This window comes from Mercenaria mercenaria, chromosome 13 (assembly GCF_021730395.1).
Source record: "Mercenaria mercenaria strain notata chromosome 13, MADL_Memer_1, whole genome shotgun sequence".
In the NCBI taxonomy this organism is placed as follows: Eukaryota; Metazoa; Mollusca; class Bivalvia; order Venerida; family Veneridae; genus Mercenaria; species Mercenaria mercenaria.
The window spans coordinates 46,247,205-46,314,146 of record NC_069373.1 but is presented as its reverse complement, the minus strand read 5'-3'; the positions used below and the strand labels follow the sequence as shown (position 1 = coordinate 46,314,146).

General features: G+C 35.7%; 4 protein-coding genes and 1 non-coding gene across 5 annotated transcripts; 4 read left to right on the top strand and 1 right to left on the bottom strand.

Annotated features, from left to right (window-relative positions):
- Positions 1 to 13,114: 13,114 nt before the first annotated feature.
- Positions 13,115 to 17,562, top strand: LOC128547737 (macrophage mannose receptor 1-like). Its single transcript, XM_053520867.1, has 4 exons — positions 13,115 to 13,159; positions 14,717 to 14,816; positions 15,712 to 15,852; positions 17,504 to 17,562. The coding sequence occupies exons 1-4, from the start codon at positions 13,115 to 13,117 to the stop codon at positions 17,560 to 17,562; spliced, it is 345 nt and encodes a 114-aa protein (XP_053376842.1).
- A 10,115-nt stretch (positions 17,563 to 27,677) lies between these two features.
- LOC123529815 (uncharacterized) lies at positions 27,678 to 32,765 on the top strand. Its single transcript, XM_045310344.2, has 3 exons — positions 27,678 to 28,454; positions 28,807 to 28,950; positions 29,809 to 32,765. Exons 1-3 carry the CDS (start codon positions 28,070 to 28,072, stop codon positions 30,042 to 30,044), a joined length of 765 nt encoding a protein of 254 aa, XP_045166279.2. The 5' UTR covers positions 27,678 to 28,069; the 3' UTR covers positions 30,045 to 32,765.
- Positions 32,766 to 37,720: 4,955 nt separating this feature from the next.
- Positions 37,721 to 40,301, top strand: LOC123529504 (uncharacterized). Its single transcript, XM_053520714.1, has 2 exons — positions 37,721 to 37,877; positions 39,003 to 40,301. Exons 1-2 carry the CDS (start codon positions 37,790 to 37,792, stop codon positions 39,791 to 39,793), a joined length of 879 nt encoding a protein of 292 aa, XP_053376689.1. The 5' UTR covers positions 37,721 to 37,789; the 3' UTR covers positions 39,794 to 40,301.
- Positions 40,302 to 43,906: 3,605 nt separating this feature from the next.
- LOC123529094 (sushi, von Willebrand factor type A, EGF and pentraxin domain-containing protein 1-like) lies at positions 43,907 to 64,971 on the bottom strand. Its single transcript, XM_053520866.1, has 16 exons — positions 64,845 to 64,971; positions 64,682 to 64,810; positions 59,273 to 59,521; positions 57,566 to 57,666; positions 56,391 to 56,486; positions 55,281 to 55,388; positions 54,666 to 54,770; positions 53,714 to 53,931; positions 53,244 to 53,334; positions 52,679 to 52,714; positions 50,177 to 50,295; positions 48,868 to 49,000; positions 48,296 to 48,538; positions 46,754 to 46,987; positions 45,294 to 45,359; positions 43,907 to 44,841 (listed from the first exon to the last, which is right to left on the bottom strand). Exons 2-16 carry the CDS (start codon positions 64,771 to 64,773, stop codon positions 44,504 to 44,506), a joined length of 2,229 nt encoding a protein of 742 aa, XP_053376841.1. The 5' UTR covers positions 64,774 to 64,810; positions 64,845 to 64,971; the 3' UTR covers positions 43,907 to 44,503.
- Trnaa-ggc (transfer RNA alanine (anticodon GGC)) lies at positions 47,902 to 47,974 on the top strand. The gene has a single exon. It is a non-coding gene; the product is annotated as a tRNA-Ala (tRNA).
- Positions 64,972 to 66,942: the final 1,971 nt, after the last annotated feature.

Sequence of the window (66,942 nt, the reverse complement as noted above, 5' to 3'; positions counted from 1 at the left end):
ATCATATTTCTTAAATATATATGTCAGATTTTATTTTTCAACGACAATATATTATATATACGGGAGACGCCGTAAAAATATCAATGCTAGTGCTATATAAATATAAAAGGATGTGTCTATGGGTACGAACCTCCTTTTTTTCTAGAGATTAAGGGTCATTTACATTTCAGATTTGGTTGAAAATGAAAAAAATAAATAAATAAAAGACTTCATCGATATTTGCCTTTAACTTGAATCTAAATGGTTTACAGATAGCAATGTTCAGCCGATTTGTTACATTGTTTTTCGAAAACATGTTAAAATATACATTCTTCTTATATAAGAATATGTATGAAAATAATTTTATATGAAAATATGGTTTTTATTGCTGATAGATATGGTCTATTGATATAAAAATAAATTTAATTATTATAAAATAACATGTTAAAAATGCTATGGTTCAGAAAATTACATATTAAACATTCATTTGATAAAAATGACTTCTTTTATTTCTAATGAAAAATCCCTTTTCCATAATTTGTAACTCCAGTGATAATTGAAGCTTGTTTAATTATCTTATGAAAAACCTTCCCTTTTATTACACTTGATATTGAAATAAACATCCAGGTGACAATACCCGGAGGCAGTAGATGTCGACATCGCAATACCGGTCACCTGTTACCAATATATGTTACCAATACCAAATAGCTGTTGTCTCCCCTGATATCGATTTTCTGCAATATCGGTCATGAGGTCAATTCTTCCTCATGATTAACAGTCGTAATTCATCTGACAATAATGTAAGTTAATTGTAAGGTAAAATAACTTATTCATTGCTTTAACACGTTTTGTTCGGTAGAGTCAGTGGTCTAGAGGTAACGCGCCCGACTCGCAACGTAGAGGTCTTAAGATCGAATCTACGTCTGTCCGCCAAATTCCTTTATTTAATTTTTTGTTGTTGTTGTTTACTTATATATTTTTAGACTAAAGTTATTTTTAAGAACTATAGATTTTAGATTTATGTAAAACTATTGATTCTTATTTTTTTTTTATCTATTTGTTCAAAGTCATGTTATTATGATGTTATAACAACCTTTTATATTTGAAAAAAGCCCATTTGTGTAGTTGTATACTGTACGTGAGCTGTTTATAGGGAATAATATGAAATACGAGAATCAAGGTAATTTGCATATGGTAATATTGCATTTTCACAAATATTACATACTTATAAAATGATTACGATAAATTGTCTTTTTACAAAGTAAAAAACAATCTAAATGTAAATTAAGACATTTTGTCATCGTTTTATACATTTTGATGTATTTTATGATATTTGTTTTTAAGCTTTATCAATTTTCTTTAATTAAACAAAAACAAACTTATTAAGTTTGAACTTTTAAAAGTGTTTCTAATTTTACTTATTTTAGTAATGTTCATTAATATTCATATCAAAATAGTTCTATTAGTCTTTTCGAAGTTTTCGGAAGACTACAGGAAGACCTACCATGGCGGGACAACAAGGAAGGTTTATCCAAAGAGAAGTCGTCTGCTTCTTATGTGGGAACTCCGGTCATTTCGCTTCCGGTTGCGCAGCAAGGTTACAGCCATCACTTGCGCAGAGCGCAACCTTTACAGGACCCATGGGAAGTAACTTCTCGCGACTGCCGTCAGGTCTAGTCACCTCATCAGAGACCACAACGAACAAGCCCCAATCAGCAGATAATCAATGCCAGTGATTTTCAATGTGAGGACGATAAGTACTTGCTTTTGTCAGATAATTTATCAGACGATAATATAGATTTTCACACACTCTTCTGTAAATCAATTGAAAGTTCGCTTACCGTATCAGATGCCTCGGTAAAGGGCCGATTAAAAGACTGTTTTTCATTTTGGAAAGATACTATTAAGGCGGATACTGACATTTTATCTGTTATAAAAGACGGCTATGTTATACCTTTTACTACTAAACCTCCTCCTTTCGTTATGAAAAATAACGCTTCTGCTTTAAAAATTCAAGACTTTGTAGAGAATACAAATGACCAACTAATAAAAAAGAAATGTGTGTACGAAGTCCCGTTTGTGCCGCAAAATGTAAATCCTCTTTCAGTAGCTTCAAATAATACTTCGGGAAAAAAGCGCTTGATTTTAGACCTAAGTGTTTTGAATTCGTATGTTAAAAAGCAAAAGGTTAAATTTGAAGATTTTAAGGTTGCAAAAGCTTGAATATTTAATGTCTGGTGGCTTTATGTATAAATTTGACTTGACTTCTGGTTACCATCATTTCTCTGTTAAGCCCATACACCATACACACTTGGGGTTTTCTTGGCCTTTCAACGGAAAAAAAACAAATATTTTGTCTTTTCTGTACTCCCATTTGGATTATCGTCAGCGCCTTATATCTTTACTAAAGGTCTACGCCCTCTTGTAAAATGTTGGCGGTCGAGTGGTCTAAGAATTGTTATTTTCTTAGATGATGGTTGGGGAATAAACGCAACTTTTGATTTAGCGCAGGCTGATGCGAATTTTGTATTTAGCACTTTAAAGCAAGCGGGGTTTTTAGTTAATCTGGAGAAGTCTATTTTTCTTCCAGTTGAGTGCTTAGAATGGCTTGGCTTAGTCTTAGATCTTAAGTCAGCACGTTTACGTATTCCTCTTAGGCGGATTGAAAATACTGTAGACTGTCTCACTAAACTATTACAAGCTTTTCCGTATTCGTCCGCAAGAAAGTTGGCGCAGCTGTCCGGAAAAATCATCTCTATGGCACCAGTCCTTGGTAATGTGTGCTTGTTACAAACTAAAATTCTTTTTAGTAAAATTGAATCAAGGGTCACGTGGGATCGAACCTTAGATATATCAGACTGTTTTACTTGCCTAAAATTTTGGAAAAATGTTTTTTCCTCCAGTTTTAGTAAAAAGCCTTTCCAAGAATATTTACCATCTCGCATTGTGTATTCAGATGCCTCAGCAACTGGCGGTGCGGCTTACATAGAATGCGATAATGCCATAGCTCATAAAGTTTGGTCTGAATCTGAGAAATCTCGCAGTTCTACATTCAGAGAATTGTTAGCTATTAACTTCTCACTATGTTCATTCAAAGATCAGCTGGCAGGCAAGCATGTCATATGAAATACAGATAGTAAAAACTGTGTACAAATTATTCAGAAAGGTAGTATGAATGTTGAATTACAGACTTTGGCGTTGGAGATTTTTACAGTGTGTGCTATTAATGGTATTTCCATCGAACCAAAATGGATCAGTAGGTCTAGTAATACGCGTGCAGATGAATTAAGTAGATTCATAGATTATGATGACTATGGAGTAACTCCTGAATTTTTTGAATTCATTGATAGTATATTCGGTCCGCATGATGTTGATCGTTTTGCTAATGATTATAATTTCAAAGTTACCCCGCTACAATTCTTTGTTTTGGTCCCCAAATACAGAGGCCGTAGACGCATTTTCAGTATCATGGAAAGAGGATAATAACTGGTTGGTTCCACCAGTTTATTTGATTCCAAAAACCCTGAATTTTTTGTTACACTGTAAGGCAAAAGGAACTATAGTAGCTCCTTACTGGCCTTCAAGTCCATTTTTTCCTCTTGTATTTTCAGAGAGAAGTTTATTCAAGGACTACATTTCTGATATTTCCAGAGGGTATTTATATGTAAGGTCGTAACAAAGAATCGATTTTTGGTTCGCCTAGCTCCACCAATTAAGTACTTGTAATAAGAATGGAATGTGTTTAAATGAAAGTTTAGCAGCTTTTAACACGATTGCTTTAGAATATTTCACGAGACATTTGTGCCAGTATATTTATACTTATTTATGTAATTAGTCATGTTTTTCAAAATCTTCAATGATTGAATATGTCCTTTCGTGTAATTGTTTCATATATCACAAAACATTTAAATGCAATATTACAGGTTTGTTTAATACTGAGAGGTTGAATGATGTTAGAAGACATTCGAAATTCGTTCAACCAGACCTGTTCTCAGCAGTTAAAGAAGCATGTATACGTGGGAAGGAACCATCCACAACACGGAATTATTCTCTCACCTTCAAGAATTTTAGTAAGTGGTGCGAAAAAATGAAACTTTCAAATTTACCCGCTTCTCCTACAACCGTAGCGCTTTATTTAAGTGTCTACTATTCAAGGCGAACATTTGTGTAGTAAATCTAAACTAAATTCTATTTTTTATGCTATTAATTGGGCGCATAATTTGTCGTTTTCATTAAATCCTTGTACCGATGAGTGGCTAAAATTATGTTTAAACGGTTGCATAAGAATTGCTTCAAAGCCTATTTAGTACATGAGCCATAGGGTTGATTGGTACCATCTCGGGGGATTAATTCTCATAGAGATTTTTGGAAAGGTATACAACCCTGGAGTAAGATAATATATGATAGCAATGTATCGACGGTAGCTTTTGGTGTGATATCATCCTGTTATATGCCTACACTTAGATACAAGGTAAGGTGAGCTAAAATATATCCAATGTAGACATACGAATTATGGAACATATGCTATCCAGTTTAAATAATTGATGTATTTGTAACAAGTATTTAAGAACAAATAAATAAAATATTTCCTTAATTTTCGACATTTTTAGCTCGACTATACGAAGTATAAGGAGAGCTATCCTACTCGACCCGGCGTCGGCTTCGGCGTCTTTCCGCGTCCCCACCTTGGTTAAAGTTTTTTTCACACTTTCGCTTTTTTCAATTTATCTCTGTAATTACTTTATGGATTTGATTCAAACTTGAAATAGTTATTCCTCATTATCACCCACATCATCTGGCATAAGGGCCATAACTCTGGCACCAATATTTCATGATTTATCTCACCTTTCCACTTAGTTTTTAAGGTTAAAGTTTTGATGCACTTTCACTCTATCACTGTTATTACTGAATGGATTTGATTCAAACTTAAAATAATTGTTCAACATCATCACCCATATCATATGACACAAGATGCATAACTCTGGCACAAATTTTTCATGAATTATTCCCCCTTTTTACTTAGAATTTCAGGTTAAAGTTTTGATGCACTTTCATTCTATCTCTGTTTTTACTGAATGGATTTGATTCAAACTAAAATAGTTGTTCAGCATCATCACCGATGCCATCTGACACAAGGTGCATAACTCTGGCACCAATTTTTCATGAATTATTCCCCCTTTTTACTTAGAATTTCAGGTTAAAGTTTTGATGCACTTTCGCTCTATCACTGTTATTACTGAATGGATTTGATTCAGACTTAAAATAGTTGTTCAACATCATCACCCACATAATTTGACAGAAGAAGCATAACTTTGGCAAAAAATTTTCATGAATTATTCCCCCTTTTTACTTAGAAGTTCAGGTTAAAGTTTTAATGCATTTTCACTCTATCACTGTTATTACAGAATGGATTTGATTCAAACTTAAAATAGTTGTTCAACATCATCACCCACACCATTTAACACAAGGTGCATAACTCTGGCACCAATATTTCATGAATTATGCCCCATTTTACTTAGAATTAAAGGTTAATTTTGATGCATTTTCACTATCTCTCAGTTATTATGAAATGCATTTGATTCAAACTTGAAGTAGTTGTTCCACATTATCACCCACATCATATGACACAAGATGCATAACTCTTGCACCAATATTTTATTAATTATGCCCCCTTTTTGCTTAGGCTATACTTATATAGTGATTTGATACACTTTATCTGTACCTCTCTTATTACTTAATATTTTTGACACAGACTCAGGCAATTGTGCAATATCTTCAATCACCATTGGAGTTAATAAACACTCCAGTGACAGCTCCAGTTTCCTCAGATGTGCCCGGTTTCACTATTCAGCATGGAAATAGTGGAGCACACTGTCTCCTGTGACAGCTCTTGTTGTGTTTGCTTCTTTGAATAAATGTTAATTAGAATAATGATTATAAAGAACATCTTAACAGCATGGACAACTATTAAGCATAATTACAGTTCATAATTAGATTTTCTTCAGATAGATGTTAGACCTTGAGGTACCATTTCCCTCTGCCTTCCCTAAGGAATTACACATTATGGCTTTCAGAAAGAAAATACTGAATGCTTTTTATTGCTACATAAATGCCGTTTAATTGTTGGGGTTTTTGTAATTTACGGGACATTTAATATGTTTCCTAAAAACATTTAAGACGATGAAATAGTGTTACACAATGATTAATAAAAAGTGCATTCTGTTGTTTATTAACAGTCTTATTTAACCATGAATTGAATGTGCTTTAAAACAAGATTTCTTTCACGCACACGTTAACATCTAAATTAGTGTGATTTACGTAACAGTGATTTTATTACCAACATTATAGATATTTTACTCGTACTTATAACCCAATAAACAGGATGTTATGATTTTTCATACAATTGAAAGTACAGACTGAATAGTGTTTCTAATAACTATTTTTTCTGCGGTTGAAGGAATGTTTTCATGATGTAATCTCCGTATAAGTTTGTATGTTACCAAAATGTTACAAAACTGAAATTTCTAAAGTGAAGAAAATGCGCTACACAGATTGGGAATAAATTATAACATTTTATAATAACTATACATAATTTGTTATGTTGATCTAGATATGTACTAGAATGTAGTGAATTACCATCTCATTGCAATTGTTGTGCGAATTTTACGTTACAATAATATGTGTTACCGAAATCAGTACAAATCAATTATAAATGTTCAAGAACATAAGTTTACACGTATATATTGTAAAACGTTTTAAAATTAGGTTTTAAACAAATAGAAAACATATAGATACTCATTGGAACACCATGGTTTCATAGTGACTAGTTTAAATGTTAGAAATCTTCTGACACTTACTAAATATTAACAGATGACACATATATTCAACCATAATTATTTGACCTTCAACCGATGTTTATGTAAACAAGTAAAGGAACTTGCTGACAATCCAAGCCTTGAAAATCCGTTGCAAGTCAAACAGCGTTCAAAGAGTACTTTCAAAAGTACCAACACTTCAAAAGTGTCAGAGTGAGACATCACGGAAAAGGGCACAATTCTGTATATACTTTATTGATATCATTCATTATGTACTGGCATTAACAGAGGCCACAAATGTCAACGACCTGGATGTGCATATAGCAGTCTGGCACAAGTTGTGCCCACTATCATTTGCGTCCAATCATCGGAACGATGCAATGTATCTACCTGCTTATCCGTTAGTTTATGCTAATTTGTTTTAGCTCGTTTGTAATGAAAGCGTCAAACCTGTTGGTATCACTGTCGAGTCCGCTTCCTGGAAAACCAGTACTAGTGTCAATAGAAAAGTCACCCACGACTCCTGGAGCCGACACCTTATCCACTAGACCACCGCTCCCCTATCTGTTCCTTATGATGAATCTTAAGTAACCCACCCTTGTGCAGAAAAGCTTTGGAGGGGTCGTGGCTTCAGTGTGTCTAGATCAGCCGTACCAGCATCATAGAATGCTGTAAAAATTACTATATAACAGACTATCAACCTTCATGCCAAGAAAAAGAAAAGCATCACAAGTTTCAGCAGAAAATTGTCTTCATTCTACAGGTGTTATTTAACACAGCACATGCGAGGTAAATATGTTGAAGCTACACAACCGAATACAGACATGACTTTAGAAGACAAATCCACACACAAAGAAGTGGAACCTGCTAAAATCAAAGCCGATTATGCGGATATCAAAAAAGCGATGACAGTTGTAGAAAAAATTATGTTTCCATTCAAAGTTGAAAGAAATGTGTCTGGACTATTCGTCATATTAGTTGTTGAACGCGCATGATGTAGACATAGAATTTCCTGTGTCCTTGGCAAAATACGGAAACAAATACAGACAAAGCCAAACTATAATACCACGTTGACGGAAGTATCGAGCTGCAACAATCATACCATTCTATTGAAAATATATCTAGCATCATTGATGGCGATACTTTCACAGTAGATTTCGTTGCAAATACATACTTTTCCAAAACGATCTAGTCAGTCGAAAGAAAACGACGTGGAACTGCACCAACACTTCTGTTTTCTGGTCAAAAATACCGCAGAACATCCGCAGAATTGGAAATATTTTATGAGCAATGATGACAACAAAACTCAATTATGTTCAGACAGCTTAACTGGTGAGACGTCAACATGTGTGCTCCGACGACGTTTTGGAGGACGGAGAGTCATTTGTATTTGCAGTATAATGGTCATCCAAAATAACGGAACATCAACAAGGTTAGGTACGAAATGTTTGTCAAGAAGAATGGCAACCAAGACGGCGTTCCTGATCGTTCCGACGGCATAGACATGACCCTGTTGCCACCATGTCAGACTAGTCAGCTATCAATTACTTATTTATTTACTTATATTATTCTACAAATTTTTTAACATACATATTTGCATAGCTATTGTAAAAAAAAGGAAAACTTATTATAATAGACTCAAATTTGATACAATCCCTGAATGTCTTTCCTACATTCAGTTAATACTTTTGTAGTTTTATTCATATAAAATTAAACGACCTTGATCTTTTCTTTAAGGTGTATATTTGGCTACATGCCCATGAGAATAGCCTTTATCTTATAAGATTCAGACAGTGATAAAGAGTCATAACTAAGAACGTTCTAGTATGTTGGATACATAGAAAATGTGGTTTTAAATTATTGAAAACAAAGAATAACCTTGACATGATATACAATGACTGAAAATAATAACAGCAGCATATTACCGATTACGGTAACATTTTGTAACATAAATTACACTTTTCTATTCAATTAATTTACATGACATTTGATATCTAATTGTAGAATGATTTTATTGATAAGTTAAAATGTTTCTTTTCTAAACATTATACTAAATAATAACCACTTTATCATGTTTATATGAAATACTATGAAAATCTTGATTTTATGGTTACGTATTTTACTGTATAAAGATACCATCTAGTATTATGCAGCATACAAATGTTTACTGTTTAAGCATAAGAACATTGATACAGAAGTAGGCATGAATATGCACCTTTCAGATAGATCAGATAGTAAAACATCATGTTTAAACAACATATTTTGTATTTTGCGTCTACATGTGTATTGTCACGTAAATTACAATAACAACAAGGTGACTTTGATATTAAAAACTAATGGCCTGCGAATAACTGTCTAATTATAGATTTAACATATCAAAACTAGTTCAGAAATTGCTTTGATTTAACGACATTCATACTTTACTGTTCCATATCATTTATAGAAGTATTAATTAATTTCAAACAAGTAGGTAACGCACATTTAATTTAATAGACCGTAAATTACAAGCGCCCCAACAGCCAATGGCAGACAACTTGATTTTGTGATCTGTAGAATTCTACTTCCTTATACTCTATGTATTTTAACATGTCATATTAGTCCAAGAATGGGCAAAATACCTTTCTTACTGCATATTATGAAACAATATTTGTATTCTTTAATTATGTTTAAGCACTGGTCTATGTGTGTCTGTAATTGCAATCACTAAAAGCTAAAGAGGCAATAGTTCAACAACAGTTCTGTAAAATACATAAAATACATAAACTGAGCTGTTTGTCTATCAATTTCGAAGCAAATATAGTCAAAAATTCAGAGAGAACCATTAGTTTGAAATAGAAAGTCTTCTTATGTATAACAGGAGTTTGATGAAAGTCTATTTTGGGATGGGGTTACTGCACGGCTAATAACTCACAAAAAGCTACCATCACTGCAATGCTATCACATAGTTTCTGAATTGTCAGATGCTTACCTATCCAAAAATAGCATTGAGCTTTAATCCCCTCGGATGGTACCGCTGGCCAAAATTACTGGGTCTGGCTCACGGACTAATTAGCAAGAAGGAGCCTATTACCACAGATATTTTAAAACAGTTTATCACGCACTTTGCTGCTGAGAACAGTTCCTTGTTAGACTTGAGATTAACGTGTTTATTTGTTTTGACATTCGCAGGATTTTTTCGTATTAGTGAATCTTTGAATATCAAAAGATCAGACATTCAATTCTTTGACACGCATTGTGAAATCTTCGTAGAAAAATCAAAGACTGATGTTTTAAGGGACGGAAACACTGTTGTTATTGCTCGTACGGGACATTTCTCCTGTCCCGTTTTAATTCTCGAGAGGTACTTGTTGGAAGCTGAAATAAAACCAGAATCAAAAGAATTCATATTTAGACAAGTGCACTTTTGTAAAACTAAACATAAATACATTTTGCGTAAAAAATCTACCAATCCACTTTCTTACTCCTCTGTACGTGACTTGTTTAAAGACAGGATTGCAAAGTTAGGTCTTGATCCTTCTCGGTATAGTTTACATAGCTTTCGTTCTTGTGCTGCTAGTGTTTCAGCTAACAACAATACCTCAGAGAGATTGTGGCAGAGACATGGGAGATGGAAATCTGTTTCAGCTAGGGACGGATATGTAAAAGACACTCTTAAAGACCGTCTCTCAGTCTCTTTGAACTTAGACTTATAAACATGTACTTATCTTGTGTGTGATAAGTGATTGCTATGTAGAATTAACATTGTATTTGTATTAGAGAGAATGTGTTTTGAAAATAGATCAATGATATTTTCAAATAATTAATATTTCCATTATTTCTATTAGAATATAATGAACTAAAAGCTATTTCTTGTTTCATGATTCATTTGATTCGACGTAATAGATTCAGTTTCATAACTTTTTTGTGCGTGTTCGCAAGAAGCAGTTGTTACATGACGACTAAATGTTGTCATTACTTATGCTCTGCAAGTAACGGAGTAACACTTTGTATGTGCTCTGGCGGAATGTCACCTATTTCTTTTTCTTTTTTTTGTGCTGTGCTAGTGGCGGAATGCCACATGGCGGCGGAATGTTACCACTTTGTGTTCTGCATGTGTCTGAATGCTACCTTTCATTTATGTGCTCTGCGAGTGGCGGTATGCCACGTGGTGATTGAATGTCACCATTTTTTGTGCTCTGCAAGTGGCGGAATGCTACTCATTTTTTTTATGTGCTCTGCAAGTGGCGGAATGCCACGTGGAGATGGAATGTCACCAATTTGTGCTCTGCAAGTGGCGGAATGCTACTTATTTTTTATGTGCTCTGCAAGTGACGGAATGCCACGTGGTGACGGAATGTCACCAAATTGTGCTCTGCAAGTGGCGGAATGACACGTGGTGACGGAATGTCATCACTTCTTGTGTGCTCTGCAAGTGGTGGATGGTCACAGCTGCTTTGTGCTCAGCAATTATTGGTATGCTTAAATATTCATTCTTTACTTTTTTCAGTATACATAACAATTTTCATCATATGCATTGAAAAATATTTAACCAACAGTACAATTTAGTGTACAATATTAAAGAGGTGCCTTTTTTAAGTCATGTAATTATGCATATTCTGCAAAGAGAATGATTCTTTATTTGTTATAGATAAAATTAAAAGCATTTAAAATGATTCTTTGATCCAATATCTCGTGTTTTTAATAGTTTCTGATTCAGCCGCTTTTTTATTTTGTAAGTTTTGACAATTGATTTTTTGAACTTGTATACGGCATCATTTCATTGTCAATATATTAAAATGCTTAGTCGGTCATTTTGTTTCAATGGTGTTTCACAGTCTATTTCAGACGAAACTAATTTCATAAACAGTAAAGATACAGCGTTTGTGCTGGAAGTCTTCATTTTCTGTCGATTGAAGTCTATATGGGAACAAAATTATCATCTAGACGAAAGTTGATACTTAAAGGAGACAACATGGAATGGTTATGGTAATTGTATCCGTATAAGTATATTTTAAATAAAAATTTTATTACTCTCTTTGTTTGCTCGATATTTGCTGCCAAATATATACCTTAAACCTATTCATGTTTTGGTTTTATGTTATTAGTTAATTGAGATAAGAGAATAATTAATTTACTCACAGCTTTAACGTGAGTAAATGATTTTTACACACGCCTGCGACGTCGAGAGATGTATAGCCATAGCTCACCGGAGTTACTTCACGGCTAGCTGAATTTCTATTTCAGGCATTTGAAAATTAGATAAACTCCAATACACTGTTTACTCAGTGTGTTACTTTTCGACGCTCCTCTACTTAGTCGTACAATTCTGAATTATATACAATTGACTTACAGATGTATTACATAACACACTCACCTGCAATGAAAGTATCATAGCTATATCTTTCGTAGAAAATGCAAATCCGACTTTTTTTCCAAAACTTCAAAACTTTGGCAATGCAAAACGACCTTGGGCCATAACTGGGAGTCTGACCGGCATTTGCATATATACTCTTGACCGGGTACACCTGTTATAGATAGAATCTAAAGAAACAAAACGATCATTTAGATAATCTGGGGCTAAACCAAACTTACGGATTACCCATTTTAAAACCACATTTATATGCAGTTTATACACATAATTGTGATTTCTATTGAATAAGTAATATCACTTAAAATCCATTTTCCAGCTGATATCGCAAATGCTTACCGCTGCCTTCTTTTTGTTAACCAAGGACTACTTTCTTCATGCGAATTTGGCAGTTCAAATCTAAAGGTTTTCATCGAGTGTCTTCGGATTTAGCCTAACTAAAGCAAGTGTCTCTCACGAGACCCTTGCTATAAAAAAAAAAAACGTAACTGGGCCACAATACGAAAATGGCCCGGCCACTGAGGTAGCCTAAATAAGTGCTCTTAATATTGATTAGTCATGGCTTTAACATCTTTACCCGTCAGGAATAAAATATACGTAGACTAGTTACATTAAAAATTTATGTGTAGGATCATTTCTTGACGATTTGCTAATAGCATTATTATATTCTTTTGAAAAAGAAACGTGAAATATCCGGAAGTAAACCTATTACTTTCTCGCTTGAATTCTTTGAAAGTTAATAAATTAATCATCATGTTTTCCTAATCTATTTTACACCAAAGCAATCTATTTCTAGACGTTGAAATCAGTTACTTGAATAATTTATCTTATGTAGAAAACGCCACCATATTTCAAAAACAAAAGGTTTCAACATCTGTTGAATATTCTAAGATTTGCCACATGAATAAACCGTGTGATGCCTTCTTTTATCATCCGGATTAACTCACTTGTATCGGCTGTGCTGGAATTTGCCATGGCGTGGATGTCCTACACGGCTCGACATACTTTGCACAGGATCGTAAGTTTTAACTCCTTAATAAGATGCGGTCTGCGTGTTTTCCTATTTTTTTCATATTCTGTGTAATCATCTTATTCCGACGGGAAAGGGTTTTGGTTTATGCCAGTACAGACATGTGCTTGTAATTCGTGGATATTAAAAAACAAGTAAATTAAAATTTATTCCGTTCCCTAGATTTTGATTTACCTAGGAAAAGCAATTACTAGGCCCTCAAAAATGAAAATTAGTTTACACTTACGTGTTTCCAGTAACAATCTGGTATCCTTTGATCTACGTCTGTCCAGTTTTAACTTCAAATTAATACCGATACGAAAATTAGGCTTATTTGCGGTACTATAAGCCAAGACGTTTTAGGCAAGTAGTCATTATAACTTTTGTTATTCCCATCCGACCTCCACCCCTTGAACATTTAAACTTATCCTTTGGATATAATGTTATTGCTTTACTTAAGGTCACAATGACCGCCGTGTTGACTCTTTTGGTATTATATATATTTCATTGATTGTTCATTTCACCAGACAAATACTACTCTTGAAACCCAGACACAGAATTTTGAAGTAATTAGGCCAAGTATTATTGGTGTACATTTGACAAGATAAAATAACTACTATAGCTTGAAACTCAGACACAGAATTTTGAAGTAATTAGGCCAAGTATTGGTTGTTCATTTGACAAGATAAAATAACTACTATCGCTTGAAACTCAGACACGGAATTTTGAAGTAATTAGGCCAAGTATTGGTTGTTCATTTGACAAGATAAAATAACTACAATAGTTTAAAACTCAGACACAGAATTTTGAAGTAATAAGGCCAAGTATTATTGGTTGTTCATTCGACCAGTTAAAAAAACTACTATAGCTTGAAACTCAGACACAGAATTTTGAAGTAATTAGGCCAAGTATTGGTTGTTCATTTGACAAGATAAAATAACTACTATAGTTTGAAACTCAGACACAGAATTTTGAAGTAATTAGGCCAAGTATTGGTTGTTCATTTGACCAGATAAAATAACTACTATAGTTTGAAACTCAGACACAGAATTTTGAAGTAATTAGGCCAAGTATTGGTTGTTCATTTGACCAGATAAAATAACTACTATAGTTTGAAACTCAGACACAGAATTTTGAAGTAATAAGGCCAAGTATTGGTTGTTCATTTGACCAGATAAAATAACTACTATAGTTTGAAACTCAGACACGGAATTTTGAAGTAATTAGGCCAAGTATTATTGGTTGTTCATTTGACAAGATACTAACTACTATAGCTTGAAACTCAGACACAGAATTTTGAAGTAATTAGGCCAAGTATTGGTTGTTCATTTGACCAGATACAAACTACTATATAGCTTGAAACTCGGATACAGAATTTTGAAGCGATTGGCCCAAGTATTATATCTGTTATTGAATTCACCAGGTAATATTTACTTGCAGATAATCGAGACTGGATTTTTGATGACAGATACAGCTGTTACTTCTTCAGTTCTACTAAAAAGCCATGGATAAATGCTCTGGTATGTTAAAAATTCAAGAAACAAGACATATCCTATTAATTTACAGGAGGCATGTAGAAAAATGGGCGGAGATCTTGTTGAGGTTAATGACGTCATAGAACATAACTTCTTGATGTCAAAGGCTCCGCCTTTGAATGACAGTCGCGGTAAGTATAAAGGTTTCTGCAGCTAGTAATAACGGTGTTAAAAAATTCGACTCGCACTCGAATATTATATACCTTATCCGACAGTCAAATGCCCGGTATGAATTGACCAATCGCCACCTGTCAATCAAACTTATATACGATTCAATCAGATATCGATTTTTAACGAACATGTATGCACTACTCATCACCGCCATTTTCCTTCGACAAGCTGATTGTAAAGGTAAGCAGATTCACTATTTTCTATGTTTCCCTGTCATTGCTGGGGAAATAACTTTAAACCACGGGGCATTCAGGTAATTCAACCCAAGAGGAGCCCTCAGTTCTCTCAACTTTTCATAATCTGCACCTCCACCTCTTCTTGATGTTGTGTATGGGATTGTAGCCTGATGACTTGAACACCTTTTCTTCTTCTGTTTGTATGGTGCACGCTTTTTCACCTCCAAATTTTTATGGATGCTATGAGCAGATTACTTTGTGTTTATTGATCCGTTAAACGTTCAGCGGTCGTCCAGTGCTAACATTTTTCTAAATCTGCCTTTGGTTTAGGGAACAAACTAAATCTTCCCTCTTACATATTCCACAAGCACACCTCAGCACCATTTCCACAGAAAAAAAAGATGTTTATCAAACTTATAAAGATTAATCAGTGACGGTTTCTAAATGAAAGCTTGTGGGAAGGAATGGCTGGTTAGCAACAAGTGGAGCGCACTGAATAATCATTATCTTATTTGTCAATATAATAGATAACAATTAGTTTGACTGACAGTCCGGAACCATCCATTGTAGAACCAGCCGTCCTGAATTATGTGGATTTGACTCCTACATTCGGTCTTAAAGTCCTTGTTTCATTACTGACAAAACTCAAAAGAAGGTAAACATTTCTTTCTATTTTCAGTCGAAACAGGGTATTGGATCGGCCTGACAGACAAGGATAGAAATAACACATTTGTCTGGATATCATCTGGAGAGGTTCCTACTTTCACCTTGTGGCGTGATGACCAGCCAACCCATGCTTGGGGCATTTATGACGAAGATTGTGCGTATTATTATGGTAGCATATGGAACGATATATAGTGTGAAACTGAACTGCACTATATCTGCGAAGGTACAATTCTATAGGTGTGTTCTAAAAATATGTTTACTTGATATGTAATTGTTTGAGGTTGATGATGTGGATTTTTAATCTAAGCGACCGAACTTGAGCAGTTAGTCACTGATTATCACTCCAGTTTAAAGGAATGCGCCGTATATTCTTTCATAAAACTGCTATTATTATTGTTTCAAGGGGTGTTACAACAGGACAGCAAAGCTGTATTAACAAAGAGAAACCCCTTTCCACAGCGAGATGTGAACGTATTTCAGCCCTGTAACGCGTTGCTAAAACAGTGTTGAAGGAAATGAACGCCTATAGACATAATACTGAGCTTTTTACCCGTTTTATACTAGAATCGGATTAACGCATATTTGTTTCCGGCTAATATATCTGCTGATCCCGATGACTTCTGCAGATGGTATATTACGACATAGATAACTCTTTATAGAGGTAGCAAAATCATGCTTCTGGCTTGGTTTTTAAAGTTAATTTTACTTACAACCAATCCGATGTATTTCATATCCAAATGAAGTTTTTTTCTCTCTTCCTTTTACAATGTTTGCCGAATTAAATTACACGTCAGAAAGCCATTCAACTGGCTATCTAATGTATTGCAGACCCAAATGAAAATTCATATTTTGCAAGCTGTCTTTTACAATAGTGTCGAAGTATTACATGTGAGGAAGTCATTCACCCAACTTTCTGTCTGCATACTTTTATTCGATATCTTGCACTTCCGGTGATATTTCACGAACGACAACTCTGCTCGGAGACTGACTTTTATTAAGGTGTCCCAAGGCAAGGCAAGATGAGGTTTACCTCCAACCTAATAGCTTGACCTCAAATTAATAACAAATCCCGCCAGTCATAAGCAAACACGTATGATCTATAATATGGAATAAAAGAATGAGATGTCGAAAGATATTTGAGCCGCGCCATGAAACATAGTGCGTTTGCGACTAGCATGGATCCAGACCAGCCTGCGCATCCGCGCAGTCTGACCAGGATCCATGCTGTTCGCTTTCAAATCTATTGCAATTGGAGAAACCGTTATCAAACAGCATGGATCCTGACCAGACTGCGCGGATGCGCAGGCTGGTCTGGAATCATGCTGGTCGCAAACGCACTATCTTGGCTTTCTAATGGTGCGACACATTTAGGTTGGCATTTAGAGGTCAGTATAGGTGTAAATTAAAACGAAGACCTTAGAATATTTCATAAAATGCATGTGACGATGTAGGTCAAAGCTTTTTTTGTGTTTATGATTACATATTCTAATAATGAATATTGTTCGATGGATCAGTTTATAGCTCAGTGGGTACAGACTCATAACTACGGATCATGTGGCCATGAGTTCGATCCCCGGGCGAGGGGAATATTCTTCGTAACGATTCGATAGAAAACATTGTGTCGGAAATCATTTATCCTCCACTTCTGTTTCAAGTGGCGAAGTTAGCAGTTACTTATACAGTACAGATTAGTACTAGCACATCCAGGAACACTGGTTGTGTTAACTCGGCCCGCTTTAAAAATGCCACTAAACAAAACAAAACATTAATCTCTTTAAAATTTTCAGTGTATCTTTATTTTTCAGTGACGAGTAATTTTAAGGGAATGGCGGAAGAAGAATCAAGAATTTATCCAAATCAATGAAGTGCTCCTGGACCATTTACCTTCAGTTCTGCTTATTAGTTTATTATATGTAGCTTAAGTTAGATTTTATTATAAATTTTGTTACAAAAAAGAATAAATAATAAAAAAAGAAAAAAGAGAAAAAAAAAACACAGACAAGAGACAGTGTTGTCAAATTTCTTCATCCAATATTTAATTATAACACAATAAATTGTTTCTCACGGAAATGTCGTGCAAAATGTAAAAGGCAAATGATCATTTAAATTCCATAGATGAAATTAACAGTAACTTGCATTTTTGTTCTTGTTAGGAAGGTTAAGATTTCATACCTGTACGGGTATGGGTGTTTGTATGACTTCGCAGCAAACGTAGAACCCGGAACAAATATTCATTTTAGCCAGAACATGCATTTTACGAAGGAGAGCTTCTTGAAGATATGCATATGCAAAATAACTATATTTAGCGCTCTACTTATTACAGATAATATTTGGTCGGAACATAGATACGGAAATTTCGGAAATTTACTCATTAGTTTTTGTCTTAAATTGTTTGAAAATTAATGGTAAAGTTATCATTTTCTCTGCTAAAATATTCTATACACAGACAAAGTCTATTTAGGCAATTTACTTTACTAAAAACTACACTGAAATAGAAACGTACTTGACACATTGTTCTGTTGTGTTTTTTTTATCAAGACATTATAGCATAGTTTATTAGCTCATATATTGCACAGTCTTTTAGCTCATATATAGGAAAGACTGTTAGCTCATATATAGCAAAGTCTGTTAGTTCATATATAGCACAGTCTTTTAGCTCATATATAGCAAAGTCTATTAGCTTATATATAGCACAGTACATTTTTGTATATTAGCGCATGTATAGCACAGTATATAGCGCATATATAACAGTCTATTAGCTCATATATAGCACAGTCTATCAGCTCATATATAACAGTCTATTAGCGCATATATAGCACAGTCTATCAGCTCATATATAACAGTCTATCAGCTCATATATAACAGTCTATTAGCTCATATATAGCACTGTCTATCAGCTCATATATAACAGGCTATTAGCGCATATATAACACAGTCTATCCGCTCATATATAAAACAGTCTATCAGCGCATATATAACAGTCTATTAGCTCATATATATAGCACAGTCTATCAGCTCATATCTAACAGTCTATTAGCGCATATATAGCACAGTCTATCAGCTCATATATAACAGTCTATTAGCGCATATATAGCACAGTCTATCAGCTCATATATAACAGTCTATTAGCGCATATATAACAGTCTATTAGCTCATATATAGCACAGTCTATCAGCTCATATATAACAGTCTATTAGCTCATATATAGCAAAGTCTATTAGCTCATATATAGCAAAGTCTATCAGCTCATATTCAATACAGTCTTTTAGGTCATAAATACAACATATATAGCACAGTCTATCAGCTCTTACATAACTCAGTATATAAAGTCATATATAGCACAGTCTATTCGCTCATATATAGCACAGTCTATTAGCTCATATATAGCACAGTCTATTTGCTTATATGTAGCACAGTTTATTAGTTCATATATAGCACAGTCTATAAGCTCATATAAAGCAAAGTCTTTTAGCTCATATGTAACAGTCTATTAGCTCATATATAGCACAGAAACTCATTTTGCTAATATATAACACAGTCTATTAATTAGCTCATATATAACACAGTCTATTAGCTCATATATACCTTATATATAGATCACGCTATTAGCTCAATAGGCGGTGTACTATGTGTCGCAGATACAATTCTGCAGGTGAGACATTTTTTAGTAGAGACGTATGAAGTCATTCACCCTTGATCGAAGTAGTAGTCTCGGGTGTACGAGCCAAGAGATCAGATGCTATGCAGAAGTAGGCAGACACTAATATTACAGTCTTAAACTCAGCCTTGCTGTGATATTTGCTGCATAGCTCCTTCGAGAGCTAGGCTAGGATCGCAAAACATACAAAAACAATTGTAATCTCTTATCTTCTTATATGTTGTAATAGTTATAAGCACTATTTTTTATATATGTATGGATGGATAGATGGATGCATGTGTTTCTTTGTGCATACATATCAAAAATGTTTTTTACTTCTGATGTGTGTTTTATTACAGATATGATTTTTTTTAAAATGATGAAATGTTTGAAAGATGATGTGTATTAAAATTATTCTATTACGGGAGGAGGAAGGCAATTATTAGAAAATGAAATTGAAGGAAGTGTTTCTATCTCTGCTTATTTAATATTTGATTTACTTTATTAATGACATTAAACCGCACCATGAGAAAACCAACATAGTGCGTTTGCGACCAGCATGGATCGAGATCCATGATGTTCGCTTTCAAAGCCTACTGCAATTAGAGAAATTGTTAGCGAACTGCATGGATCCTGACCAGACTGCGCGGATGCGTAGGCTAGTCTGGATCCATGCTGGTCGCAAATGCACTATGCTGGTTTTCTCATGGTGCGGCTTAATATACAAGATTAAAACAATTTATTTGGAGAACAAAACAAGCAATTAATTTATATTGAGCCTTTAGAAAGATAGTCTATTATTAAAACTGTAACAGATCAAAACCTTTGAAACTTTTAAATAGATTACCAAAAATCCTAAGGTCTAAAATGACAATAGATTGGTTTCAGAAAGTATAGATAGTAGAGCATCCAGTCACATGTACAAAGGATATCTTCATAAATGAGGTTAGAGAAAAGTACGTAGATGTTAGACACGAGAAAAAAAAATTCATTAACAATAAAAGGAATCACTTAACTATACTTGAATGAACGAACACTTCGTATTTGCGAGAGAGTTTTAAGTATTGTTGTGTATGAATATATATATATAGTATGTATGTGCATGTGTGCGTACATGCATGCTTGCAAAGCCTAATCTTTAAATTAAACTTATATGGGGACATGTAATTTCAGAAAAAAATGGGGTAGTGTTACAGAACAAAAATAGTAATGAAAATCGAAATAAACACATTTAGAAAATTTGCAGTTAAGATAGCCTAAATTCAAAAGACAAATAAGGTCACACCAAATTGAAAAGTTGTTCATCGGATTTTTTTTTGTGAAAAAAAATTGAGGCGGCGAGCGAAAAAATAGTTTAAATATTTGTTTTTGTTTTTGAGAAAATCAGGAGCATGCGAAGAGCGAAGAAATATATTTGTCTTGTTATGGCTCTCGGTTTACTAATAAAAACCTTAAAATAGAATGTACAGCCCTTTTACATTAGAAATAATTCACCAGGGATTAAGAAAACATGGGTACATTTTGGTTTGGGTACATTTTGACCTGCAGAAAAACAACAAAGCGAACTCGTGGAAAGTGGTAATAATATTGGAATACAGTATAGTGTAATCAAATAATGTATGCGTTTAAAAATGCTGTTAGAAAATATGTAATATACAACAATGCATAACCTTAAACCATAATCATGAAATAGATAGGCCTATGCGACTTGAATATTTACTGCTACGAAAATGTAGCTTTTTTGCTCTACTTTTCCGAATCCGATTTTTTAAGTTTTTGATAAAGTCAAATATCTCTGTTACAATTAAAGCCTTTGACTTGAAACTTAAACTATTACTTACTATCAAATTCTACACCAGGAGAAACAATCCCCATAACTCTGATTTGAATTTCGTCAGAGAAGATATAGTCCGTTACAGACTTTGAATGCCATAGTCTTGCATATACTGTAAAGCAATATAGGCATAATATAATTATGTGAATTTCGTCTTCCTGACAATTCTATTTGTTCGCCATAATAACAGCTAGTACAATCCCGATATATGTAAATTTTCTGTTCCTTAATTTCGCCATAATAACAGTTAGTAGAATCACGATATGTTTGAATTTCCTGTTCCTGACTTGTCTATCGGTTCGCCATAATAACAGCTAGTAGAATAACGATATGTTTGAATTTCCTCTTCCTGACTTGTCTCTCGGTCCGCCATAATAACAGCTAGTAGAATCATGATATGTGTGAATTTCCTGTTCCTGACTTGTCTCTCGGTTCGCCATAATAACTGCTAGAGAAATCACGATATATTTGAATTTCCTGTCCCTGATTTGTCTCTCGGTTCACCATAATAACAACTGGAGGAATCACGATATGTTTGAATTTCCTGTTCCTGACTTGTCTCTCGGTTCACCATAATGACAGCTGGAGGAATCACGATATGTTTGAATTTTCTGTTCCTGACTTGTCTCTAAGTTCGCCATAAAACAGCTATAGGAATCAAGATATGTTGAATTACCTGTTCCTGACTTGTCTCTCGATTCGCCATAATAAATGCTAGTAGAATCATGATATGTATGAATCTCTTGTTCCTGACCTGTCTCTCGATTCGCCATAATAACAGCTAGTAGAATCATGACTTGTTTTAATTTCCTGTTCCTGATATGTCTCTCGGTTCGCTATTGCAACATCTAGTAGAATCATGCTATGTTTGAATTTCCTGTTCCTGACGATTCACCATAATTACAGCTAGTACGGAATTATGATATGTGTGAATTTCCTGTTTCTGACTTGTCTCTCAGTTCGCCATAATAACAGCTAGTAAAATCATGATACTAGTATGTTTGAATTCCTCTTCCTAACCTGTCTCTCGGATTCCAATAATAACAGCTATTAGAATCATGATATGTTTGAATTTCCTGTTCCTTACTTGTCTTTCAGTTTGCCATAATAACAGCTAGTAGAATGACGATAAGTTTGAATTACATGTTCCTGACTTGTCTCTCGGTCCGCCATAAAAACAACTAGTATGGAATCTTGATATGTGTGAATTTCCTGTTCCTGACTTGTCTCTCGGTTCACCATATTAACAGCTGGAGGAATCACGATATGTTTGATTTTCCTGTTCCTGACTTGTCTCTCGGTTCACCATAATAACAGCTAGAGGAATCACGATATATTTGATTTTCCTGTTCCTGACTTGTCTTTCGGTTCACCATAATAAAAGCTAGAGGAATGACGATATGTTTGAATTATCTGTTCCTGACTTGTCTCTCGATTCGCCATAATAACAGCTAGTAGAATCATGACTTGTTTTAATTTTCTTTTCCTGACCTGTTTCTAGGTTTGCTATAGCAACATCTAGTAGAATCATGATATGTGTGAATTTCCTGTTCCTGAGGTTTTGCCATAATAACTATTAGTACGGAATTATGATATTTGTGAATTTCCTGTTCTTGACTTGTCATTCGGTTCGCCATAATAACAGCTAGTAAAATCACGATATGCTTGAATTTCCTGTTCCTGACCTGTCTCTCGGTTTGCCATAATAACAGCTAGTAGAATCACGATATGTTTGAATTACCTGTTCCTGACTTGTCACTCGGTTCGCCATATTAGACATTTACGGATTAAGTCTACGTGGACTGTGAACACCTAAGACGATCGATTTTTCAAGGGGACCGTCTCAACATGATAATTTTAATTTATGTTTGGTAGGAAAACATTCCTATAATGATGGTAAGGTCTGGCTTAATATGTCACTGCACAGGATAATATTTGGATTTGTCTGTCCGTCCGTCTGTTCGCCAGAGAAATGTTTTGTTATACATATCGCAAAAAGTATTTGATCTAGCGTCATAACACTTTCCTGAAATGTTCTTCAATAATATAATTGCGCATCTGCGACAAAGTTGAAAAGATGAGCTAGTCTGATCGCAATGTATCCGTATTCCATCGTCGTCGTCGTCCAACATGAAAAAAAACTGGGTCAGTTGGGATCTAAAATGTAGGTCAGAAGGTAAAACATTGTGAAAACTGTAGAAAACGTAATATCTTGCGTCTCCATTCCTTTGTTGTTATTATACGCCCGAAGGGACGTATTTTGGGATACACAGGTGTTCATCTGGCTGTCTGTCTGTCTGTTTGTCTGTCTGTCCGTCTGTCCGTTAACAATTTCGTGTCGACTCCGCTCCTTGAAGGATTTTAAACAACTTGAAACAAATGTTATCCACATCAAGAGGACGTGCAGAGTGCCTGTATCGGTGGATTGCTTTAAGGTCAAGGTCACACCTTAGGGGTCAAGTCATATGACTTTGTTTCGTGTCCGCTCTGTAACTCTTGATCTGTATGAGGGATTTTAAAGAAAACATTGCACAAATGTTCCACCACATCGAGTCGACGTGCAGAAACGCATGTTTTGGATGGCTAGATACAAGGTCAATGTACACTAAGGGGTCAAAGGTCATATAACTTTGTTTCGAGTGCGATGTGTAACTGTTGAACTGCTTGAAGGATTTTAAAGAAACTTGGCACAAATGTTCACCACATTGAGACGACGTGCAAGAGCGCATGGCTCGCTTCAAGGTCAAGGTCACACTTAGGGTCAAAGGTCACATGACTTTGTTTTGTGTTTATGTTGCTTTGTATTGCGGTTGCTCTTGGTTTTATTTGGCATATCCATTTTTTGTTCACTTACAATATATTTTTTATTGAATTACTTCCCTTTTATGTTACTATAAATATGTTATTTTGTAACATTTTTATTACTGGCCGTAGGGAAAAAACCGATACCACTTTTCTGTGGTACAACATGGATGGTACCTGCAAAGTTAAGGTGTATTTTGACATATCTGTACCTGGTAATGATTTTAGTGGACTTAGAGTTTTTCGGGGAATTTCTTCCCTTTGTTGTCCTTTTCGTTTGGGCTTCAACAGTAAAGTTCTTTAATTTTTGCTCCTATCCCCTGATATAATCCTTCGAGCGTATATTGCCCTCTTGGCGGAGCACTTGTTATTTCTGTATTAGCCGCGTTAAAGACTTTGTATTCGTATAACTTTATTGTTTTAATTTGTCAGTAGTGGATGGACGAAGAGATGGACAGCTTTTTTACTAGATAAATGATAGTAACAGAGATATTTGCCTTTATCAAAAACTTTAACCAAAAATTCTAAGTTAAAAAGGGAAATAATTCTAACAAAATTCAAATCAGAGTTAGGGGATTGTTTCTACGCAATGTAGACTTAAATAGTAAATTAGTGTTTTAAGATTCAAGTCAATAGCTTGACAGTAACAAAGATATTTGACTTGATCAAAAAAATTAACAGAAAATTCTTAATTAAAAAGGGGCCATAATTCTGTCAAAATCCAATCAGAGTTATGGGGATGTTTTTTTCTTGGTGTAGATTTCGATAGTAAATAACTATTTTAAGTTTCAAGTCAATAGCTTGATAGTAACAGGATATTTGACTTTATCAAAAACTTTAACCAAAAATTCTAAGTTTAAAAAGGGCATAATTCTATCAAAATTCAATCAGAGTTATGCGGATAGTTTCTCCTGGTGAAGCCTTGATGGTAAATAACTTTTTCAAGTTTCAAGTCAATAGCTTCGATAGTAACAGAGATATTTGCCTTTATCAAAAACTTTAACCAAAAATTCTAAGTTAAAAAGGGACATAATTCTAACAAAATTCAAATCAGAGTTATGGGGATTGTTCTACTCGTGTAGACTTAAATAGTAAATTAGTATTTTAAGATTCAAGTCAATAGCTTTGATAGTAACAAAGTATTTGACTTGATCAAAAAATTAACAGAAATTCTTAATTAAAAAGGGGACTATTTCTGTAACAATTCAATCGAGTTATGGGGATTGATTTTCCTTGTGTAGACGTCGATAGTAAATAGTATTTTAGTTTCAAGTCAATAGCTTTGATAGTAACAGAGATATTTGACTTTATCAAAAATTTTAACCAAAATTCTAAGTTAAAAAAAAGGGGCATAATTCTATCAAAATTCAAATCGAGTAACGCAGAATGTTTTTCCTGGTGTAGACTTCGATAGTAAATAATTATTTTAAGTTTCAAGTCAGTTGCTTTGATAGTAACAGAGATATTTGACTTTATAATAAAATTTAACAGAAAATTCTTAATTAAAAAGAGGCATAATTTTGTAAAAATTCAAATCAGAGTTATGGGGATTGTTCTTCCTTGTGTAGACTTCGACAGTAAATAACTATTTTAAGTTTCAAGTCAATAGCTTTGATAGTAACAGAGATATTTGACTTTATCACAAACTTTAACCAAAAATTCTAAGTTAAAAGGGGCATAATTCTATCAAAATTCAATCAGAGTTATGGGGATTATTTCTCCTGGTGTAGACTTCGATAGTAAATAACTATTATAAGTTTCAAGTCAATAGCTTTGATAGTAACAGAGATATTTGACTTTATCAAAAACTGTAACCAAAAATGCTAAATTAAAAAGGGGCATAATTCTGTAAAAATTCAATCAGAGTTATAGGGATTGTTCTTCCTTGTGTAGACTTTGATAGTAAATAATTATTTTAAGTTTCAAGTCAATAGCTTTGACAGTAACAGAGATATTTTACTTTATCAAAATTTTTAACCCAACGGAGACGCCGACGCCGACGCCGACGCCGGAGCGAGTGCAATAGCTCTACTTTTTCTTCGAAAAGTCGAGCTAAAAACAGGCACATCCAAATTTATATCACCTACCGCATAGTGATGATATAATAACTCAAACCCTATTGCCGTTATAAACTCTTTTTCATATCGCGCATAATATAATTAAACTATGTTGAGACGGTCCCCTTGAAAAATCTATCGCCTTAGGTGTCCACAGTCCACGTAGACTTAATCCGTAAATGTCTAATAACAGCTAGTACGATATTATGATATGTGTGAATTTCCTGTTCCTGACTTGTCTCTCGGTTTGCCATAATAACAGCTAGTAGAAACATGATATGTATGAAATTCCTGTTTCTGACTTGTCTCTCGGTTCGCCATAATAGCAGCTTGTGCGGAATCATGATCTGTGAATTTTCTGTTCCAGACCTGTCTCTAGGTTTGTCATAATAACAGCTAGTAGAATCATGAAATTTTTGAATTTCCTGTTCCTGACCTGTCTCTCATTTCGCTATAATGAAAGCAAGTACAGAATCATAATACTTGTGAATTTTCTGTTCATGACTTTTCTCTCAGTTCGCCATAATAACAGCTAGTACGAAATGTACGACCTGTCTCTCGGTTCGCCATAATAACAGCTAATAGAATCATGATATGTTTGACTTTCCTGTTCCTGACCTGTCTCTCGGTTTGCCATAATAACAGCTAGTAGAATTTGATATGTGTGAATTTCCTGTTCCTGACCTGTCTCTCGGTTCACCATAATAACAGCTAGTAGAATTGTGATAAATGTTTGGCTCGCAACGGTGCGTTTGTCATAGAATTTAAATGAAAGACATAAGAGTATGCACCATATTCTATACTACCTTTAATCATTTCCACCTAATACAATTACCTGTCTCAATAGTGAGAGCGCAGATCTACGGATCACGGGGTCGTGAGTTGGAACCCCGGACTGGGCATATGTGCGAATAATCATCCGTGATGTTTTGATTAAAAAGATATTGTGTGCGATATCTTTTTCGGCAGTATTGCATTCTGTACCAGTACAAACCTTTTATCCGTATTAAGTAACTGCACACTTCCCCACATGAGTCAGAAGTGGAGGATGAATGATTACAGACACAGTGTCTTCCATCAAATCGTCACGGCGTACATGTATACATCGAACTCATGGGCCTGCGAACCGCATATCTGCGCTCTCCCTATTGAGCTAAGCGGATGGACTATTTTGGCCATAGGAAAGGGAATTTTTAACTTGGCACTAATTCTAGCATAAAACTGCTGGTCGGGTGTGTTTTAACATGAGAGAAAACGTATGTTAACAGATCTTATGTTTAAAGTTAAAATATTGTCAGACCATTGTACCTTTTAAAGTATGTTTAACAAGATAAGTGACAATTTTAATCTTGATTGAACCATTTGGCACAGTTTGTTTGTTATCAACAATGTAGACACCTTGCAATAACTTTCACCGCGAGCACGCTGAATTACTTTTCTTTAGAAAACCAGCGACATCTACCCTGATATTTCTCATTTGTAAAGATTGTGGATTTGTAAATTATTATCATTTTGAATGCAAATTCTTCCGTTCTTTGTCCCTTCTATTTTTCTTTTCACGTTCAAGGGTATCTAATCTCGTTTTGATAAGCAATGTTTACATGCGACTTGGACAAATAAAGTTAATAAAGGCTCGGTGAAAGAACTGGTGTTCTAAACGTGTGCCGCATTTAACCTCAAAATGATATCAGTATATTAATTAGAGAAGTTATGAAAATGAGCAAAATTGTTTAAAGCTACCAGACATTAAATACTAAAACGTTTATGTATTAGAGATGATGTTATACAAAAATAAATATGTTGGAATTCTTATGAGTCCTGAAATAATTTGCATATCAAAATTGTACAATCATTTTATCAGATTAGGAATGTGATACTAAATATAAACATTACTGTGGAAGAAAGGAAGATAATTTTTTCATAGACGAAAATAATTTCTTATTAAGGAGGACATTTCTTTTCAGCGTCATCAAAGGAATAACCTCTTCTGTGTTTAAATTTCATATTCTTAATATATTTTTATGACAAGTCTAAATCAAAAATGGATTTTCTCGAAGAAAATTCTGAGAACGCGGCAAAGAAGATGACAGACGAGAAAGTAACAGACGAGAAAGTTACAAACGAGAAAGTTACAAACGAAAAAGTAAAAAAGAAAGTTGTTATTGATGATAATGACAAAATTAGAACGATAGAATCACAGAAAAGCAAAGAGAAAGGACAGTTTCGACAAAACTTCGAAGCAACGGAATGGCCATGGCGGCTATCTGTTACATGTTTTCTGATTGGTTTTCTGTTTCAAGTGTTATCTTACGGGACACCTTATTGGTTAGCCGTTGAGGATGGTACTGGAAACGATGTGATGCATATCGGAATTTGGAGTGCCTGTTTTTCTATTTCAAATTGTACTTTTCGTAATGAAACTTCAGGTAATTATGGCGACCAGTTTCAAAACTCCCGACACTGATTTTGTATTCATTAATCACCAAAATTGCCAATGGCTATTTCTTTTCCATTCATGACCATTGATTTTGTTGGGAATACAAATTAAACTTGTATAGCTAAAATGTCAAAATATCTCATCCTTTTCTTATTTACTCAGTGTGATGTCTAGATCTAGAGCTATGTGTAAACGTAAAGTAATTCCTCAATTGTGCTTTCATAAAGTTCTCATACAAAATAATAAAATATTTTTTTACTGATATACAGTAAATGCTAGACAATGATTTTAAAAACAATGCCACATAAGAAATTATACGGTATTGCACATTATTTTCACAGATTGCGTGAATTCTGTTCGAGTATTTGGTGGTTTCGGTGTGGTTTGTGGTCTAGTGGTAACCATTCTACTTGTAATCCATGTTAAACAACCTGACAACAGACGATGTCTGGCTCTTTCATGCGTTACCCTTTGTTTTATTTCAGGTAACAAACTATGATTTTACTGTCATTGCCTTTGTTCATAATATATGTATCTACTATGTATCTTATAGACTTTTTGTAACGAGTATCTTTATTAATAAGACCGTATGCCGATATGATCATACTGGTGCAGTTCCAATATGTTTTCCCACCGTAGATGGAGAAAGATCACTTTTGTTTACCATGACGCAGTATTTCATCCAATATGCCTTTGATATACCGGTATACGTTTGGGTTTATAGTATCCATTATGAACTGGATAGGATTTCATTTCCAATAATATTTGTATCATTTAAAGCCATTTTGGTGTCGTTATGAGCAGTAAAACCAACAAACGCTAAATATTGTTTTAATTGCCACTGAAAATAGAATACGACTGATATGTAACAAGCTTGCATTCGAGTTGTCGGAACTTTAAAATGTAAATCCTTTCAAACCAATGTTAAAAGGATCTTTTTTATATTTCAAATCCTATAAAATGTCCATTGTTGTTATCAGAGGTCAAAGGAAATAAGTTTGTACATGTTTGTATTATGTAAAATTGAATTTGATTGATACAGTTTTGTCATCAAAACCCTTCAATCCTTTCGTAAAACGTGTTTTGCCATTTATTCCAAATGCAGTTTTCACAGATTAGCCATTACTCAAATCAGAACTTTGTCGACGGATTGTTAAAGGCGTACTTTGATCTATGTAGAATCTTAAATATTCTGCCAATCCCATTGCTTTCTAATAAATAGGCACATTCTTAGGTAATGATAATGTGACATTCCAGGTTATTTTATGTCACTCATATGATATTACATGTATTTCAAACCGCGAATTTAGATATTTAATTTAAAAATTAATTTATCATTTCAGCTTTGACTACACAGATGTCAACAGCTATATTTGGCAGAACAGTGGGCTGCTTTTTTGCCGACGATTTAGCGTTAACGTCTGAACCTCGCTGGACCTGGTCGCTGGCGTTAGCCTTCACTTCTATTATCCTTACAGTTGCTTCCGGTTTAGTGTTTCTAATTTTAGAACTACGACACATTTCCCGCCAAAATAAGAGACGCCGTGCTTGGAACCGAAGAGGGATTACCATTACTTAAGCTCATGCTAGATGTAAATATATGACTTGTTCATACTAGTGAATGTCACTGAAATCAGTATGTTTTTAAACAGTGAACATTTTATCCACAGTGAAAAAATACAAGAAATACACCTGAGTAAAGAATCGACCGTGTATCCATGGGATAAGGCCTACATGAAGTATACTAGTACACATACTGAATGGCTTGACGGTCAATATTCAAAACTATTTGCCTGGACTTCGGAATTTTTGGTTAAAGTTTCTGTATATATACTAGTATAAGGCGATATCTTAGTACCATGGGTTGCATATTTGCACATAGTGATACTCTGACATGTATTACACAGGTTCAATAACTAGTTGCTTTTTTTAAACAAAATTGTGTCCCATTTTCGACATTTATTTTCGTTCATATAACTTTCTTTAGTGACAAGGCTGTTGAATAGTCAAGGCTGAATATGTATTGATTGTACATTCAATTTGATTAAAGAAATTTTGAAAAGTATGTTTTCTACGTTTAACTTTTCCTCTTTCATATTCGGTTACCCATGCCTTTTTAATAATACATATAATCCTCAATTTTATCACTATTTTATGCTACATCTTAGCATCACTGTTTGAAATTTTCATTTGATTCAATATAAAGATCACTTCGGAAGTTCATCAGTGCCAAATGTGTGCTATTTATCAATTTTCAGTTTTGACATTAGAAACAAATATAATTATGTGGAATTTTGGCAAATGTAATGCTGATTATTTCTTTAAACCTGACCTCCCGTAAGCCACCAAAGCAAGATTTAACTTCATTTTAAAATTCATTTGAATATGAATCTACATCACTGTAAAAATATATCAATAAAGCGGCTACAATAAAAAACAAACATAGAAAAAACAAAAACAAAAAACATGCAGCGTTTGTTTAATGTTAATTTATTATTCAAAATCAAAACGACATAATTACTATATATAAAATTAATAATATTTTTAAAGATTTATCAAAAAATGCGCCCCATGTATTGCAGCTTTTAACACATTCGCATAGTTTATTTGTAAAGAAATGAACTGTTTACATTAATAAAAATCAAGATCTTGTGGAGTACAATTATTTCTTTTTTACTGTGCTACAAATATGCCCGTTTTTCCCCCCGCCTTTTCCATTGCGTCCGTTCATTTTCCACTGCTGCATGTGCCCGATTTTTTTTTCACTGCTACAAATGTCCCGGGTTTTTCACTGCTACAAATGTTCCTGGGGTTTTCACTGCTTCAAATGTCCCAGGTTTTTCACTGCTACAAATGTTTCCGGGATTTTCACTGCTACAAATGTCCCGGGTTTTTCACTGCTACAAATGTCCAGGGTTTTTTACTGCTACAAATGTCCCGGATTTTTCACTGCTACAAATGTTCCTGGGATTTTCGCTGCTACAAATATCCCAGGATTTTCACTGCTACAAATGTACTGGGATTTTCACTGCTACAAATGTCCACGGTTTTGCCTGCTACAAATATTCCTGGGGTTTTTGCTGCTACAAGTGTTTCTGGGATTTCACTGCTACAAATGTCCCGGTTTTATTTCACTGCTACAAATGTCCCGGGTTTTTCCCTGCTACAAATATTCCTGGGATTTTCACTGCTACTAATGTCCCGTTTTTTTTTCACTGCTACAAATGTCCCGGATTTTTTACTGCTCGTATGTTTCCGGGATTTTCACTGATACAAATGTCCCGTGTTTATATGTTCTAATACTGTTATATATCTTTATGTGTTACCTTCTTTAGATAATGTTATTATTATTATATTATTATTATTATTATTATTATCACTGTTACAAATGTTCCTGGAGTTTTCACTGCCACAAATGTCCCGGTTTTTTCACTGCTACAAATGTTCCTGGGGTTTTCACTGCTATAAATGTTTCCGGGATTTTCACTGCTACAAATGCCTCGGGTTTTTCACTGCTACAAATGTTTCCGGGATTTTCATTGCTACAAATATCCCGGGTTTTTAACTGCTACAAATGTCCCGGGTGTTTTACCGCTACAAATGTCCCAAGTTTTTCTCTGCTATATATGTGTGGGGGTTTTACTGCTACAAATATGTCCATGTTTTTCACTACTACATTTGTGCCCGTTTTTTCACTGCTACCCGTTGTTATTACTGTTGCAGATTAGCCCGGATTTTTTACTGACAAAAAATTGCCCGTTTTTCACTTCCGATATGCTTGTTTTTCTTTACTGCTTTAAATGTCCCTGGTTTTTTCAATGCTACCAATGTTCTCGTTTTTTTATTGATAAAAATGTTCCCGGGTTTTTCACCTCACAAATGTGTGTTGTTTTTTTTCACTGCTACAAATATTTTCGAGATTTTTTTCACTGCTACAAATATTTCCGAGTTTTTTAATACTACAGATGTGCCGGGGTTGCCACAACTACAAATGTACCCGGTTTTTTACTGCCGTAAATGTGCCTACAATTTCAGTGCTACAAATATCCCGTTTTTTTTTTCATTGCTGCAAATTGGCCCGGGTTTTTCACTGCTACAGTTGTGACTTTGTTTTTCTTTGCTACAAATATTTCAGGTTTTTCATTGCTAAGGATGTCCCCGGGCTTTTCGCTGCTACAAATGTCCCCTTTTTCGTTCTTTCACCTTGCAAATGTGCCCGGGGTTTTAGTGCCGAAAATGTGTCTGGGGTTTTTACTGCTATAAATATTTCAGGTTTTATAGTGCTTCAAATGTTTCTGGGGTTTTTACTACACAAAAGTGACCATGTTTTCTCACTTAAGGTGGGTCGATATCTTATTGTCAAATATGGCATTCCCTCCGATTTTGATGAAACTTGGTCCAACTGTAGCACTATGGTTCTAAACTATTTTTCCGTCGTCTTGGCAACAATGCGTTATCAGTGATGACGTCACGAACGTCACAACTAAGGGCGCCAAAATGTCGAAATACTGCCGTTTTGAGTCCTCTAAAATGCCTAATTATGATTTAAAATCAGCGAAACTGTACATTTTGACACTTTATTTCAATTTATATTAGGACTAGCGTGTGAGGAAGTGGTATCACACCATATTGCAACGAACATTTATCATTTGATAAAGAAAACCATGTTCCTTCTGATATAAAATTTTGACAAAAAATCGGCAAATATACGCGAAAATTACATCTTTAAAAATCTACAGGCCCATTAAAAGTCTGAATTTCAGCACAAGTGATCAATTTGCAAATGAAATGTCAAATAAAAAAGGGAACTTTACGTTTTCAGTTTTTCGCAATACTTTGTTGAAGACAAACTGTCCTTCCGATTTTTGAACGTACAACTCAACGTTTTGACGTTAGATGCCATGTACGTAAAGGGCGCCATAGCAATTTGATATCTATATCTCGTACATGTGTTTGTTCTTCGTTCTACGAGGAGATCACATAATAAGCAAATATAACTAAGGGTAAATTAATTGTAAACTTTGATATCATGCGTAGTTGATATAAGTAAGTGAATGTTATAAGGACAGTTCCAGAATTAATTGTATGGGAGGGTCGGAAGGCACTTTTTGAAAAAAAAAAAAAGAAAAAAAAAACACCACCCATACTTTTTTATTATCCTCCAACCCCACTTCCCATGAGTTTTGATTTTCCTCCACCCACACTACCTATAATTATGAATTTTCAACTAACTCCCACCACCTACAATTACTAAATGTACAAAAATTGAAACATGGAGAGAGTCTGTGGAATTTACCGTTTTCCCTTTCAACATCTCAAAAACGTCTAAGACCCACCAAACTGCTTCATTCCGTTTTGAAAATTTGCCGTTAGAATGGAAAAATGTCTAAACCCCACCCATCTGATTTATTATAAGGTCACCCGTAAAACATGTTCGTTTACAGCGTCCAACCCAGCACTTCAAGAAGTGAGTCACCAGAACAAGTGAAACAATTGTCATTACATGCCTGGTTAAACGTTAACATCCTTTCTTATTTTTGAAACCATGAATATAATATAAAATACTCGAATAAAAAAAAATCATAAGAGCCTGTGACGGACGAAAGGACACGATATAAATTCAAGCTTTTAAGCACGCATTTTTATTTGGTTGTAGAGCATTTTGTTAACAATAACATAAAAGCTTCAACACAATGTTGACGCAGAAATATAACACCAAAACGTAATTTTCAATAAGCATTCGGTCATTACCGAAGGAACATCCTGGAAGGCACATGCTGTTTTCCCGCCAAAATACAAAGAAGAAACGTCTGCTTCCCTATCTGTCAAGAAGACCCGATATTTACGCATATTCAAGCCGAATTTCAGTTACGTTTCCAGCTTCACGTTTACATCCTTCGAACAGTGTACGAAAATGTATATAGTGATCTAGCACAGTTTCTACTGAAATATGGTACATGTATCGGAAGAATCATGTTGTGTCATTAAAACATACATGTATCATGCCTTCATGCCCTGACGCCGACAAGACTTGTGATTTATTTAAACAGTCATGATTTATGGAAATTCAGTCATCCGTTTTTCAAATAATAGAATCAGTGGCGCAGTGGTTGGCAGGTTGGACTACAACGCCAGCGGTCCGGGTTACGATGCTGACTTTGTCATTAATACTTCTAACTGCAAAAATGCACTTATTTAAGATAGGTCTTTCTATTATTTACATTAATCTGGGTGGGGGAGGGGTGCAAAATATGACTGGAAACTAACAGAAGATAAGTTCATATTGCAAATCAGATAAGCATGCAGGTATCTTAAAGAAACCGATGTTCGCGATTTTTTACAGTTTAACTTTGCAGTGATGCATAAGCGATTTAACTGAAAAAAATATAGTTCAAATACATGTTAAGCCACGTATTAGAAGAGAAAACATTTGCTTAACTCTGTAGTAAATATAATTGTATGCAACATTAGTGACTTCACATAATTGTAGACGAGAATGACTGCTGGGAATATTATACTGTTGGTTTTCTTAAAGATTTACACATTTTGCTGTGGATGAAAGGTTTCCGAATCGGCTAGTGCTTCACAAATATATCAAAATACCTGAGGCAGATATGTCCTTAATATGGATGATGACGATATAACAATTCCGTCGGCATTGGATAATGAAATCGGTAGCATTGATTTATATGATTTTGTGTGGAATTGCACGATGAATCTGTACGCCTGTTTTAAGTAGTCGTGCAGCATGTAAAAATTCGACTAATATTAGGGAAAAGTGATTTACATGCAAGAAAAAAATACTCAATTCACGCATGTTTTCGTTCCGGCCTGCCTAGATGTCATTTAGCTACATTCCATTTTTTTTCCCCGGTTCAGTTTTTGGTGCGTATGCGAAACAGCCATTACTAAGATACTCATACACGCAACGTGCCAGACAGAATACACGTGCGAATGAAGGGCGGGATTAAGGACGCTGACTGCAAATTCAGCGGGAACGAGACAAAAAACAAAATATTAAATGAACATAAATAAAAGGAAAGATCATATTTCTAAGATCGGTGATGTCAAAATTACGTTCCGTGTATCGCGGTCAGTTAAGTAGCGACTTGTAGTTAAAAAGGAAGGAAAATGTCCTTGTGTGAAACCCAGATAGCTGGTAGTGCGTCAATATTAGAAAAACTAATGCATAATAATTTATCAAAGTTGTTGACTCATGAATACAGTTGAAAATGCGCAACGATGCAAACAATAAGCAACGTCGATAAAACGTTGCGTTTTACGTCCAAAAATCGGAAGGACAGTTTTTCTTCATCACAATATTGTGAAAAACTGAAAAGGTAAAGTTCCCTTTTTTATTTGACATTTCATTTGCAAATTGATCGCTTGTGCTGAAAATCAGACTTTTAATGGGCTTGCAGTTTTTTAAAGATGTCATTTTTGCGTATATTTTAAATATTGATTAGATATTTAAGAAGACCTATTACAGCGGATTTTGGGCATTTTGGCGCCCTACGTTGCGACGTTCGTGACGTCATCACTGATTATTTATTGTTGCCAAGACGACTGAAAAACAAAAAAGGAACCATAGCGCTATAGTTGGCCCAAATTTCATCAAAATCGGAAGGAATGTCATATTTGATGAATAAGGTATCGACTCACCTTAAGGAGGTAGGTTACCTTGGTACAAGGGTAAATTCAAATTAGTTGAACTGCAGCATTTTTTTGTATTTCGTGTAATATGAAGTTTTAACTGCTACAATCTCAATTTCGTTTGTCTCTGTCCCTTCAAGTTCAATTTTTATCCAGGTTAGAAGAACATGACCCTCCAAAAGTATTTCATATTGAAAGAAGAAGGAAAATACGAATATTTAACACTTTTCAGTGTATTTTAGATTCATTGATATCCGTAGAAGTCTGCATAATTGATAATTTTACTGGTATGCACGTTATCTTTCTAATATAAGCTTAAAATGTATATGTCGCGGGGCTCGTGTTTCCATGGTAGCGCATTTTCTCTCATTTTTAAACAACTATGTATAAAAAATAGGGGTTTTCGACGGCTTCAGTGCCATTCTGTTAATGACCAACATGAAATATTTGGGTAATATTATTAGCAAAATACCAAGCACTTTACATGGTACTCTATTTTTCTTAAATTTTAAAGTAACCATGGCAACAGAGATGTTTAAAATAGCTTATATCTTGCTGTTTGTCGTAATTTCTTTAAAAAAATATTGAATAAGATTATCTTTCTAGTTGATGAAGCTTTAAAACATATTATTTCTAACGTAGGTTACATTTTCGTGTTATTTGCATTTATTCAAACAAATTTCACAGCTTAGAATACGTACAGCAGTACCCCTCGTCTGCCATTTTTCATGGAAAAATCGTTCAGCGTGCTGCTATTATTCTCATGGATATTGTTGAAATGAAAATAAAAAGCCGAAGCTGTGTTTCTTAAATAGACCAGTGTCAACGCTTTTGAATTTTACATTTAGATACATAGGTCACGGGCTTCGTTTCCATGGTAACATCAATTCAATTCAAGAAACCACAATTTTCTACTGAAATTTGAACAATTTTAGATCTTAGTTTTAGTATGTAAGTAACAAATTATCAATGGAACCTGAAAAATAGGTATTAAAAATCAAACTGCTAGACTTTGTATTTGAAAATGGCCGTAACAAGTAACCTTTCACCCAACTATATTCCAAATAACATTGGTTGCCATCATCCATTTTCTTACATTCCGCATAACATTTCAATATAACCACATAAAAGAAGCAAAATATTGATTATTATTCAGAGCAAAAGACTCATAAAAAATATTTCAGCAAATAATGGTTATTTGAAAATAGTTAAAATAAAGAAAATGTACAGAATTACGTACTTTCAAGATAAAAGCTATTAATTTTGCGCGGTAACTGACACGTAACGTCATGACGTCAATGACGTCATTTTAAGGCAACATAGTTTTGAAGCGTTTCTGCGGCAATTTATTCATTATTTCTGCATTATTAAACCATAAAGCATCAGATCGAAGACAAGTTCATGATTTGTTTTCAGAAGAATGAATATACCAACACATTTAGTTTGTCGTAAACGTCGTCGTAAATCGTCACGTTAGCTTCCGGTTGGACATGCGCACATACAAATATGAAGGTAACCTACCTCCTTAAGCCTAGATTAAATTTTAGAGGCACATTTTGACGTCGTGACGTCATATTACTTACGTCGACAGTAAAGGAACGTCGTAACTTCGACGTTTAAACAGAACGCTAGCAACGATCTAAACTAGCAGTAAACAAACACGCAGAGAGAATGTTTCGGAATTTTTACGCAGAACAGAAAATGGCAGACCCTAGAGACAGTTGGTATAAACCAAACCTGCTTTACAATATTCATTACAGTGAGTAATTATTTAACTTATTATATAAATCATAGCAAATTGTGTCAAACTGAATGATTATATACAACACTAACGGTTTATGGTATTAGCATTACATGTGAAAACAGTAATAAAGATTTTATTTAACAGGGAAACACACCTTCCATGACACCCACAACAGTAACATGCGTTTGTGCAAAATATATATAAAAATCATAATAATTGATAAAAAAATTAATTTATCTAAAGAGCTGCGAGCTTTTCTTATATATTCCTTGGTTTGGGCATACAAAGTTCAAGATGAAAGGAGGGCCAGATGTAAATCCACACCCACCTCCCCTGTCTGCAAGTCGGATGCTCTCCTTCATATCACTAGGGTCATCATCTGAGTCAGTTTAATTCTGAAGTGGAATCGAGAGCAGGGCATATATTTTCGAGTATAGCCCGGCAAATTCAGCACAAGCTACATACATTTGTAACTGACACTTATTTAAGCATGCAACTTTCCTGTTTCCCTCCCTGCAGTTGCTGCTAGAACTTGAAATGCTCTACAGAATTAAATATTTAACAAGAAGTATTGTAATCAGCGACTGCTCCACTATTTGATTATTTAAGCGAATAAAGAGGCCGCGTTCTTCGAGCGTGACTTTTCCTTTTGGAAACTTTTTTCATCATAACTGTAGGATTGTACATTCTAAATACCACCCTAAACATTTCCGCTTCCCGCCCTTTTTCAGTTTAGTCAGAACCTATCAGAAAAAAAGTAAAATTTAAAGCACATATTTTAGACCCATATGATGTCAAGAACTTGCAAATACTTTTATATCTGAACTCTTCTTCTATGGCCCAATTCTGACTAGACTGGAATGAAAGTTCCTAGGTTTATTTCCCTATTTTACTTCTACAAAACTCTTGTGTACCAAAAGCATGGCATGCACATAGAAGAAGCGTTTTAACTTTAAGCATCTTGCACTAAACTTCTGATCAGTCTTCTGGAGTCGCCCATGTGTTACAGGCGGTTTAAAACATTGTTCTGTTCTTAAATGTAGAACTGAACATAATCTTAAGTTTTAAGTTGTAGACTCTAGCAAATTAGATTTTGATATAACTAGATCTATTATATATTTTATTGACTTTGAATTTCAGGACCACCTAATCCATCAACGCATCCAAAGATGATTGTAGTCACAAAGGAGTTCAACCCTAGTGTATGTACCTGCGGTGAACATGGGTGTGCACCACATTACAGAATGGAGAGGGAAGTTGTTTGGTCAAGTAAGAAGGTTACTAACGAGGCAGATAGGGAGCTAAAGGAAGATGTTCAAGCTGAGAGAAGCGTCGAGGCGAAAAGGGAGCTAAAGGAAGATATTCAAGCTGAGAGAAATGTCAAGGCGAATAGGGAGCTAAAGGAAGATATTCAAGCTGAGAGAAGTGTCAAGGCGATTTGGGAGCTAAAGGAAGATATTCAAGCTGAGAGAATTATGAAGGCGCATAGGAAGCTAAAGGCAGATATTCAAGCTGAGAGAAGTGCCAAGGCGCACTGGGAGCTAAAGGAAGGTATTCAAGCTGAGAAAAGTGCCAAGGCGCACAGGAAGCTAAAGGAAGATATTCTAGCTGAGAGAAGTGCCATATATGATGATAGTAGCGAAGATGATATTGATGACGCAGGTCCTAAAAGCAAAGATGGCGGAGAATGGAAGATGAATACTGATACCAAAAGTGGATGCAGTGACATAGTTGGCGTTTCCAACAGCTTTCCTAGACTGGATGATCTTCCACAGCACGATATACCAGATGCTGACGTATTAGACACAACCGATACTTCTGTTAGACTGAAGGTGGCAGATTTCGAAGACTTTGGTTCAGCTTTTGGCATCATGAGTGTGTACTGTGACAGTGAACTACATACATTAATTAAATCAAATTATTATTTGTAATTACTGAAGGTATACAATCTAAAATAATTTGATAAAATTGTACTCAGCTGGTCTAATTTTTTATTTATTTTATGAATATATGATACATATACTACGTTTTTAAGGTGTCCTGATTAGAATGTAATTTCGAGACAACATCTTTTCGACACATTTAGTTTTATATAAGCTATATACATTATGTAACTTTTCTGTGACGTGAACTTCAGATATACATATAAATTCAATGTCGTGTTTTTTCTTCTTTTCTGTTTCAGGAACTGGAGTGATAAGTTCGCGGAGTGAAGCATTTTGTGAAATATTACAGACGATTATTTATCAAACTATTTTGTTTACCTTTTTTACGTTAAAATAAAAGTTCCTATTTTTAGGCAGTCTATTTTCAGTTGACCCAGTCTGACCATTTTATGTAATCAAGATACTTATCTGGAACGCTCTGGATGTCTTTTCTTAAAAATGATTAATGAAATGTCGGTTTAATAACTACCTTATGGAAGTATATGCATAGGTCCTGGCAGATACCTTGAGGCATGCTACCGTTCGAGACCAACATCTGTTGTTCGTGTGTGCAGACCACCAAAGTACTTTTCTGCGGATCTAGTAACTAACAAAACTTCTTCCCTAGTGGGGCCTCCGCGGCCGAGTGGTTGAGGTCGCTGACTTCAATTCACTTGCCCCCTCATTGATGTGGGTTCGAACCTCACTCATGACGTTTAATTCTTCATGTGAGGAATCCATCCTGCTGGCTTACGGAAGGTCGGTGGTTTTACCCAGGTGCCCACTCGTGATGAAATAATGCACGGAGAGGCATCTGGGGGGTCTCCCACCACCATCAAAGCTGGAAAGTCGCCATATGACCTATAAATGTGGCGATGCAACGTTAAACCCAACAAAATAAATAGATAAATAAATCTTCCCTGGTTTTTTTATGCTTTATAACGAAGAGGATGGTTATCTAGATCTATTATTTTGCAGTGTTTATTCCTTTTCTTTCTTATTGCCTGGCAAATAGGTATAAGTTAAAGACTATGTCGTGACACGGTAAAAACATTTTAAGCTGTAAACAATAATCGATGTAGTACCAATTTCTTTTCCTGTGCATTTCAATTTGATTTTTACCATACATAGTGTAGGATATACCTAGGTGAGGTTTTCTTACGCCACAAAATGGTAGCGATGCATGTTGATAATGACTGTCAAAACTCGGCCGAATATTGGTAACCACAAAATTGCGTTGCAACCAATTTGAGACAAAATTGCGTTGCTACCAATTTGAGGCGTAACGATTTTCTGCGGACGTTTTAAGGTTGGACAGTGGTAGGCCTAAATAAATTTGCTATTAGTTCTCTTTATGAAAAACAATCTTCTGAGAGCTGCCACCCAATTTGTAAATGACGTATAAGCCACAAAAACAGCAATAATGGTAAGGGTCATTAATCTTCAAGAATTATCTTGGGGTGGACTTTTTTTTTACTGACAGGTCTATCTATGGAATATCTTTCCAAACAGACAGCTGAACAATGGGTATGAACACATATGTAATAAGGTTTGTTTACATTTCTATAGATAAACGAAAAACATCCTTGAAAATGGTATAAAATGTCAAGCATATGTCCACAAGAAAGTGGCTTTCATAAAACATAAAATGCCTACGGGCAGAAAATGCGAACTTCTTCCTGTCATTTCCCAAAGCTCATAAGTGATGCTTCGTTACCTATTTAGTGCGTTTATACCTTAAACCTCGAAGAACGAATTGACAGCAGAAAAGGCTTTGCACAGTGATTCAAAGATTAAAAGTTTTTTCAGTCGGCAAGAGCTCACAGATAATAAATATTTTGCATTATTGTATATTAATAAACGAGGTTAATATTTTACTCTGTGCACGTGAACGCGTACTTTATCATATATATACAGGTAGCGTTTACTTAATCGAGCGACTCGCTCCACTGTTATACGCACAATGAGTCGAGTGGTGATTGCAGAGCACAAGAGAGAAGGTAGAGCAAAATACGATGTGCTGATTGGAGAAGGTAGAGCACAAGGCTATGTGCTGATGGGAGAAGGAAGAGCACATGACTATGAGTCGATTGGTGAATGTAGAGCACAAGACTCTGCGTTGAGGAGAAAGGTAGTACACAAAACTATAGGTCGAGGGGAGAAGGGAGAGCACAAGACTATGAGGGTAGAGCACAAGACTATGAGTTGAGGCGTGAATGTAGAGCACAAGACTATGGGTCGAGGGGAGAAGGGAGAGCACAATACTATGAGTCGAGGGGAGAAGGTAGAGCACAAAACTATGAGTCGAGGGGAGAAGGGAGAGCACAAAACTATGAGTCGAGGGGAGAAGGGAGAGCACAAGACTATGAGTCGAGGGGAGAAGGTAGAGCACAAGACTATGAGTTGAGGCGTGAATGTAGACCACAAGACTATGGGTCGAGGGGAGAAGGGAGCACAAGACTATGAGTCGAGGGGAGAAGGTAGAGCACAAGACTATGGGTCGAGGGGAGAAGGTAGAGCACAAGACTATGTGTCGAGGGAAGAAGGTAAATCACATAAAGAGCACAAGACTATGTGTCGAGGGGAGAAGGTAAAGAACATAAAGAACACAAGACTATGTGTTGAGGGGAGAAGGTAGAGCACAAGACTCTTTGTTGAAGGTAGGAGGTAGAACACAAGACTATAGGTCGAGGGGAGAAGGTAGAGCACAAGACTATGGGTCGAGGGGAGAAGGTAGAGCACAAGACTCTTTGTTAAGGGTAGAGGGTAGAGCACAAGACTATAGGTCGAGGGAAGAAGGTAGAACACAAGACTATGAGTCGAGGAGAGAAGGTAAAGCACAAGACTATGGGTCGAGGGGAGAAGGTAGAGCACAAGACTTTGAGTCGAGGCGTGAATGTAGAGCACAAGACTGTGTCAAGGGGAGAAGGGAGAGCACAAGACTTTCTGTTGAGGGGAGAAGGTAAATCACATAAAGAGCACAAGACTAAGTGTTGAGGGGAGAAGGTAGAGCACAAGACTTTTTGTTGAGGGGAGAAGGTAAAGCACATAAAGAGCACAATACTCTGTGTTGAGGGGAAAAGGTAGAGCACAAGACTTTTTGTTGAGGGGAGAAGGTAGAGCACATAAAGAGCACAAGACGCTGTGTTGAGGGGAGAAGGCAGAGCACATAAAGAGCACAAGACTCTGTGTTGAGGGGAGAAGGTAGAGCACATAAAGAGCGTAAGACTCTGTGTTGAGGGGAGAAGGTAGAGCACATAAAGAGCACAAGACTAAGTGTTGAGGACAAAAGGTAGAGTATAAGACTCTGAGTTGAGGAGAAAAGGTAGAGCACAGGACTCTTTTTTGAGGGGAGAAGGTAGAGCACAGGACTATGGGTCGAGGAATGAAGGTAGAGCAATAGAATATTGGTTGAGGGGAGAAGGTAGATCACATGACTCTTTCTTGAGGGGAGAAGGTAGAGCACAAGACTATGGGTCGAGGGGAGAATGTAGAGCGCAGGACTCTTTGTTGATGAGGAGAAGGTAGAGCACAATACTATAGGTCGAGGAATGAAGGTAGAGCACAAGACTATGGGCCGAGGGGAGAAGGCAGAGCACAAGACTATGGGTCGAGGGGAGAAGGCAGAGCACATGACAATTGGTCGAGGGGAGAAAATAGAACACAAGTCTATGAGTCGAGAGGCGAAGGTAGTGCACAAGACTCTGTGTTGATGGGAGAAGGTAGAGCACTAGACCATGGGTCGATGAATGAAGATAGAGCACAAGACTTTGTTTCGAGGGAAGAAGGTAGATCACAAGACTAAGAGTCGAGGGGCAAAGGTAGAACACAGTTGTACGAGTCAATGGGTTGCGAGTTCCATCCCCAGGCGAGGCAAATGTTCTCCCTGGCGATTCGACAGAAGACAGTGTGTCCGTAGATTCGTAGGTTTTCCACGAGGAAGTTGCTTTTTACTTACTGGAAACAAGTTAGGATTCACACAAACGCAAGGAACATAAGTTAGGTTAATCAATTAACTGCCGTTAAAACAAATTCAACAATACAGTTAATAATTAAACTCTGATCCTCACTTGACAGTGTATTTACATACAAACTGATATGAAGTTAAAAAGAAAAAACTTGATTAAAAATGAAACTTTATTAAAATTAAATCTAAAAACAAATTGTACAAAGACAAACAAACACAGTAAACAAAAAGGAACAAAAAGAACTTTACACATCTAATGGAGAAGTCGTATCTGCGAGAATTCAATTCGGTTCAAGTAAAAAAATGCAAAATAAAAATAAAAACAGTAATCGTTTTCCTTCATCTTTTTCTCGTACCTCTTTGAGATTATCAAACGTTCGGTTTGATCACTAGTAAAAGGTACGTTCCAATGACTCTACTTATGTAATAGCTGGAAATTCAAAATATTCATTGTGGGTATAAAATATAAACAATACAATGTGAATCATAAGGAAAAGGTTTTCGGCAATATTAAAGAGCTCATACTGCTTTATAAACATTGCGCTATTTTGTAATGTCATTTGAGAGGAATAACACCCAGTGGGGAGAAATGATGTTTACTGATATTCCGCGAGCTATGGATGTCAACTTCTAATGATGAACTTGGGTTCAATTCAAAGGAACTTCGCACATAGTCAGCTATGAATCAAACATACGCAGGATGGCATATCTCAAATACATTGTATAAAATATATCCGCCTGTGCGTTTCCTATTCCACAGATTCGTATGCAGGTGGTTGGTTACTGAGAGTCTCGTTTCCTGCGTTACTTTGCGGACAAGAATCCATGAACACTTCATCATATGATGGTGGATCAGTCGCTGGACTGTATGGGGGTGGTTTTAATGTTGGTACTATAGCAACGCCTAAACTCTCGTCCCTACTGTTGTACAAAATGTTACTGATGGAAGGTATTGGGGCCTGTGCTCTGTTGTTGCCCGGACGACGGGACCTGGATCTCTGTGCTGGTTTTGCACGGTACCGTCTATATATTATAACAGTCACAATGACTATGACAAGAATAACAATAAGGCTGCTCACAGTGGCAACTGTAAATATCAAACACATACCGTATCAAACATATAAAAAGTACATACCGTATTAAACATTAAAAAAGTACATACCGTTTTACAGTTAAATGTACATACCGTATCCAATAAAGTGACTGGTACGGATGTTTACAACAGAACGAACGTATCAGAAAGGGTTCTTTTAATCGACAACCATTTTTTTTTTCAGTACAAAAGCTTTTTATCTTATTTCATAATTTGAAAAAGAAAAAAAAACTGTTGCAGGCTTTTTGAAAACTTTCTTCTGGTTACAGACAGCGACATTCCCTATTATTAATACAATCGAAAAGGTGACTTATTTTTGAATAATAAAATCTGATTGTTTAAACTCTTTTGATCTTTGGTTTTAAAAAGTTTGAGTTTAGATATAACAATACTTTGTTATAGCTATCGGTATGCAATGTAGTTGTTGCATCAAATGACACACCCACCTATAATCTTGACAGAATCGGTCACGTGAGATTTCGAGGTATCATCATATTCCTGCGTATCCGTGTCTGAAAACATTATTACAGAAATTAAGTGAGATAGCCCTCATCGAAGTACATACAACGGACATCAGTAAATTGTATAGGGGCCTACTATGGAGTGTCAGTAAATTACACATTTTTAAACCTGTAAACAATAAACTACACCGATCACCTGAAAACGAAAACAGATGTACACTAATGAAACAACTTTACAGTGTTTATAAATTACTGAACTTAATTTGTTAAAGGAACAAAAACACTCATCAAAATCACAGAATCAGAAAAGTACAATAAGGATTTGCGAACTTCGTATGCATTTCAGTTAGTATATAACTTAGTATTAACAGTAACAAAAGTTAACAAGACATAATCATATATTAAAATAATAAAATAACTAAAGCTGCTTTTGAGAAAAGCGCATGTCTCCCACAACTGCCTAATAATCTAAAAAACAAGTCAGTCTTTATATACTATTTACTCACTACAAATATACCTTTGACGAGTAAAAAGGCTGATTTTGGGTAATTCAAAGGCCATAATTCTGAAGTGCCTCGGGCGATTTGGCTAGTTAATTAATTTGGCCGAGGAATTATGGTCAAAAACATTTGGTTCAAGTTTGGTGAAGATCGAATGAGAAATGTTCGACTAAGAGCGCGGACATGAGTAAAAAGGCCGATTATGATTATCGGTAATTCAAGGGCCAAAATTCCTAAGTGCCTGGGCCGATTTGGCTAGTTATGGAACTTGGCCGAGGACTTACAATCAAACATTTTGTTCAAGTTTGGTGAAGATCGGATGAGAAATGTTCGACTTGGAGTGCGGACAAGATTTTTGACAGAGAGAGAGAGAGAGAGAGAGAGAGAGAGAGAGGAGTAATATATAAAGAGGGTGATAAGAAAAATGTTCACCGCGAGATATATGAATATTGACCGAGGCGCCAGCCGAGGTCTATATTCATATTTGGAGGGGTGAACATTTTTATACTAGTATCATCCTCTCAGGAATGCAATATTTATTTTATTATACCGAAAGATGATAAGGGTCAAAGGATTTACTGGAAAATCAACATAATAATTGTTTAACATTAAAAAGTAATTACAAACCAAATAATGAAGACAGAATTAAAGACTCTTTACTTGTCAGCACTCATAATTTGTGGCGACTTTGCTGTGTAATAAGACTTTTGTAAGGACTGCCAATAAAAGTTTAACAGTGCCAATAATTACCCAAGGCACGCCTTCGCCGTTTGATAAGTGTACAATATTGCACAGGTAGAACTATTACTATTGAATTACCAAATTGAATTACCAAAAACAATGTAGAGTAGCTTACTATGAGTACAAGTTAACTTCAAAAATATACATTAAATCTAAGAGGAAGTTGCACAATCTGTGGTGCATGTAATGAAAAAATACACCTACATTTTTGAGTAACAAAAATGTTGAAACTGCAGAAAGCTTTGTTGTTGTCGTAGTCGGTTGCTGTATACACGACCATGGTCAAACCCACTGGAAATGTTGTATGCGAGTCATAGTTGCTCTTTAGTGACCGTATAGCGAAATTGTCAACTACTCTGGGCTCTTTCCAAGATACCTCTTCGCCCTCAGCGGCATAGATATCACTCGGGCATGACACAAATACCGGTGGAACTCGATCTAAATAGAATAAAGACACATTCTCAGTGATATGATTTTTCCTTTTTTGTCACCTAAGATAGAAAACTATTAATTATAAACTGTTTATACATGTTTAACATGTATATATGCAGCTGATCCTGGCTTAGCGACCACCTACAACCACCTACCGCAGCTAGCTAACTTCCGAAATGGAGTTTTTGTTTACTTTTAACTTATCGTTAGCAGTCTGTCCTGGGCTGGCTGCTAAATAAAGGTTTGACTGTTTCGCATATAACTGTTATCACTGTAAATAACATGACTGACAAGAAGACACCTCTCTACAAAAGGCAGACATTTTCTTTCTGTTGTACAAGTCATGCCCGCTTACCGTTGAAGATGAAACATTCGTAATTGTAAAACACTAAGATGCAGATAAGGTCATTCAACAATTCATTGCATGATTACAATAAATAGGCTCCGTTATTGACCTTATTACATTAGCACGCATGTTATTCAACGGGCAATACGGAATTTTACTCGTATTGTCTGGTCTAAGAGAGTTTTCTCAGGGCGCGCAATTTCTACCGGGCGCTGCCATAAAGTCAGAAAGGCTGCAAACCGTTTAGTACATGCTTTCGAGCAAGTAAGATTATTTAATTGGTGAACATGCATTTGACAGAACATTTTAAATTGATCATGGTGTAGCGGTTCTCGTATCGGGTGGAATCGGTAGCTCAATTGGTAGAGCGTTGGCACGGTAAGCCGATGGTCCGAGGTTCGAATCCCGGTCGAGGCTGCACATTTTTCCTGAGACTGTTACATTTGGGGGCTCGTCCGGGATGCTCACCCTTGGAGTCCATGCGGGGCGAAGCAGTTTGGCTGGGGTGTGCATCTGAATTCGGTTAACAGTGCGCAATAAGACGGAAGGTGTGTAGCGGTTCTCGTATCGGGTGGCCTCGGTAGCTCAATTGGTAGAGCGTTGGCACGGCAAGCCGAAGGTCCGAGGTTCGAATCCCGGTCGAGACTGCACATTTTTCCTGAGACTGTTACAATATAATGTAACTGTTAATTATCACTAGTTTTCTAAATGTCCCTGAAATAGATCCTCGATCTGGCGTACTAAGTTAAACCTTGGCCAGCCCTTAGACCTATCACAGTAGGACCATTATAAAAACAGTTACACATGAATATATTGCAAATATATTGGGTATGTGACACAGTCAAACCTGTGCCAACGACCGCTTGTAAACAGAGACAACATAGTTCAATATAACATTTTGTTTCATTTCCTGTTGAAACATTTGTTGCAATTAAGACCTATACAGTAGTCTGCTTATTTTTACTTGCCTGATTTGTCTGTTTTCGCAACATGGATGTCAAAGTGACAAAAAGCTTTGTTGCCGTCGTAGTCTATAGCTGTGCATGTAACCGTGTTGAGTCCCACCGGGAACCGTCGATGATTGGCACGGGTACAAAGTAGAGACTTTATACCAACATTGTCACGAGCCCTTGGTGTTCTCCAATATACCAGCTTGTTCTCTTTGACATAGATGTCCGACGGACATGATATAAACCTTGGCGGGGTACGATCTACAGAATATAAAGCGAATAGAAATAATAATTAAACTTATGTAGAATGATATTACACCAATTTCTCGTAAATGCTAGATAGAGGGAAAAATTACTCAAATAATAACAAAATGGTTATGACACGAGCAACTGCTAAAATTGGCATATTTTTTTGCTAATACATACGAGTCCATATTTCTTCAGAAATCACTATGAATCTACCAGTATTGTGTTTCATCAAATTATTTTACTTTTTACTGTTTTCCTGTTAAGAATAGGGACCCGATGATTAGCAGACACACGAGACATCGCCATTGCATTAGTCAAAAGTTTCGCCTTGTTGAACTTACCGAAAACTAGAACCTTTTGAATGCATACTGCTATTTGACCCCAACTGTCTGTGGCGGAAGCTCTGACCAGTTCTACAGTCTTATAGAGAGTCGAAATTCTCTGAAGTATTAGATTAACAGGCGAATAGTGTACCTGTAATATACGTAAAAAACCCAGTAAATCCTCAGAAAAGCGGGCCCTGCAAACTTGAAATTCTCATATTTCAGATGGTAATTCAGATTATTATTATTATTATTATACCAGATTTATATAGCGCCCTTTTCATGATCAATTTCACGTTCAAAGGCGCTTTACATAGTTCAAATGCAGCCACACAGGGCGCATAATTCATCCTCTACTAGTACGGACACAGAGCGATCTGACCAGAGGGACAGAGTGAGACAAAGCCCCCATGACAGAGAGATCAGAAATCAGATACAGGCTTGTCCGGCTAACTTAGCCTAGCTCGTTTCGAATAGACAGTCTGGTTCTTTAACGTGCCCAGTGTATAGCACTGATACACGCAAGGATTGCTTGGGTTCCTGACCAGTACACCTCTAGTTGGATGGGAAACACTGAAAAGCGTTTCTGTAAATTCCCGAGTAGCTGCCGGGGATCGAACCCCCGACCTCAGGATTGGAAGGCCAGTGTGCAAACCACTGAGCTATCCGTCCACCCTATGATGCAATTAGTGGGTCCAAATTTTCTTAGGATTCTGGTTATCAGAGTTTTAGCGGTACTGTACATGTATTGGCACACTTAAAATTACAAATGTAGATACTTCTTGATATCTTAACCAAATATAAACTTTAATTAGAAAGAGAAAAATCGTTGCAAATGAAAACAAAAACTAAATCATATCTTGTAGACTTGTACTAGCAAAACATTGATTTTGCCAATTGTTTAACAAGTAAGTTTATAAGGAAATAGCACACATTGTTTGTTCGTTAGTACACGAAAATATATCAGCATTCATTGCGGATGCCGAATACGTTTTACAACTCTAAAATGCTAAAAACAATTTCACACATGTATCAAACCAATATTATGAGGAAAAAAATGAGCTCACATACAAAAAAAGATAATTCGATCTATTTTAACATCTTATAATTAAGATAACACATTTCATTGGAAGAGAATATTACAAAAGCCTCTAAGTTAAGAACTTTCATATTAAGAAAAGTGTGGATGCTTATCTTTTATACGTGGTAATAGTATTTTGTTTATTTTATAACACTTTCAAAATTTGTGTTCAGTTTAATACGATACCATGATAGCGAAATTCAGCTTGTATATCGAAATATCATAAAAATGGCAAAAATCTTTAACCTTTAATGTAGAATTTTTTTCATCTTTTGCAATAATGTTCAAATTGTCCATATGGGCATATGCAGAAAATCTGGAAACAGACACCACCCTTATTTCATCGCTGCAGTTTATTGTTGGCCCTGGAATATAACAAAAATGTCTTACTATCAATGTTTGCTTCCCTTAATCGGCAAAAGAATTAATCATTTATATCAAAACTCGGAAACTAATTAACCAAATAAGACAATCGCTTTCGCTATATACAACACGTAGCATCCAAGTAAAACAAGATCTATCTCTGAAGGTAATTAATACCCTCAGACACCGCTTCGAAAAACGTTAAGTAAAATGTTGTGATCATGACATTTGGCCTTCAAGTGTGACCTTGACCTAGAACCTAACGATCTGGGTTGTGCACTCTGCAGTCGTCTTGATGAGGTTAACAATAAGTGCTAATTTTATGAAAATCCTTTCAGTTGTTAAGAAGATATGAAGCGGACAAAATTTGAGTTATCTGATTTTTGACCCCTGTGACCTTGGCCTAGGACTTAGTGACCTGGGTTGTGCGCTCTGCATGTCGCCTTGATGAGGTGAAGAATTGGTGCTAGTTTCATGAAATTCATTTCAATGTTTAAGAAGATACCCAACAAATGTTCTCTCGTTTGCCAGGACAGACAGACAGATAGACGGACGGACGGACGGACGAACGGACCAACGGAAAGACATGTGTTGAGCGACTCCAATATAGCTTTTATATACTTTGTATCTTGGGGTGTAAAATTATTTACGTTATATTGCGTGCAAGTATCCAAGGAAAACAATCGCTAACGTAATATGTACATACGGTATGAAGCATCAAAATAAAATAATCATTTTTCTTGCATACCAGACGGGGATTTCCGGTATTTTTACCGGTGCTGGAAAAATCCATCTTACACCCCGGGGTGTAAGATGACTCTCGTGCTTTAAATGACGTATTACGAACTACATATATGTAGAAGATTTATGTAGTTATTTATATTTTATTTCGAAAAACGGAATAAAAATCCAATACCTTGACAGTTCCTCTTTGTACCTGATAGTATATTTCTCGATTCAAAACACGTTATTTTATCAAAAATTCATAACGTTACGCTGGAACTGATAAAACAAAACCGGAACTAAACATTGTTATTTGTCTTTGAAACGTCATGACGTCTTTCCTGTTTACGGACGTTGATTTCCCGCGCTTTGTTTAAATACGCTGCTATAAGAAATAGTTCTAAAAAGAAAGCCGTTCGACTGATTTTATTTCTATTATTATATCTTGATACCGGTATACAAGAAAAAGATTCTGTCCCTGGTTATAGGTGCAGATGGGAATATCCGGCTCTCGGGTAACTGTTTAGGCGGTAACTCGGTAGGAACCTCGTTACCGCCTAAACAGTTACCCTCGAGGCCGGAAATTCCCATCTGCACCTATAACCAGTGAAAGAATCTTATAACTTTACACAGTTTCCAAGTAAAACAATCATTCTAACACGATCCGATTCATTTTCCTATTAAACAAAGAAGGCTGGAGACAGTGATTTATTAAACAACAATTCACTGTTCTGACGTCACAACTATTACGTCATAGCGTCAAGCGGCGTAACGGCGCGCTGGAAAAGAACCCGATTGAAAACGGGCAAATATCTAATGCATGCCGACAAGGTGTACTTTAAAGTCCTTGATAACGTGTTAGAATCGAAATAATATATCTCATTTAGTGATTTGCTCTTGAATAAATCACTGTTTGTCGTTCAGATGCGTAGCATTATATCACTCGGGCTACGCCCTCGTGATATAATTCCTTCGCATCTGAACTCCAAACAGTGATTTATTCAGCGACAAATCACCGATGAGATATATTATTTCTTAACTAGACACAGGAACTTGAAATTCTATCCATAAGCCAACAGAAGTCTATATAAAAAAGCTCCCCGACCCGATCCCTCTATATAAAAAACTTTTTTTATAGACTTGTGCTGGCTTATAGATAGAATTTCAGGTTCCTGTGCTCATGTCATACAACATGTAGAATCCAAGTAAAATCAATCACTAACATGATTTAACATCACATACAAAATGTAGTATATTTATACTATTCAAGTAAAGGAATCACTAACAATACACAATATCCAAGTAAAAACAAAAGCATCCAAATAAAAAATCACTAACATTACAGGGCCGTAGCAATTTTTTGACAGCGAGTCAATTAGTCAATTTTAGCTGATTTTCATAATGTGCCCCCCCCCCCCCCCCCCCCCCCCCCCCCCCAATCTGAAAATGCTTCCTACGGTCCTGCATTATATCGCTTCCAAGTAAATATCAATCACTAAAACTACATAGCATCCGAGGCGTCTAAAACAACCACATTACACAGCATCCAGATTAGTAAGTATCACTTTTGTAGCATATTTTCTAAATAATATCAATCACTGTGACTAACATAACATAGCATCTTAGTAAATAACAATCCATACAAAGAGAATAATGACTTACGTCTATGGAAGGTTTGTGGCTTATGTGTCGTTTTATCTAAAAAGAGAAAGCAAGTATGTCTTAAGTGTGTTTCTGTGTATCGATGAACTCTAATTTCTCTGTATATATCAATATCCGAAACCTACAGTCCTAGCAGGCCATATTTTTATATTTGACGGGACAACTCTTCCAATTAAATTCCTGAATACAGAGTCGTTCGGGATTACTTCCCTTTTATAAACAAAACTGCGATAACTTTGTATTAGTGTGACCATTCAGTTTCTTAATTAGAAAATTTCCTATTCGATGATCATGGTTTTGCATACTGTATAGGTCTTAGTCAATAGTCTTAATTACAACTAATTAATTGTTGTTTTTTTGTTTCGTAAAATCAATCGTTAGTAAAAGCATGATAACACAAATATCAAAGGCCTATTTGTTGTAAAGTGTTGGGAATTTTTTCCAATCGTCGTTTAAAAATGTTAGAATATTTATTGCTAGCTATAATGTAAATAACAATGGTAGTAATGAACACCCCTGTGACACAACATATCTTGGTAGCATAGATAGCTGACATGTACAATACCTCTGCAGTAGGAAAAACAGCAGTGGGAGTTATCATAAGACATGGGACTTGTCATACAGTGAATAGATCCGTCATGTTTGCATGCACACTCCTGCAATGATAAATGTACAAAAACTATTTCATATTATAGCATTATATACACCTATATGAAATAACAAAACAATGATAGCTTCTGTGGTAATTTGTTGCTACAGACACACCACCTAATGTAGTTGCAGAATACCATGATGTTGAAAAAATATTCCGATGTTTTGTGGGTAGGTCTATATGCAAGCTTACACAAACATGAATTGTCTTAAGCAACAGAGATATTCTATATGTTTGCATGGATATCTTGCTATTAAAAGTATTCTGTAATAAAATAGAATATCCCTTTATAACAAAACTCACCGGGACACATAATGAAACCGTAAACAAATTGAATATAGATCTAGCTCTATACATAATAAAATGTCATCTTTGGTACGTACTGTGCAGAAGTCCTTTCGAAACCAATCAAACGGTTGGTATAAAGTCTCGTTAACCAAGCATCCTGGTGACCTTGGTTTGACACACTTTGTGCAGCAGCCGTCAGTACAACACACGTGACCGGAAGGGCAGTCATTTTCGGCGTCACAGTCATCCCTACAGCTGAGATCTGTACATATCGTAGTGTTAGGTGGAGGACAAGTCGAGTCACCACGGTATGCTGAAATAATGTATTCTACTGCACGCAGCGCTTTGATTATCATATTACACTCAATGAAGGTTTAACTTTGCACTTAAACTATTTTTTTTATTTAGCTCATTTCTTTGCAGACTTATTTGTCATGATAAAGAACTTGAATATTGTAACGGGTAGAAATTGTATTGGCGGCCGGGAAGGCCAGTCGATAGAGTCTCAGAATGGTATTCCTAAGCCTCGGGTTCAAGTCCCGGTCCTGCTGCAAGTCCCAGTCTGGCTGCATATTTTTCTCACTCCATGACATTTGGCTCTCAACATAGGACCGTGGCTGTATTTACTCCGAGTGACATGTTCACCATGTTCTCTGTCCCATTAGAAATTTGAGGACAACTTTCATACAGCGAGTGGGTATGTCGCGGTACAGAACTTGAATATTAAAACGGGAAAGTTTGTGTAGACAGCCGAGTAGCTCAGTCGGTACAGCATCTGAACGGTATTACGAAGCATCGGGTTCGAGTCCCGGTCTGGCTGAACATTTTTTCTCACCGTGTGACATATACTATTGATTAATAACGATCAAAAAGAAAATGAGACAAGGAACATATTTAAATTTTAAAAAAAGAAGTTATTCATTTTCAGCTTTGTGGTGATACAGAGTATAGAATTTCAAAAGACCTTTTAAACGTTATCGTACGCCGGCTAATAAAACTATTATGTCACTTCACGTTTACGCAATATTAGATACTTTAGATACTTACAGTGCGCACAAGTCTTCCCATAGAATCCTGGCGGACATTTGCAGGCTGGAATTGAACCATCGAAGATACAGTGTCCACCATTTTCACATGTGTACGGACACTTTACTGAAAAAAAACCCACATCTAATCAACTAAGTTCATGAAAAATGCTGTACACAATTATACTGTAAATAACCATTGTGTTTTAAATCATTTTTGAACTTTTTTTCAATTAGGAGACAAAAGGAAATATTCAGAATTGTCAGAAGTATATTTTGAAAATTTTGAAAATTTGCGTCATATAAAAGATCGAATTTATATAAATAAAAAAAACACGTATATAATGCACGAACATCTCGCGGTTACGAAACCTTAAATCACTGAAATTCAACCATCGTGCCTCAATTTTGACCATGAAACATTTGAAGTACTTCCGTTGACCTATATGCTGACATATGGCCACATGCCTTCGCATATAGCTTTCTGCGAAAATGTACATCTGCATCCGGCTGTCCGTAAGGTAGGCCTATATGCTCAAGTTGTACGTGGTGTCAAAATAAGAATGTTGTCACAAGCTTTGTAAGAGGATAAATGTCTAAGTTGCCTCTGTTTTATGAGAATAGTAAAATAACTTACAATGCTGACAGTTAAATCCATAGGTATATTGTGGACATATACAAAGGTTTCTCCCGTCAGCACTAGGAGTACACTGGCCTCCATTCAGACATCCCCTGTGACATAAGGCTGCAAGAAATAAATCATGATTTGAGCCGCACCGTCAGAAAACCAACATAATGCATTTGCGACCAGCATGGATCCAGACCAGCCTGCGCATCCGCACAGTCTGGTCAGCATCCATGCTGTTCGCTAACGGTTTCTCTAATTGCAATAGGCTTTGAAAGCGAACAACATGGATCCTGACCAGACTGCGCGGATGCGCAGGCTGGTCTGGATCCATGCTGGTCGCAAATGCACTATGTTGGTTTTCTCATGGTGTGGCTCAAAATTTTATAGTCTCGGTCACAAACAATCCCGCGGGCTTCTGCAGACGTTAATACACAAAAAATCGTGTATTATCCCTACATTAAACGCCTCATGTAGCACAATGTTGACGTAAAAACGGAGAATATTTTAGTACCGAAATCGTACGGACCATCCGATTTTCCTGTTATCATTACGATTACGGATCATTACGGATCCGGTACCATTTTAATGCTACTGTATCCAGAAGCTTTTTAAACACGTTTTGTTGTATTACATTAAATGAATCAGTTCATCAGAATTTATTCTGTTTTCTTTTAAAATACTAAACTGAAATATATCTGGTAATTTCATAATGAAAATAATCGAGTGGTACGAATTACAAAAAGTAAAGGGGTAATATGTAGTAAAACCAGTGAAAAGACATAGAATATCAAACAGGAAATGTGTTTGTATTACATATGATATTACATTAAACATTTATAATATGTTTTACCCGCTAATAACAGATCATAGGCCTAATTTTTCACTGATCGGCTATACCACACGTAAAAAACTGCATCTGCTCTAGTGCTCACTATCCCTGTCTTATGACTGGTTACTTAAATGTCGAACACAGCTAGGAGTCACATCGCAGTTCACAGCACATACTGAGAGCTGTGTTCATTCAGTGGAAAATAGTTCGATCTAACACAGAAAATAATAAATTTTATAGCCAGTCGGTATATTCAAGTAAACACCTGAAAAATATAAAATGATTTTTACCTATTTCACAGAACTGTCCAGAGAATCCTTGTACACACATGCAAAACTTCATTCGTATGTCGTAAGTACCTCCGTTCTTACAGGGGGATTTTGTAGCTAAAAACATATGAGCCGCACCATGAGAAAACCAACGTATTGCGTTTGCGACCTGCATGGATCCAGACCAGTCTGCGCATCCGCGCAGTCTGGTCTGGATCCATGCTGTTCGCTTTCAAAGTAGAGAAACCGTTAGCGAACAGCATGGATGCTGATCAGACTGCGCGGATAAGCAGGCTGGTCTGGATTCATGCTAGACGCAAACGCACTATGTTGGTTTTCTCATGGCGCGGCTCATATTACAGTTGAAACCCGATATCTCGAACTCCTTTATCTCAAAATTTCGGCTATCTTACACAGTTTCCAAGCCCCGTTCCGAATACATATGCACAAACATCAGTTTAGGTCGAATTTCGGTTATCCCGAAGTAAAGTGCTAGATCCTTTGGAATTTGAGATACAGAGTTTTAACGTTAAGTAGCACTAATGCACAGACACAAAGAGGTACAAAGCAAATATGATTCTAAAAAAAGAAATAGGAAAAATAATTGATAATTAATTATTGTCTTATGTTAGAAAGAGGGAAAGTACACAAAGTCAAAAATACATTAACCCTTTATTTGAATAAATCACTTTTAAAGTTTTCGAGTAATGTTTGTTTTGAAAAAATGATTTAATGCTTTGGTGGTTGGCATCCTGCTGTCTTAAAAATATAGTTCACAAAATATATCTAACTTATGATATCGTTCTGCTGATCAAGTAAGACTTCGTTCTGTAACAGAACTGCGCTATGAAATATTTCAAAGAAATGATCAGTCTCGTTTAGGCGGTATTACATCTCCGTGACAGAGTGGTTCAGGTCACTGAATTCGAATCACTTGCCCCTGACCGATGTGGGTTCGAGCCTCACCTGAGGCTTCTTCATGTGAGTAAGCCATCCAACAGGTTTACGGAAGGTCTGTGGTTCTACCCAGTTACCCGCCCGTGATGAATAATGCGCGGAGGGGTCGCCCTAAGAACTATAATGTTCAATCCAACAAAAAATAAAACAAAGGAAGGATAAAATAGTAACCTGCTTGGTTACACCAACATATTTCAGGTCATACAGCGAGAAATGTTGAAAACTGTATGAACACTTACGTTTGTTACATTGTCCAGTTTCGTCCTCTTCCCAACCACTGCAGCATGTCTTTAAACAACGGGACTGTGTACAGTTACCTCGTTTCATCTCTATGCAAAATCTGTAAATTACTAAATAATGTATCCAAAACACGGCAATGAGAACAACTGGTTCGTTTTAACTCATTTAAAGATTTATAAATAATTTGAGCCGCCCCATGAGAAACCAACATAGTGGCTTTGCGACCAGCATGGATCCAGACCAGCCTGCGCATCCGCGCAGTCTGGCCAGGATCTATGCTGTTCGCTTTCAAAGCCTATTGGAATTAGAGAAACTGTCAGCGAACAGCATGGATCCTGACCAGACTGCGCGGATGCGCAGGCTGGTCTGGATCCATGCTGGCCGCAAATCCACTATGTTGGTTTTCTCATGGCGCGGCTCGTTTATTGCTAGAACTGCTTCGTTTCAACTCTATACAAGATCTGTTAGTAATTTACTGTATACACGGTATTAGTTGAAACTCAATAGAAGATCTGTAGATATTTTTTATTACACAGTAGCCTACAATTATTTCGTTTCAACTCTATGCAAGATTTGTAAATATTTTTTGTCCCAAACTGTCGGTATTGGGCATAAATGCTTCGTTTCAACTCGGTGCAAGATCTGCAAATAACATATTGTCATATGCATTAAAAATACATCAGTGCTCGAGAGAAGGAAGTATATTGCTATGAAATACAAGGTCTCGGTGATTTTTTGAATAACATGCGTAATAATGGTTTAGACGATAAAGGAAAGTGACTGCTATATAGAGGATATTACTTGAGTGTCTTTTCATATTGGATTTATTAAAGAGTTGAATAAAATAATAACATTCGGGGCTCTGCCGAGCATTTTATCAATTTTATTCAACGAGTTTCATAAATTCAATGTGGAAAGTCACAAATGGAATATTCTTTTTATCACATGTTAGTTTTTCCTGTCGAAACATAAAAAATCTACTTTCTTTTACTATATAAACAAGTCAGTTTGACCAACGTCTCCTATTTTATAAATGACGTCGACGTCAAAGCTTTATTACACTAGTTAAGTGTATTATCATTTTTATTTAATAAACGACTCCCGCGACGTCAAACATGTGATAAATAGAGGATATTTGTTTGTTTCAGTGAAATATCAATTTTTTTTCACAAGTGAGCATCAAAAACTGATATTTTCATTCGTGGAGTGGCGTAGCCACGAGTGAAAATGACTTTTTTTGGTGCTCACGAGTGAAATAAAATTGATATTTCATTGAAACAAACAAATTTTCTTTTTATTTCATGTGTAAAACTCTATTTTTATTGCGTAATTTATAAAAATGTCGAAAATCGCGGGAAAGATCAACAGAAAGCATAACACAAATGACGTCATTTTAACGACGTCATCGTCATTATGGTCCCCGGTATTCATAACGCCCGGTATACAATTTGACTTCAGTTGAGACGGAGGACCGGAACAAGTTCGGCAAAAACAGTGAAAATAAAAATGATAATCTATTGTTTCAAAACTGTGGATTATCACTTTTATTTCACTGAGAAAACATAAAATAAATTTGAATCTTAGTTAAGCTGTTATCGATATGTCCATCCTTGCATAACAAAGAGAATGGACGGATCGAATGACGGACGCGGCGCAAGCCTTAGAGCCCCTGCTAGTGGAGAACTGGGCATATAAGCATGTATTACCCGATATTTCCCGGCCGACCTCTACTGCCGTCATGCCTGTGATAATAAGCCTGTAGATGGGTCCAGTTTCTGGGTCCATTCCCCGGAATAGTGTTGTTCGATAGAAAAGAGTCGGCCTGTTTCTTGCAAGCATCAAAACGAACTTCCGCAGTAAAACATGAGATGTTTTTCACTTCAGAAACATAGCAAGTGCGGGAGTCGGACGCATTTTCATCACATACTGAGTGTTCAAGAGGTGAAAAGCCAAATCTGAAAAGAATCAACATTTAAACATGTACTAATCGATTAAAAAATTTTAGTAGGTCACCATAGGAACTTGGAAAACATTCTTTTCTTTCCAAGAGGCCGTCTACATTATACAATTTGAAATTCTTTAGTTTAGGAATGTCTTGAGACACCCGAGATAAAAATGATGACAATCAAAGGTGTCCGTCGATTGCTTGTTTGGCAAAAAAAAAATTGATATAAAAATATCACAAAAATAAATATTTAAAAAAAATCCTCTAAACACCAACAGCTGAAATCTGAGAACGATCCTTAAATAAATTCTATAATTTACTTTGTTCGACCCGTTCGATTAGTCGTACGTATATGTCACTAATAGAGAACCTCCTTTTTGAAGAGTATTCAATTCCTACGATAATCTTACTTTTACTGCAATTCTTAGGGGGGCGTAGGTTCAAGCCCTATTTGGACCAAAATTTTTTTTCCTTATTTTCCTTTTTTTCTAGTACGTTTTTACTTCTTTCAATACTTTTTATTGATTTCTTATACAAAAATGGAAAAAGATGAATCTTATAAGCAATTTCTTGGTGTTCAAAGTGAATTTACTACTTAAACAGAAGGGGTAGAGTTACACATCTTTAAAAATATTGAGTTACGCGCGGTGAAAGTTCTCTATTTTGCTTTCACTCTTAGATTATATATTGTGGAAGAAATTTAGGTGGGTTTTACGTCTGCCCTAAGGTTATTTTTAAATGGAGTAAGCAAAATTCAGCTAGGCTTAAGCTGTCCCGCATAGTACAGAAAGTTCGATATGACAGAAACACAGCATCTGACCTTATTTTTTCAATGTTGAAGAATGAATTCTGTCTCATTAAATCCCTTTACTTGAGGCACCATAGAAAAAATGATATTGACATTTTTATTTTGTGTTTTATAATTGTTTACCAATAGTTTGATGTTTCTTTTATTAAAATTAATGGTAAAATGAGTTCTCTGCAAACGTTTTGGATAGTGGCTATCACTTTGAAATTTGTCTCTACTTGAGCTTGTGGAGATACCATAAGTTATACAAAATTTATAAAAATACGGCACGGTAAAAGTTGTTTAAAAATTGCAAAATAGTGCAAAACACGGTTACATTTCAGAATATACCAAGCAAAGGCCATTTTGTAAACATTATTGTTAGTGATCTAATACCTTAACTTTAGGTTCATGTTGCTTTAGCTGACTATTTTTTTCTTTTTTTTTTTTTTTTTTTTTTATGAAACGAACATTATTTTCGCGTGGAGCACTTGTGATAAATTACAGACTCCGGTATATACCGGATTCAAGAGCGTATTCTAAAAATATATATTAACCATGGTAATCCTAACCCTAACTTTTAGAGTGTTTATATACATATTATGCAATAGTTTGTTTATTTTGCCGTGTGCTCCTAAAGATAATTACTTCCGGACATGCGCAGAAGACCGCTCCAGGTCTGCAGTGAGCAATATCGTATTTACGACGAATACAGAATACGCCACGAATACAGTGACATTACTGCCATTTTTTTATTGAAAATTAACAAAATAATAAGAAACACGAAAATGTAAATAAATACATCCGTCTAACATTCCAAAAACAAACCAGGAACTAAATACCTTCGAACTGAAAAAAATAAATGATGTTTAACTAAGACTAAGACTATATTTGTTAATTGTTGATAAAACCGACTGCCAAAACATAAATGAACTAAATAACTATGCTGTCAATATCAAACTGCCGAAATAACAATCTTAATCCTCGTATCTAGGTAACCGCGTAGCTGTATTGTGCATCATTTGCACCTAACTTCGCAATTACAAGATTGATATATTCGCACTTCCTTCGCAACTTCCTCCGCAACTACGTTGTTCTAATTTTTTTTATTTTAATATATACTTAAAAACCACATGACAGACTGGCATGCGTTAGCAGACGACAGTATAAATATTCATTTCCGGAAAAACTTGAAATCTCGTCGATAGAATTCCTAAAAAAGATTATATTGATCTCATTTAGAATTTTAATAAAGATTTTATTCAGAACTATCGAAAACAGACAGGCCAGCAAATAATAATGCATGCAAAAATTCGCAGACGATAAGAGAACCTTAACGAGAAATACCGGGGTAAAACCGGCCGATTTGTGGTTATCCAACCTCGCCCTTGTAGTTATGACATTGAAAAATTGTTTAATTAGTCCTTTTTTTCATACTGTGTGTTTCTTACTATTGTTTCGAACGTAAATACTGATTTCATTCCATACCATTTTAAACAGTATTTCAAAAACGTGGCGCCAATACGGTGGAATGTTTAGGACATGCATTATTTTTTTTAAGATTAAACTATTTCGTTCACACGACATCTTATCTGGAGCGCTCGACATCTTATCTCGTGAGCACGACATCTTTTCTCGAGCGCTCGACATCTTATCTCGTGAACACGACATCTTATCTCGAGCGCACAACCGCCGTATGATGACTTCTGGTTTCACAAATCATTTACACTGAAAAAATATGAGGTATGGAATCAAAACATTTTAGCCTCTGGTGTCACAGAGATACTGCTAAACCAAGTGTTAAGACTCTATTGGTCGCCTAAAGGTAAAAGGTAAATTTTATTTACCGTCGCTTTGTGACACAATTAACATAAGCTCTGTAGAGCTTTTGAGCGACCCTATTTTAAGAACATTTAAAACCAATTTTACCTTACCCCCAGCAATTTGCTGGTACCCATTTACAGCTGGGGCGACTGAGGCAATCGTGATATAGTGCCTTGCCCAAGGACACACCGCAATGTGAGTAGCCAGGATTCGAACCAGGGGCTTTCACCTCCTTACGATCATGCAAGGTAAAGGCAGATGTTCAGATTGTTTTCATATACAAGTTGTAAAAGAACAATATTAGGCTAGTAGTCATTTATCGAAATTGTTTCACTTGATTTCATTTCTCTCTTTTTGTGAAAAGCAAGCCCCTAGCAAACAGACAGACAGATGAAGGAATCTAGGATCAGAGTATGTCAACCATTAAAACAACTGGATGGTTAAAATGACTTTCCCGGTGGTAAACTGTTCTTTGTACGTTCAAATTCTATTAATGTACAGTTGTTGAAAAATATATTTATATTGTTTATGTATTTAACTGTAAGAAACATGCTTTGACAAGATAGCGTTTGTACATAGTCGTACACTGTTCTCTGTTCTTGAAAGATACAATGTCATGTTGGATGTATTTTCATATATTCTTATTTTGTAACTTTATAAATAAAATGAATGTATTTTCACGGCACCACGAAAATTCTAAAAAATGCATTTTCAATTGAAGATGAGCTTTGTAAAATTTCGCGATATAACTTTCAAGCTGTGGGTCTTTACCTAAAAATGGACCATTTTGCATACAGGAGACGGTATCAAACTCTTTAAAGATATCCAACACCCATCTTTCACTAAGATATTTTATCATAATGAGCCGCACCATGAGAAAACCAACATAGTGCATTTGCGACCAGCAAGGATCCAGACCAGACTGCGCATCAGCACAGTCTTGTCAGGATCCATGCTGTTCGCTAACGGTTTCTCTAATTGCAGTAGGCTTTGAAAACGAACAGCATGGATGCGCAGGCTGGTCTGGATCCGTGCTGGTCGCAAATGCACTATGCTGGTTTTCTCATGGTGCGGCTCAATTTTTTACATCGAATATAGAAAATCCTCATAAAATGTACTTAACCGTTGAGTCAAATATAGAAGTAGCAGCGCATTTAGAGCTACATTTATAATTTAGTCGTGCAAAAAAGAAGACAATTGTTAAAAAAACTCCCAGTTTTCAGAGACATACACATTTACACTGTGTTAATCTTTACATCTACTAAGTGAGCACTATGCATAGTACTGTTATTGCACATAACCTTGTAATTTTATGTTTAAAATAATTTTATGTAGTAACTTTTTATATTTTCAAATATGAAAATTGGTCTAGTATACCTTTAATAAGTGGAAATAGCCGATATATGCGACATGATAAGTTTAGGATGCATGTGCTTCTATAAATTTAACTTGGACAGTAAATTGTAAGCTGCACCTAAGCCAGACTAAAAAAAAAACAGAGTAGCTTTTTGCCAGACTTTTCCATTTTTGCGCTTCATTACAAGATTTTTAGACGTAAAAAATAAACAGAATTGCAAATTCCCCACCAGGAATATGGGCATCGACTAAATTTAGCCTAAAGTAGAGCAGTCTGGACATATATAAAAAAGGATCTTGCTCTATGGTCAATTTATTGCATTTTTTTTTTGGAAAAAATTGTATTAATTTTTGGTGCAAAAGGTTTTGCTGGAAATGTACTTCATTCCATCAGGAATAAGAATTTAGCACGTTTTCTGATAATGAACCTTTTTTGTTATTTTTTTTCTGTCTGGCAGAGGATAAGCTTGCTACACCGGGTATTGTACCTATGTTTCTATACTTTCGTCTGCTGCATAAATAGTCCAGTTGACCTAACTTGCAGGACAAGTGTTTTGTGTGAGAGATCTCATTACCCTACAGAATGGTGTAGTTAATGAATGATTTGGGGAAATGTTTAAAAAGATGGGATTTTCAGATGGGTGACAATTTTCGAAAGTACCCTTTATTTATATTACAGTACATGTAGATCTATATACGGCTAACTTGCATTTAATACCAGCATGTGATTTTGCAAGAACTTTTCAAGATAGCTACCTCCAGTATTCATTATTGTCAAGTTGATTAACATTTAATTCAACGTCCAATTCACCTTTTCTGTTAGTGTTTTTTTTCCGACAAATTCTTTTTTTATGTTTCTACTACTAACCTTTCAGTTCCTTTTAGGGATAGTAACGAACACCATTTTTTGGGGGATTCGAACCTATATAAACCTTCCGAACGAATGAATGCTGGTCACCACTTTCGGTAAATATCTAAGAACGATAAACCACGATACTGAATAGGCAAATAAAACAGTAGATTAACACAAAATTTAACACAAAGGAAAAACAAGAATATATATATATATATATATATATATATATATATATATATATATATATATATATATATATATATATATATTAGAAAAACGCATGAGTGGCAACCAACACGAATAACAGACACTGTCGCTCAGAGAAATATAAATTAAAATGTGCTCACCCTGCAAGACCAGAAAGAATACTTGAATTTGATCCACAGAACAATGTCAGGAGAAATACCACAGTAATTTTCCTAGTGTCTCTAATTTCCATATTTAAACATTTCAGTTGGTGTAGTTTGTTAAAATACTTTCTCTATCTTGGATTTTAGTTTGTTAAAATACCTTCTCTATCTTGGAGCAATGTAAAAATAAATACAACCAAGCATACTATATCTATCCTGTTGACAAAAGATATCGTGCCCGGAACAATTTATGATAAGATACGATGTGTTATGCACGTAGGACATCGTATACGTATCGACCACGAAATGTATTATTTGGATAACCTACTTAGATACGAAAAGAAAATAGATACACAGAAATAAAGTTATCATTATCGTATAATATATATTCTAACACGACCCGTTTTATTTTGCTATTAAAGAAAGAAGGTTGAAAACTGTGTGTTATTTTACAACAATTCACTGTTCTGACGTCACAATTATTACGCCATGGCGTCAAACGGCATAGCGGCGCGCTAAAAAAGAAACCAACAGAAAACAGGCAAATATTTAATAGATGTTGTCAAGGATGTACTTTAAAATCCTTGGTTACGTGTTAGAATCGAAATAATATATCTCATTTAGTGATTGAAATATTCTAATATATATTATGCTGGACTTCATTTACCCGAGGAGTAATGAACCGGACGTCATGCTGCAATATGACGTCATAATTGACATCATAATGTTCTCTTACCGGTCCGCGCGTCAGCCGTTGTTTATTGCAGATTCTAACATGGCTCGATTTGATTTCCAGTTAAACAAAGAAGAAAATCAAGCTCTGTATATTCTGCGATAAACAACGGTTGACGCGCGGACCGGTAAGAGAGCATTATGACGTCAATTATGACGTCAATTTGCCGCATGACATCCGATACATTATTCCTCGCGTAAATGAAGTCCAGTATAATATTTATTAATATAGATCAATGAGCATATCAGAATGAAAACAATCAAGGCCTTCTTGTGATTTATCGTCTAATTTACCACGGTTCATCGTTCAGATGCTTCAGTATTTAACCACTCGGGCTAACGCCCTCGTGGTTCAATTCCTACGCATCTGAACTCTGAACCGTGGTAAATCAGACGATAAACAACTCGAAGGCCTTGATTATTTGTTGAATATACAGAGCCCAATCTCCTTCTTTGTTTAACTGGAAATCAAATCGAGCCATGTTAGAATGCATGATAACACACAGTTTCAGACTTCTTTAATTAACAGGGAAATACTAGTAAATCGCGTAATCAATTACATTTTCAAATTAAATTAATCTTTCAAACTTTTCCTCACGGAATCTGTTACATTTTAAAAATAAAAACACATAAAATTAGAACAACACCAATGCCCAAATGAATGAATGAATGAACGGCGGATTCGACATAAAATGTATCGCCGAACTAGTAAACGAAGAAAATGCAAATTAACTTCAAAAAATAAGAGCGTGCCAAAAAAATGTGACTTAATCTGAGGCACGTGTCCAATGCTGAAAAACTGAGTTTGGAGACCAGCCCGAGTCTGGGCTCAAATTTCGAAATTATCTAATGACAAAGCTCCATACTGAGACTGATTCTAATTCATTCTTTACTAAAACGCCTTTTCTTTCAATCATCTGTTATGATGGTATTTAATGCTGGTGCATTTAGCATGTGAGCCGTGCCATGAGAAAACCAACATAGTGGGTTTGCGACCAGCATGGATCCAGACCAGCCTGCGCATCCGCGCAGTCTGGTCAGGATCCATGCTGTTCGCTTTTAAAGCCTATTGGAATTGGAGAAACTGTTAGCGAACAGCATGGATCCTGACCAGACTGCGCGGATGCGCAGGCTGGTCTGGATCCATGCTGGTCGCAAACCCACTATGTTGGTTTTCTCGTGGCACGGAGCACATGTAGATAGCAACAAAAGGTAGCTTGAGATAGAAATAGGGTCTAAATGTTGAAACGGTGAGATAAAATTGAATTCTGTCGCGTTATTAGAGGTGGGGCACAATACTTGGAGTGACCTTATCAGGTAGGAAGTGGTACAAAATGGTGATCAATACCTTTTACTGTGCGTTATCAGCACTCTTAAACAAAACTGCGTCATTTTATATGAATGCTTTACCTTTAACCTTTAAAGGTTCGTAAGAGTTTACTTTAAAAACCGCACCGATGCAAAAAGACTCATCAAATACGACTTTGAAATATTTTAAGTATTTGAGGAAGTGTATTTGGTACATT

Coding starts and splice junctions, on each gene's coding strand:
- LOC128547737 (XM_053520867.1), top strand. CDS start 13,115: ATGGCGTGGATGTCCTACACGGCTCGACATACTTTGCACAGGATC. Junction 13,160..14,716: donor GACATACTTTGCACAGGATC/GTAAGTTTTAAC, acceptor ATTAATTTACAG/GAGGCATGTAGAAAAATGGG. Junction 15,853..17,503: donor GGGCATTTATGACGAAGATT/GTGCGTATTATT, acceptor TTTATTTTTCAG/TGACGAGTAATTTTAAGGGA.
- LOC123529815 (XM_045310344.2), top strand. CDS start 28,070: ATGGATTTTCTCGAAGAAAATTCTGAGAACGCGGCAAAGAAGATGACA. Junction 28,455..28,806: donor TTTTCGTAATGAAACTTCAG/GTAATTATGGCG, acceptor TTATTTTCACAG/ATTGCGTGAATTCTGTTCGA. Junction 28,951..29,808: donor TACCCTTTGTTTTATTTCAG/GTAACAAACTAT, acceptor TTATCATTTCAG/CTTTGACTACACAGATGTCA.
- LOC123529504 (XM_053520714.1), top strand. CDS start 37,790: ATGTTTCGGAATTTTTACGCAGAACAGAAAATGGCAGACCCTAGAGAC. Junction 37,878..39,002: donor GCTTTACAATATTCATTACA/GTGAGTAATTAT, acceptor TTTGAATTTCAG/GACCACCTAATCCATCAACG.
- LOC123529094 (XM_053520866.1), bottom strand. CDS start 64,773: ATGGAAATTAGAGACACTAGGAAAATTACTGTGGTATTTCTCCTGACA. Junction 59,522..64,681: donor ATTCTTTCTGGTCTTGCAGG/GTGAGCACATTT, acceptor GATTCTTTTCAG/ATTTGGCTTTTCACCTCTTG. Junction 54,771..55,280: donor TGGATTTAACTGTCAGCATT/GTAAGTTATTTT, acceptor GTTTTTTTTCAG/TAAAGTGTCCGTACACATGT.